We start from the raw sequence: 72,089 nt of genomic DNA, 5'->3' as shown, positions 1-72,089 counted from the left end.
AAGTGAGATGCACGTAGTGTGTGCTACTATCCCTCAAGTGAGGAGTTTTTCTAGCCTAATCCATGAAGTTTAAAGGTCTTATTAACAAAGAGTCTTGAAATATCCAAAGCCTTGTAGTTGGTCTTGGTTGACATAAGGTGAGAAACCTTTGCCAGTATATCCACAATCACTAAGATTGAGATGTATCCTCCTTGAACTAAGAGTAACCCAACTAGATATCCATATTGGTAAATTTCATTTCATTCGAGGGATATCAAGGTGTTGGAGCTTGCCTAACATATTGACACATTTGGCATTTACTTAGAGGCAATTTAAGCATTCAATAACATACTTAAGTACATTGCCTTTGAGCTTCTCCCAATAATAGCTCTTGGTGGTATTGAGAGTCTTAGCATAACTAGGATGTCTTGAGAAAGGGGATTCATGGGATTTCCAAAGTATCTATTTTCTTGAGGACTTGACTTGAGGGAGTGCACAACCTAAACTTGAAGTAGAAAATTCCTCTAATAGAGAAGTTTTGATATTGGAACTTGAACTTAGAGTTTGCCTCCTTGACTAGGATCTCCCTTAGCTCTTTTATTGATACTTTGGATCTCTCGCCATCTCTATGACTGGATAGTTGGGTATTAATACCATGGTAGCTAGAAGTTCTTTCCTAGAGGGCACTTTTAAGATAAGAGCATCAAGAGATGCTTTGCATCTTAGGGCGTCTGCTATTGCATTCTCTTTTCCTAGCCTATAACTTGATTCCAAAATCATGTTCTTGTAGAACCTTTATCCACCAATGTTGTCCCATGTTTAGATCTAGTTGGGTAAAGATCCACTTGAGACTTTTGTGGTTAGTGACTAGAGAGAACTTGTTCCCAAGCAAATAATGTTTCTATAGCTTGAGAGCATGAATCACAACCAATAGCTCTAGATCATGAACAACATAATTTTTCTCATGAGTACAGAACCTAACGTAAGAGATCTTGCATCTATTAAAACTTCAAACTCTTAGCTTAGATTGGGTAGCTTCAAGATATGTGTTGTCACTAAGCTCTGCTTGAATTTCTCAAAGCTAAACTACTCAATGGGAGTCCACACAATAGCAACTTGCTTTTTGAGTAGAGTAGTGAGAATGTGTAGCAATCAAGGTATAGTCCTTGATGAAAACCATATACTATCTAGTTAACCCTAAAAAACTTTACACTTCTTTAGTTGTTGTTAGAGGTTTCCATTATTGTACAACTTCAACTTTGGCAATATCTACCGTAATTCCTTTATATCAAATACTATGAATCCAAGATACTCAATCTTCCTTTTGAAGAATACATATTTCTTCTTTTTGGCATAGAGTTTATGTGTCCTCATTGTTTCAAGGATGATGTAGAGTTGTGGTTCATGGTCTTAATCTTTCTTGGAATGTGTCAGGATATCATCAAAGAAGATAAGGATAAGGTCATCAAGATAGGGCCAGAAGATATTTTGCATTAACCTATTGAAGGTTACAAGAGCATTGGTCACTTTGAAAGGCATCATGATGAACTCATAATGGCCATTGAAGAATGAAAGCATTATAGCATATATTACAAAAAATAATAATCAAAATATTTATATAATACGTGTTATTAAAAGTTATACAATAAAATTCATTATATACAATAAATTATGTACTATATATACCTTTAATAAATTATTATATTATTATGATATTATCATATACATATTATAAAGTGATGAGTACTGCGTTATTACATTGTTACATTTTACACTATCATATATGCATATATCAAAATTTTATTATTATATATTTATTATAAATAATGAATTATTATATCAATTATCTATATTATGATATATTAATATTTATTATGTATTGCATAGAATATATTATTACATACATATGATATTAAGGTGTGATACATATATTTTAATATTTCATATAATATACCCTATGTTTTTATTGCAATATGCATTATAAAATAAGTATCATTATATATGTTCTATATTGTATGTGTGTGCTGCATTAAGCATATCTTAGGATATGAAGTGCTCAAATTATTACTAAAACCAATGCACCGACCGTTCTCTCAATTCTTCAGAATAGAAGGGGGAGTGAGAAAATAAGAGCATACGATTGGAAGAAAGAATAGATAAGAGATCACTCAAGTGTTACTGCATGTGTATCACACATATATACACATTTCACAACAAGCATGATGTAATGAAATTATTGGAGAAGCATGACATTACATTACACATATGGTTCCTTATGAAAATTTTTGTGTGATCTAGAGTGCAAGCCATAAATTTGATTTAATGTGCAAGACACAATACCAAAATATGATGCATATGTGAGAACCATCTTGCCACACACAGTGTGTCTTGGGATGTGAAGCATCCCAAACCACACCATGTGAAGCAATGGAAGCACCTAGGTATGTAGCATATAGCAATATATATTAAATAAAAATTTTAGACAAAAGTACCCACCATGTGAGAGTCACACAAGGACACCAAACTATGATGTTGTAAATAGACAAGATAAGAGAGAGGTGAAGTAACTAAGATCTCTCACACACAATAAAGACTTGAGTACATAGAGAAGTAGGGCTGAAATATTCTTCTTCTTCCATGCAAAAAAGCTTAGTCTACAATATCGTAAAATAATAATATTAAAGTACTAGAATATGTGTACATCCATTCACTATGTGTGAGCCCGTTATGGATATATAAGGTAGTACAATGAGTGTGCTATAACCAAGGGTGGATTATGTGGGTGTAGTCTAGTTGTAGAATCACTCACATATCCTCTATATCAATCACCTAATGTGCCAATGAGAAAAGTCTTGCCACATTACCAAGGTTTATAGTAGATGCCAACTCATGTAGAGCTTGATATCTCAACACTCCCCCTTGAGCTCAACATGAGCTCATGTAATCCAAGTATAATCTTGAAGCAGGTGCTAGAACCCGCTCTTCAATGAAATGGTAAAGGAACTATATGTGTTTGGTCCGCACATGATACACTGCCAACCAAATGCTACTAAGGTTAGTATAGTAGATGATAATGTTCTTGTCCACCTCTATAATCCCAAATCACCAAGTAGCTTGCATAGCCAAGCTACCTGACATGCTGTAACTATAGTACCCTATACTCTACCTCAATACAAGATAATACAACCCTAGGTCAACTTCTTGTTGCTTCAAGTAACAATAATACTCCCAAAGAAAAATATAAATCCACTAGTAGACCTTCTGTCAAAAATATTACTAGCCTAATCTGCATTTGTGTAACTATGCAAGTTTAATGGTATACTTGCTACATAGAATAAGGCACAGTCAATTGTAGACATGACATAATGCAATGTGTATTGCACTTATATCCAAATGTGGCTTATGTAGAATTTGTATGGATTGACTCTTTAAACCAACTATGCGGCTTAGATCTAGCCTAGCGAATATCAAATAAATAAGGCTACCTATAATCTTTCCATATATAGTGACGTTCACAATCACATCACCCTCATGTGCACTAAGCTTAGCATTAATATCTTTAGGTATGGAGATTAGCTTACAATCAGCTATACCATATATTTTCAGCATATCCAAATCATATTGTCTCTATGACAACCAAAACTCATTGGAGAAGTACTCTCCCCCTCTATCCAATCTTATGTATTTAACAAGTAACCATGTCTCCTTCTATAAGTTCAAGTGGCTTCTTGTATACATGCTTTCTATGTGGAAATGCATGCCTTGCCTGCTTTCCAAATTGACATGTTGCACATACTTCCATCAACTCAAGCCATCTATAATTTGTTTTGACTACATATGTTTTAGATGCTACAAACTTACATAACCAATCCTCTTATGCTGAATTTCAATGTCAGCCACAACACTTGAACCTTGTGCAAACATAGCAAGCATCCATTTCAGATAGATCCACATCAAGAGTAAAGAATTTTCCAACATGCTTACCTTTTGGAATCAAGCTACAATCATTCCAGGGTCCTCTTCATAACAATCACCAAATGTGAACCAAACCTGTAATCCATGTTCCACCATCTGACCAATAAAAACGAGGTTCTTAGTTATTTTTGGTATATATACCACCAACGAAGACCATGCTCTTAGTTATATTACATACATATAGCACATCAACCAAGTACATTGTTTTACCATCTTGCATACTCAAAGGAACATTTACTATATGAGAAATGGGATGGGTTCTGTTATCCCCTATCTCCACACAGCCTAGAGACTTCGGTTTATACATCTATCTAAACCACTCTCCATGAGAAGTCCTATGATGATTAGAGGTATTCGAGTCTACATACCATATATCATTTTTAGATGAACCATCAATAGTCATAGTATTCATAAAATGATGCATAACAAAGAGCTACTCACTTGTGTCTCATCATTATTTTTGCTAGTGGAAGCATAATTACCTTGTTGCCTTTTTCCATTTCTAATTTCAATCTTATTATTGAAATATTTCTAGAAATATGTATTTTCTCACCATAATGCCAATCACTAGAATTCCATTGCTATTAGTTAAAACCTGCAACTTGTCCTCTTTGGCTCCCTCTTCCTCAAGACTATTCTCCCCCATTTTGTTGTGCACCATAACTTTGACCACAATCACCACCTTGGCATTGGCCACAATCTTTATCTCTATTAGTAAAGTAAAACACTTGTTCAGGCTTGCTTTTACTTTGAGAAGAAGAGGAATCCAAGCCAAGTTCTCCTCGAGTATTAGCATAGAAATCAAATCTGCAAAGTGAAGGATATCATCCTTGGTATTCATAGATGACCTAAAGCTCTTGTACCCATCTCCAAGTCTATCTAAACATGCTTGCATAACATCATCATCATCAATTGCTATATTGATAGATCCAAGAGCTTTCACAACACTCTTTTTCTTTAATGCATAGTCATTTATGGTCAAATTTTCTCTTTTAGCTCAGCTCTAACTTGAGTTGCAACTTTCTAGCCTTTTGTGCTTACCTCAAAAAACATTGATATAGTTATTAATAGACAATTTCCCTCTTTTAACTTGATTTTACTATGACTTAAGTTGTAGCTTTCTAGCCTTTATGTTTACCTCAAATAACATTTCTAGATTCTTCCATGCAATAGCAAGGGTTTCAAAATTTTGCAAATAGCCCATCATATTGTTATGCCACTCACAAATAGTCAATACATCACTTTACTCTATGTCTGCTCCCAAATATTTTTTAGTATTTATGTATTTTATGGTACCATTTCACTGAGAGACTTCAAATACTGCTCCATGTCTCCTTCAATGTAGTTTTAAATGCCTTTGCCCTTCAAGAAAATTGTCATCCAAACTTGCATACAAGATAATTATTCTTGTCAAGCTTCTCATTAAAATTTGGTTAAAATTATTAGATATTTTGACAAGATAAGCAACCTTGCAAAACCTACAATCTACAACCAAGCAGGTGTACTACAACCAAAACACTTCTTTTTTTTCACAAATTTCATAGCAATCCTTGCAATATGAAATTTTTATGTAGATAATGTCTATGTTTATAACTTGGCAAACACCTCAAATCTTATAGATCCAAAGTTTGTAACCTCTATAATTATAAATGGCCAATATAACCGAATCTGTAGTATACACAAAAACTACTTTTAACCAACTTGCAGGACTAGAAAAATGCCAAAATGGCCTCAAATGGCAAAAATCATTGCTCTTCGAGCTCATCAAGTTTCATTAAAAATCAGAGACTTTAACACTTGTAAGAAGCTGGGAATACTTAGAATGCTATTAATATGCCATGTCACATTGACACTGGTATATAAGGAGAGAAGTTGTAAATTTTCACATCTTTTGACAAATCAATACATTTTACAATCTTTCTCTCCCTTCTTGCTCTAAGCTTCCATGGCTTCCTCATTTTTCCTGTCTTTCTCTCTCCAATTCTAGTCTTTCTCTCTCCTCGTCACTCTATTTCTCTCTCTCCCTGCAGTCTTTCTCTCTCCTCTGCAGTCTTTCTCTCTCCTCTTTCTCTCTCCCTAGTTCTCTCTCTGACAAGTGGTATCAGAGCTTCAGTCTTTGATCCATTATTCTCTTCCATTTTCACTCTCATTTTCCTATTTCAAAACCAATTTCAGACAAAAATGGTACAAGACAGTGACTAGTGGAGTGCTGCAGGACAACTACAGTTAGCAATGACTACATCTGGAGATATCCAAGGTCAGAGATGGCGGGTAAAGGCTTAAATGGCTGGACGTCATCAAATTTCATGCAAAAATGGAGGTAACTAGGATAAAGAATGGTTAACCGGGCTTAGTTACAGGCTAAACTACAGTTACTTTTCAAAAGAGAGCTTCTCTTCTCTCTCCTTCAAGCTTTTGGCTGAAGCTTTCATGGTGGATGTCAAGAATCTTTACAAATATCTCTCTCTGTGCTGAATATCTCACTGCCAAACCATGGGGCAAAGGTTCTTTGTTGCCTAAGCTACAGGAGGAGCACCATACTTGATGCTTGCTGCTGATTTTTTTAACCAGGAAATTGCTCGAAAATTGCACCGAAAATTGCGCTAATCCTCCTGCCCCTTCTCACTGCTCAGCTGCTCCAAATCCTCAGCTCATTGATCAAAGATTGTTAAGGCTTCATCAAACACTTGAGTACATCAACTTTCAGCTCCAAGGGAACTCTCATCAGCCATTCCTCTGTTCAAAACCCTAATACACAGCAGGGCAGCCATAGCCACAGACATGGAAGCTCAAATTTCTCAAAATTTTGGACTTTCCCAACCTTCAAGGCTTCTCTAAAGCTGAATACAAGCTGGATAGACTTCAAGATTGAAGACATTGAAGAGATTTCAGCCTGTGCATGTCAAGAAGCTCAAATGGAAGGATTATTTTGGGGCTTTTCATTAGGGAGCTTGAATCTTTGAAGTTCCAGTGTTTAAGCAAGGCTGGAGTATTGATCTTTCAAGGATTTCATCATATTGAAGCATGTATGGATTGATTTCATGGAGATTTCAAGCTTTATGTTGGCTTTATGGTGGATTATGAAGAACTTTTGCATCAACCGGGTTAAAGCTGATATCGATCATCATTTTCAAGCTTAATGGAGGTATTTTCTTTTGCTAATCTCTGAAATCTCTCAATAATCCTATTGCTAATGGCTTTTCCACTTGTTGATGAGAGGTTATTGATCAATTAATTCACTGGATTGATCAATAGATCAGAGAATAGTATTAATTTTCTTCAATCTCAGCCTATTTCATTGAATTCTTTTTGATTCAAAACCATTACTCATCTTAGGTAATATTTGATCAGCTTGATGCATAACCTTGGTCTGTTTTGTTGAAAATTTTCTCACCCAAGCTGAAATATTGTAAAATGGTAAGTACTAGCAATCAGTGAGTCACTGAATTGCATAGGTAAAACCCTTCTCCCATCTCAAGTTTTCTTATCAATCAATTGCATCTCATGAAAGGCTGAATGGATATTTTTCAATTGCATATCATGCTGATTGCTTAGCACACTAGCCTCTGCCATGTTGATATTCCCACCGAGGAAAAAGGTGGATGTTGGGGGAGATAGTGGGACAAAAGAGAGGTGACCCTCCCTCACTATCGAAGATCCCGAAGGGGTGCAACCAACCGACCCGAGGGGAACTTTGCCCACCTCCCGGTGATTCGGAGCCCGTGTAGGGAGCCCGTCCTGCCGTTTTATCCCTCTCACAGGTACAACGAGTGGAGAATTGAAGATCGAAGACTTTCCAACGACTCAAGTACCTACTGGATTAAAACAGGGTAAAATAGGGCATTTTCAGATTACCCACAGGGTATTTACAGGTGGATACAGGTACACCCTTTGATACTGAAGCACAGGTGTAGGTACTACAGGGTACCCACAGGTCCTATATACCCCTTTGCAGGGTTTGGTAGCCATTTGAGGTTACTTTCTTGCATTACAGGGTCAAAACAGGGCACTTACAGGTCTAAACAGGGTGTAGGACTGGATAGTTCAGACTCTGAAATTCAGTTACAGAATTTTCTGTCCTAAACCTGTTATAGCGTGCTATAGCTCATCTCGAAGAGGGCATTGTAAGCTTCGATTCACACAAAAAAGTTTTGCAATCGGAGTTTTCTAGCCAAAGTTATAGCCATTTTACTGACAGGGGGTACTGTAGGACTGCACTAGTATGGCAGGACATAAAGGCAAAAATAAGGTCCAGGAGGACTATGCACAGCAAATTAGGGATTCCATGATGGAAAGCACACTTCAAGAGAACCCTGAAGAGCCTCAACAAGGACAGATTAGTATTCTCAATGACGCTTTGTGTGCCCATGAACTAAGACATAAGGAACGTCATGAGGCTATTTTGTCAGCAATGGAGCATATGATTTTATCATTTGGTCAAACAAAGTCTACAATGGAGCAAACGATTTTATCTCATGGACAAACGAAGTCTACGGTTGATAAGTTGATAGAATCAACTACCCAAACCAAGGCTTCCATTGATAAATTAGTAGAATCCAATGCTCAACTTATGGCAAAATTTTCTCAATTAATGCTGTCGCAAACGGGATCAAAAGAAGTCAATGAGAAGGCTTGTTCAAACAGTGACCCTTCAGTCCCACTTCAGCCATCCAACCAAAATGGTTATGGAGATGGAATCATTGGAAGAAGAGGTATTCCAAATAGTCAGTATGAAGTAGGGGAAGCTTCACAAAGGCATGATGACTATTTGGGCAGTTTGAACGGAGCCAATACTCAAGCTTTTGGACTGCATACTCAGCATTCTAGGGGTGCTTTACCAACAGGAAGATTACATGGTAATTCTCAGCCACCTGTTGGAAGATTTCAGTCTCATTTTGGGGGTTCTGTACTTAGAAATTCCGATCAGCCAGTTTTGGGACAGCAACCTTTCCATGATAGAGAATTCAAGGATAAAATTGTTTTATCCAAATTCAATGGCCAGTCATCTTCACCATCAGAATTAGAGGAATGGACCTCTAAGATGGAGTCTTATTTCGACATATTTCCTAAAACTGATGATATGAAGATACATTTTGCCTCCCTCCACTTAGAAGGATTTGCTCACACTTGGTGGAGGTATATCAAGAAAGAGAATGTACTTATTGAGAATTGGGAAGCTTTCAAGGCACTTATGGCTGAAGTCTTTGTTTCACCTCTTGAAAAAGAGAAGTTAGAACGAAGATGGTATGGCTTGGAACAAAGGAGCCTAAGTGTAAGAGAATATACAAACCAATTCCTCAACTTGACCATGTATGTGGAAAACATCAGTGATGAGGCCAAGTTACACAAGTTCATGTATGGTTTAGAACCATCCTTGTCAGCTGATGTTATGGCACATAATCCTACTTCACTTTTCAAGGCTATTGAGCTTGCAGAGCGCTTTGGAAGGAAGTATAGGAAAGAGTCGTCATTTCAGCTAAGTTATGGACAGCCAAGGACTGTTTTAAAGCAAGGGCAAGTTGGTAACAATTATGGCAGCAATCATATGCCTAGTGGGAGCTTACGGATACCAACTTATCCTCCATTTAATGCTTCTAGGCTTCAAAGCAATTTCAGGACAACAAACAGTCCAAAGGTTGAATTTAAGCAAGGTGACAATAAGCCTAAGTCTACTTCAGCCAATACAAATTCCAAAAATATTCCCATGGATCTTTACAAGGAAAGAAAGGACAAAGGCTTATGCTTCAAGTGTGGAGAAAAGTATACTCCTGACCATGCTTCAAAGTGTGTATACAAAAATGCCAAGCCAAAAATTCAGAGTATGCTAGTTCTTGAGGACCTTGAAAATGACATAGACGAAGTTAATGCAGTTACAATCAATGCTGAAAATGAAGATTTCGAGGATGATGGTGGACAGGAGTACTTCTATGATCCATCTGACTCTTTTCCTTTTGATCCAGGCGGTGATATCCCATTTGATCCTGGTGGATTTTGTAATGAGTTTCCTGCTGCCACTAATTGTTCTATCTCTATGGATGCTTGGACGGGATCTAAGAACCCTAATACACTTCGTATGAAGGGAAGCATATGTGGAAAGCCAGTGTTCATCCTGATAGATAGTGGCAGTACCCACAATTTTGTCAATAAATCCATTATGTACAAGTTGAATTGTGTTCCCACCGACTTACAGCAGCCCATTAGAGTACAAGTGGCTAATGGTGAAGAGGAAATCAGTACACAAATTTGCCCACAGGTTTCTTTGCAGATGGCTGAAAATTTTGAAGTCAAAGTAAACCTGATCACTTTGGAAATGGGGCCCATAGATATTGTACTTGGTTGTGATTGGTTGATGACCTTAGGCAGGATTACTATGGATTTCTCACAGTTATATATGGAGTTTCTCTCCAATGGACAGCTCATCCGTTTACAGGGGATCCCTAGTAGATCTGATTTTCAGCTTATCACCATTCAACAACTAAAGAAAGAGTACAAAAAGCGCTCACAGATATTTGTATTGCATTTGAACAAAGAAACACAAGATCAGCCCAATAATTCAGCAAACCATCCAGCCTTGACAGCTCTGCTTGAGGAGTATAGAGATTTATTTGAAGTACCTACTTCATTGCCTCCTAAGAGAGCGGTGGATCACCCCATTGATTTGGAACCCAATTCAAAGACAATCAATAAGCCACCTTACAGACTATCAAAATGTGAACGAGAGGAAGTAGCCAAGCAAATCAAAGAGCTTCTTGAAATGGGATTTATTGAGCCCAGTTCTTCATCGTATGCATCCCCAATCCTGTTAGTAAAAAAGAAAGATGGATCTTTCAGAATGTGCATTGACTACAGGGATCTTAATAAGATAACAGTGAAGAACAGGTATCCTATACCCAGGATAGATGATTTGCTTGATGAGCTTAAGGGGGCTCGATTCTTCACGAAGATTGATTTGAGATCAGGGTATCATCAGATTCGCATGAGAGAGGGTGATGAGGTCAAGACTGCTTTTAGGACTGATCGTGGGCTCTACCATTTCTTGGTGATGCCATTCGGCCTTACAAATGCTCCAGCTACCTTTCAAAGCCTGATGAATAAGTTTCTACAACCTTTCCTCTTTCAGTTTGTCTTGGTGTTCTTCGACGACATTTTGATCTACAGCAAGACTTTTCAGGATCATTTGTCGCATATGAGGAAGGTTTTTGATGTGTTGAGACATCATAGGCTTTTTGCTAAGGAGAAGAAGTGTTCTTTCATGCAGACTGAAGTGGAATACTTGGGACATATAGTCAGTGAAAAAGGAATACAGGCTGATCCCAAGAAGGTGCAATGCATAAAAGATTGGCCTACACCCACTACTACTACCTCTCTTAGAGGATTTCTTGGTCTATCTTCATTCTATCGCAGATTTATTAAGCATTATGCGGCAATTGCAGCCCCTTTAACTGACAGGTTGAAGAAAGAGGCTTTCTTTTGGGATGCTCTTGCAGATAGCAGCTTCAACAAGTTAAAGGAATTACTTACCATTGCTCCTATTCTTGTATGCCCGGATTTCTCTAAAGAGTTTACTATACAGTGTGATGCTAGTGGCCGTGGCATTGGGGCTGTTTTGCTTCAGGAGCATGGAGTAATTGCATTTGAAAGCCGTAAGCTTACTGATAAGGAGATGGCCATGAATGTTTATGATCAGGAAATGTTGGCTATTCTGCATGCAATCAAGAAATGGCACCATTACTTATATGGCAGCCGATTCAGAGTACATAGTGATCATCACGTACTCAAGTATTTCCTTACTCAGTCAAATCTTACTCCAAAGCAACGACGATGGGTAGCAACATTACAAAATTATGACTTTGACATCACTCATACAAGGGGCAAAGATAACATAGTGGCTGATTCTCTCTCTCGTATGTGGGCCTGCAAAGTATCAGCCATGACGGAATTACATAGTGATTGGATTGAAGAGCTACAAGAGGCATATCTCTTAGATGAGGAATTCAGCCAAATCTTTCAGAAATTACAGCAAGGTCTTATGGAAGAAAACTCACATTACCAGCTTAAAAATGGTCTTATTTGGTGGAAGGGCAAGATTGTTATTCCCTCTACTTCTTCTTTCAAGCGAAAAATTATGGAGGAGTTGCATTCTTCGCCTTTAGCTGGACACTTGGGAGTTTTCAAGACTTATGACATGATCAGCAAGAGCTTTTATTGGAAAGGACTGCGGAAAGATGTCAAGGACTTCGTTATGAAGTGTATGCCTTGTTAGCAAAATAAGGATAGCACCCATAAGCCAGGAGGTTTGTTGCAGCCATTGCCTATTCCTGCGGGTAAATGGACTCATATTACTATGGACTTTATCACTGGCTTACCTACTACCAAGAAGGGGTGGAATAGTATTTATGTGGTGGTTGACAGACTCACCAAAGCAGCTCATTTTATCCCAACAAAAATTCAGTTTACTGCTTCTTAGGTGGCCAACCAGTTTATGGAGCATATTTTCAGATTACATGGATTACCGCAGGTGATTGTCCATGATAGGGACTCAAAGTTTATGAGTAACTTTTGGCAAGCAGTATTTTCATCTATGGGTACCAAGTTGGCTCCATCTACGGCTTATCATCCCCAAACTGATGGACAGACAGAGAGAGTTAATAAATGGTTGGAGACTTATCTTCGCCATTTTTGCTATGATGTCAAAACCTCATGGGATTCTTGGTTACACCTGGCTGAGTTTGCTTATAATAATTCCACTCATGCGAGCATAGGAGTTTCACACTTTGAGGCTTTGTATGGTTACAAGGTGCCCCTACCCACAATCATTTTTAACGAAAAGATCAACCCTCATGGGAAGGAAGAGTTGGAAAGAATGCAGACCCTTCTTCAGCAATGCAAGGTGAATCTAAGGAAGGCTCAAGATCAGATGAAGATGTATGCTGATGAGAAGAGGAGGCCTTTAGAGTTCCAGGAAGGAGAGCTGGTTTTGTTGAAGGTGCCCAAATCCAAGTTCTCTACATTGAAAGATGGATCTAGTAGTAAGCTTGCCCACAGATTCTATGGCCCTTACAGGATCCTTAAGCGGATTGGAGATTTGGCATACAGACTAGAGCTTCCCTCTTCTACAAAGATTCATAACGTCTTCCATGTTAGTCAGCTCAAGCCCTATTATGGTGATCCAGTGGATTTAGTTGATGAGCTGCCACCTATTGATGAAGATGGTATTGTTCAGTACATCCCAGAGGCTGTTATAGGTCAGCATGAAAAGAAGCTTCGATCACGTTCTATTGTGGAATATTTGATTAAATGGAGAGGTTTACCCTCTGAAGAGGCTTCTTGGAGACCTGATTCAATATTGGATGAGTATCCATACTTGAAGGATACATTGGTGGCTGAAGCCTATTGCTTATGGAGCTAGTATTGGTGCAGACTGGTTCAGGACAGCTCGCTGTTTTAGAACAGTTTTTGTCGTACTTCATTTTCAGAATTGAGCTATCTACATCAGCTTAAAGTACTCTTCAAGAGCTTCGTTTTGATATGTGGTACATCTCATTTGGACACTTCTATCAAAAGTTATGACAGATTTGGTCCAGCAGGGACTGTTATTTCAGCAAGCTGTCTACTTTCTTCTGGAACTATTTGTTGAAGATTCTATGGCTCCAATGGCTTCTAAAGTTCTTCAAATCATGTATATAGTGGGGTCCTCTTTCCGTTCTTCAAATTCAGCCCTTGTAATGATAATTTTTCACTTATTCTCCATTTGTAAAGCTGTAAAACAGAGTAGTACTCTGTTCTATCCATCTCTTCTTTAGTTCTTTCTAGGTTTGTTTTTGAGGACAAAAAAACTTTTGGGAAGGGATGGATTGTAAGAAGCTGGGAATACTTAGAATGCTATTAATATGCCATGTCACATTGACACTGGTATATAAGGAGAGAAGTTGTAATTTTTCACATCTTTTGACAAATCAATACATTTTACAATCTTTCTCTCCCTTCTTGCTCTAAGCTTCCATGGCTTCCTCATTTTTCTTGTCTTTCTCTCTCCAATTCTAGTCTTTTTCTCTCCTCGTCACTCTATTTCTCTCTCTCCCTGCAGTCTTTCTCTCTCCTCTTTCTCTCTCCCTAGTTCTCTCTCTGACAACACTGGAGCCTCAAGAGTTTCATGCATCTGTATCCCATGGAAAATTGAACAAAATGAAAGAACTTCTTACCTATTGCTTGGTTTCTTACTTTCACACTCTGTCACCTTCACCTCAACCTTTGATTGAGCACCATGTAGCTATGGGACTACTCTTATACTATGTAAACCTATAAATGGAGTGAGAGGTGAAGTAACTAACAACACATACATACATAATGGAGACTTGAGCACACAAAGAAGAAGGGATGAAATCTTCTTCTTCACAAAAAAAAACTTAGTCTACAATATGATAAAAGACTAATATGAAAGTACTAGAACATGTGTGCATGAGGTCAATAAGTGTGAACCTACAAAGGATAAATGAGGTGACACAATGAATGTGCCATAACCAAGAGTGAACTATGTGGATGTAGTCCCACAACTGTAGAATCACTTGAATAACCTCCATGTTGATCAAATATGCTAATGAGTAAATTCTTGCCACATCGCCAAGGCATGTAGTGGATGCTAGCTCATGCAGAGCTCAATATCTCAATATGCATAATAGTCACACCTCTCTCTCTCTCTCTCTCTCTCATGTGGAGCTATTGAATTTGTGGTGAAGTAGAGGCACATCTTTGTAATAGATTCTACTAGAGTTATCCTAGACCATGCCAAAGATACATTGAAACTATGGACACACGAGAGATAAATCTTTATCAAGCACCAGCAACAACAGGAAAAAGATGATGATGTGTTGTAACATGTATGGTTACTAGATCATGCTTGTCGATTGCCTATCAATAAAGAAGGCTAATTTAGTTATTTGCTTCTTCTCATTGAATCTTTTCTTAGAGTCCATATACAATGCCTAACTTGGTAGAGGGTTAGGTAGAAAGAATCAATATCCCTAGAGAATTTCAATAATTGGAGATTCCACAAATGAAATTGGAACCAATAAGCATGGGCTTTATAGTTTGGTTACAACTGGTACTTATGGGTATGATTCTATCATGGTAGTAAGTCAATAGACTGACCAAGGTTGCACACTTTTTTCCAATCAAGATCACCTACAAACCATTTGATATTGCACAAGTCTATCATGGTGGTAATAATGGATAGGCTAATCAAGGTCATACACTTGATTTTGGTCAAGACCACCTACAAATCATTTGATATTGCTCAAGTTTTTATCAAATAAATATTTAGATTTCACAAATTACCAATATGTATAGTCGATTGTGACAAAGAATCTAAGTTCATCTCAAAGTTCTAAACTTTCTTATTTCAAGCCATTGGGACCCAACTGTGCTTTATTGCTACCTATCATCCACAAACAGACAGACAAATTCAGAGAGCAAATTATACAATCAAAGATGTCTAATGATCATACTGCAATCAATAATTGAGATGGTGGATCAAACATTTACCCCTTATGGAATTTGCATGTGATACCACCTAAACAAATTATGGAGGGTATGAGAGAGAGCCATTCATAATAAGAATGTATGTAAGAAAGATGATTGAATTACATCTGAGAAAGTACATGAATTTATAGCTTTTTAGCTAGCGCACTATCCCTTGTCTTTGCCTATGGGATATTCCATATGTTGTAGGTAGCCTCTTTTGGATCCCAACCCATCTGTCCTCATCTATCCACGTGTCCATCCATTCTCTTAGACCTAGTTCATGCACATACATATCAAATATGCTAATTACCCCCCTTGATATGTGGTCTGTCATTACCAATTTCCACTATCGTTGGGAATGTGATTACAAAATAAGATCCTCCCCCATCTCCCCTCCCCGCCCCCCCTTTGAGTTCCCTATCATTCTCATAAGTATGTGGTGTGACCAAGCATGATGTAAGCAAATAGTTTTGGATTGATTTGCGAAGTTGTTCCCTTGGCTATATCATTGGTGCCAATGTGGACATTACAATTGTAGGAATTAGAATAGGTGACCATTGGGTGGAGATACATCATTAAATTCATTGATTTAGGTATATCATGATTTTGAGATGACTTATTTGCATAGTTTGCTTGGTTGGAATAGTACTCTCTCTACAAATGACCAAAATGTTTGCAAATTGTGCATTGATATTTTTCTTTGTTTTTGCAATTATTTTCTCCATGATTAGTTAATCCACAATGATTGCTTTTAAGCCTTGAGTTTCTTGTAGTAATGAAGACAATATCACGAGCAATGATTGCAGTGCTTCTAATGGATTTAATTTTGCTCTCTCTCTCTCTCTCTCTCTCTCTCTCTCTCTCTCTCTCTCTCTCTCTATCTCTCTCTCTCTCTCTCTCTCTCTCTCTCTCTCTCTCTCTCTCTCTCTCTCTCTCTCTCTCTCTCTCTCTCTCTCTCTCTCTCTCTCTCTCGTAATATAGATGCCTCGATGTCGTGTAACTTTAGATAATTCATATTAGATAATGTTTCGACAAAATTTTGATAGCCATCAACATCATAACTTGCTAATAAAATAGTTTTGGTCTCATCTTCATCAAGTGTTCTTTTTAGAACATCTAATTGTTGTTTAATACCCTTATACTTGCTTAAGTGACTTGTGAGATTTTCTTTTGGATTGAACTTCAAATTATAAAGTTGCATTAGAAGTTTCATCTCGGAGTGCTTGGATTCAGTGTCAAAAACTTTGTTGAACTTCTCCCACACTAACTTTGCACTCGGAATACCATCAATGTGATGTATGCATTCATCACCTAAGTGTGCCGCTATGTATCCCAATGCTTTCTTATCATCTTCTTTATATTCATCTCTCGAACTTGTTATGTCTCTTCCAATGATAATGCCCTTGTTAACCCTTAGAAGAACAAAGTGGAAAATTTGAAAAAATCTAAAGTAGAAGACAAGGCCAAGGCAAAAGTAAAAAGAAAGACGAAGGCGTGCCAAGAAAAATTTGGAAACACAAGAAGTGCAAAAATGTCCTAAATCAAGGAGAGAGGCGCACAAGTAAAAGCGCAAGTCAATACTTTTGTTAAAAAGAGCAAGGTGCACCATGATTTATTTTGTAAAAGAGCATTGGGCTCTCACCCGCGCAAATTGTAAATGGTTAGAGGCACGGGTTGAGTCCATGCTAATAGGGAAGAGGAGGAGAAGAGTTGGAGGAATGGACCAAGCTCGGACCTAAAAGGGGATGACTGCCCAAAGGGGATTAGGGTTAGGACTTTGTATAAAAGGCAAAAAGTGAATAGAGAAGCTCATTCTTGTGTGTGGCCAAAAGTAGCTCTCCTTTTCTTCTTCTTCTTGCTTGCTTGCTTGAGCTTCTGCTTGAGAGAGGGAGTGTGAGAGTGTGAGGGAGTGAGTGTGTGAGGGTGAGGGATCTTGGTGGAGAAGCTCTCCATCTTCTCCTCTCTTCTTCTCTTCTCTTCTCTTCTCTTCTCTTGCTCACGAAAATGGAGCTTGGAGCATGGAGCTCGAAGATTGAGCTTGCTTGAAGCTTGCAATTGGATCGTGGAGCTACCAAAGTGCTTGGGAGAGGAGACAACTCAATCGAGCATGGAGGTAAGCTCAGTACGCCCGTATGTTGAGAGCACATATGGCTAGGTGAGAGATAGCAATTGCATTCAGCTTGAAAGGCTTGAAACTATAAGTAGTTCGTGGGTCTTGGTAGTCGAGCATGAGCTCCCACTAAATTTTGGTTCCGTTGCCGAGACCAACGAATTCAAGCCTTGAGTGCTTACGAACTCTGAATCAAGTATTAAAGTAGGGTTTTCCTTGAACCGGTGCTTGAGGTAGATAGATAAGAAGTGAGGGAGTTTGAAGAGGCATTCGATCCCCTTAGTAAGTAAGTTTTTGGTTTTTTGGATTTGGAAAAGTAGGTTGGAGTAGTGTAGGTGTTTGCTTTGTAATTTGGATGCATTAGGGTAGGAAAAAACAAAGAAAAAAAAGGAAAACAAGCATTAGGGATTTTGCTATCATAACAGGGAAAGAGAGTTTGATTTGTTTGTCGATTTGTATTTTGGAGTTTATTTTCTATTCCAAGTATATACAATCCTTCATTAGGGTCTATCCTTACATTTTAGAAGTTTGCGTAGCCCCTCATAACCAAAATCATTAGAATCAAGTTGCTTTTCGTCATTCCTGGAAACTCGTTTGCACGAATCAAACATTGATACCAAAGTCCAATTTCCAGAATCGAACTCGGATGGTTTGATTTCCAGAATCGGATGGTTCGATTTTTGGACTCAGATACCCTAAAAACTTGTCTGATCGGACTCATGGGACTCGTTTGATTCGGACACTCGGACAATTGCACAATCAGATGAATGAAAATTAGACACACAAAAAGGACCAACCCATAATTGGACTACCAAAATCGGATGCAGACCACTCGGACTTGGATTGTTTGATCAGCCAATCGGACCAACAATCCAAAATTGGACGTATGATTCTGATAATCAGTCAGAAAACTGTCAAAATCAGATAGGTGAACATAATACAAATTTGACACATCTAACCCCTGAAACCGACGTAAAGACCGTATAGAGCCAAAAGTAGATCATAAATCTATCTCTAGGCTAAAATCTAGAGCAAGTGGTTCAAAACTTGGCTACGAACGGTTCTTCAAATCACGCATGGTAATAGCGTAACGGCCCTGCAGGCCGGGGGACTGCCCCCCTCGGATCCCCACAAAGGGGGATCTACCCCCTCCGCACCTCCCCTAAGTAGGCTGGAGAGAAAATGCATGCTGTGATAGGTCCTCCAAATTAGATCCTAGTGTAGTAATGGCTCTACACAAGCATAGATTCTCAATTGCAAAATAACAACCAAAAGCCCATATCCGCAGAGTCCCTAGAACCTCAATGGGCCAATCTAGCCAACAAGGACAAAAAGGCCACATCACAAAAACATGTATATGTTGCATTCGGACTGCATCTAGTAAGCGGAATGTAACAACATCAAGCTAGAATTGCGAGGATGACTAGACATGACAGTCTTGATGATAGATACACCTTGAATGGCACTGCATAGATGACCCAAGACATTAGTAGAGAATCCACATCTAATTATGTAGTTGGGGACTCAAAGGCATGTATCAGAAGGCTTGAGCTCATAAGCCAAGACCCGAAAGATGAAGACATAGTACTGCATGCTTATCTTAGGGTCAAACTCACGACAAAAAGAAAGCACATTGTCGATGCTCTCATCGATGAAGGAGCAGATTTTAATATCTTGACCTATGAAGCATGGACTCGACTAGGTCAACCAGAGCTCACACCAACTAATGCAACTCTTAATCCTTACGGGGGACACGCACAAGCAGTTATAGGGAAGTGCAAAATCCTTGTAGCTATTGAAATGGAAAGCTTGCTTATCCTATTCCATGTTCCTCTAAATAGTGAAAATTGTGGAAAGGAAACTCTCCTAGGAAGGCCCTTCAAAAGGACGATGAAGTGTGAGGGTGATTATGTAGCACAAAGGATATAGGACACTACCGAGTGTGAGGATAATCACAACCTTTAGCAAGGGTGACCTCATCAAACCTTAAGGGAAAGACAAGAAATATTTTGACATACCAAGCAAGCCCAGTAACGAGAGCAGGGACTTGTTGAAAGAGTTGATACAAGCGCATGTTGAATAGAGAGATCTAGTGAGCAAGGTCATGCTCAAAATAAGAAGGTTAGGAGATAATGCCAAGGATAGGCTTTGGACTTATAAATATCGTAGAATACCATAAAAGAAGCCCAAGCCTTATAAACAAAGGTATCGATGGAGAGCCAATACAACACCGCAATGGATATCCAAAATGTTGTTATGTGCTCAAGGGTATTATGCAAGTAACCAATGGATTTGGGTACCAAAACCCCTAGCTAAACCACCTTTGTCTCAGCAGTAGAGTTGAAGGCCAGATTATATCAAAAGCAAAGAAGTGCAGGAGGAAATCTAAACGAAAATCCAAGTCTCGAGTCAACAACATTGGAGTGACTGAGCCCCTCATGATTGAAATCAAGAAACCAAACATGACTATTCGAAAGGTAGATCCTTAGCCTAGCATGCTTAACAAGTGGATATAAGATATAACCGTCGAGTGTGCACAAAGACCACTAGTGCCCAAGGAGCCTTTGATTTTCTAATAGGATAATGAGCACCATAGGTGCAACGTTGCTCATGATAAGGTTGGTTGCTCAACAAAGCAAATGGCAAAATCATTTAACAGCCACAAGCAAATCTTCCACTTAGTGCCAAGTCCACCTAGGAGTCCCAAATCTCCTACACCCTCTTTCCCTAAATGGATATAGGAAGCACAACATTAGTCATCAAGTTTAGCTACTCAATCCCAATCTCTATCTCCATCCGAGCTTCCAAATGTCCAAGATGCGGGACATGACACCACCCCTAATTCTCAACCTAAGGATATGCCTATGCAATCCACTGTGACTAGCTCAATTGATGCTTGATTTGCACAAGTGAATGCGCAAAGGGCAACAAAAGACACAACCATTTTTAATATTCTTAAGGACTTGACAATGTAGTCTACCAATAGTAGCCAGTCCACTTAACTAGCTGCTACTACTTTCAATTAGGAATCACAGCAGTCACAGTCTTTGGTCGTGATGGCGCCCCTTGTGGAACGTGTCCTTAGCAATTCACCTGTAGAAGAGATGTCGCAACCAACATCTTTTACACCTTCAGCACTTTCAAAGAACCTAAAGCCTAGGCTTGAGGAGAAATCTCTCGAAGATTTGGCCAAAGAGATAGCACATCTGACTAATGAACCAGAGATGAAGTGCTTGATGAAGCTTGATCACAAGTTGACAACCATCACACATGCGTATGTGCATGTGGACATCAGAAGGCCAACACCAGAGCACACAAAGCTCATAGCTGAACCCCTAATTTGGGATGGAGCAACAACATGTTTGCTCCCATTATGTAGCTGTCGTCCTCCCTGAAGAAGTCATAAAGGACATCCCAAAAGCCAAAGCTAGAGAATTGCACTTGATACCCTTACTCTATATATTGCTCAATGTGAGACAAACAAGGAAAAACTCGAAGCAAGCAAACAAAAAGGGAAAGCACAATGTAATTTTGTGTAGAAATGGTACTCCAACCAAAGTTTTGATAGCCAAAATTGGTCACCGACTAATGACTCTTACTAAGTAAAGGAAAGCCCTTTGGACACCAATACATGATCCCACGTATGTTGCCCCGACCTCATTAAGTGTTGGAAATGGTCCATGAGATCTAGCTTTCTGCCACTATCCAAAAACATCCCTTGTATAATAAACTGCTTCTAGAAGAAGATCTACATGTGGCTAGTAGGTTAGGAATAGGGAGCATGGTGTGTCTTCTGCCTCACTCAAGACCATGCAATCCTAGATCTCTATGCTCCCATCAATACAACCATGACTTCTTGAGCTAGTTTCATCCAAGCCTACATGCCAAGAACCCTAAATGGTCTCTACACTAGAGTCACCTGAGGGAGGAGGAGGGGAGGAAGGGAAGACACAGGATAGGGAGGGAGAAGGTGGTTAGGGTGGGGAGGGGTCGGGGTAGGGGTAGGGGGGGATAGGGAAGGGTGGGAAGATGGGCAGGGGCCCATGGGGGAGGGTGGAAAAGGGTAGGAGGGAATGGGCAGGGGCCCATGGGGGTGGCCAAGGGATAGGGAGCCCCTGGGAAGGGTAGGGGTAAGGGTTAGGGTAGGGTTAGTGGGCGGGAGGGGTAGGGGTAATGGCCCAAGAAGGAGGTGTACCCCCGTCCCGCGCACGTGTGCGGGGCGGGGTAAAAAAATTTGTCGTGACGGGATTGAAAGGGCGCCGAAACGTCGGGACGGAGCTCGCGGACGCGACTGGGGCGTGTTAAGACGCGTAAAATAAAAAATGGGCGCGTTCACGCGCAGGACGGGGCGCGTAAAAACTCATAAAAATAAAGAAAAATTAATAACTCCCAATCTGATCGTCAAAACGAAATGGCGTAAAAACAAAAAGTGGATAGGATGGCAGGGGGAAGACAGGGAAAATACGCAACGGAGGTTCCGGGGGGGGGGGGGGGGGGGGGGGGGAAGGGCGGTCATGTGCAAAAAACACAAAAAACGAATAAAAAAACGCAATTAAAAATTAATATCGGAAGATTCGTGCATCAGAACGAGGTGCAAGAAAAAGGAAAAATGTGTAGAAAGACATGCCCGACAATCCTATCATGTCAAAACATAGTTCCGATTGAGATAAGATGCGTTCACGTGGGAAAAACCCAAAAAAAAACCCAAAAATGGGATCAAAAATTAATATTGGACGAACCGTTCGCCGGAATGACACATAGTAAGAAGGAAAAATGTCCGCAGGAAGGGATGGCACAGGATTGTCATGTTAAACCGCGGTTTCGGTGGAAGTAGGAGGGGTTCACATGCAAAAACACCAAAAATACGTCCGAAAACTCATTGAAAAATTAATAATTAAAAATCCAAAAGTCAAAAGAGGGTGAAGGAAAAAGGAAAAAGGTGGGGGAAGGCGCGAAGGACACGGCTGTCAAATCAAATTGGAATTCCGATGCAAATAGGGCAGGTTCACATGGAAAAATGTCAAAAAGACGCACGAAAAAGTCTTTAAAAAAACCGAAAAATTAATATTGGACAAACCGTGCATCGGAATGACACAGAGTAAAAAGGAAAAATGTCAGGGAGAAAGTGGTTGTCAGGGCTATGACATCAGATCACGGTTTTGAAGCAAGCAAAGTGCGTTCACATGGAAAATCGGCTAATTTGCGTAAAATGCTTCAAAAATTAATAACTCGAAAACCGTGCACCGAAACAGGGGTAGGTAAAAAGAAAAAATGGTCAGTTTAAAAGGAGGAACATGGATATAAGGTTGGATTTGGACTGCGGTGAACGTAGGATGCATTCACATGGCAGGACCGCAAAATCAGGGAATGAAGGAAAACTGCAAGAGAATAGCCCCAAGGGTGGGTGGAAAATGAACAGTTGGGTGGGAAGGGACCCCATTAGGGTAATAACAAGGCATGGCATAGAGGCACTAGCAGGTTGAGGCATATGCAGAAGGGTACACAATGTAGACGCGCAGGGACTTGTCCCCACACTTAAAACCTTAACGGACAGGGGTAACCGAGCAATAGAGACTTAGGACCACGCCACAGACCATCCACTAACGTCCCCACACTTAAAACATGATCGCCACTGAGAAACAGAAATTGTAGGGTTAGAAGAACTTGGTCCATTTTGTTGAGGATCAAGGTTGATTGTCGATGGTATGTCCTGTGTCGTTGTCGGCTGTAGAAGGTACCAAGGCATCTTCTCGGCACACGTCCTTCATGGCAGGGACCACGCAGCAGTTCCTAGGGAGGTAGCTGCTTGAAGGAATCGCAGGAAATTTGTCGATGATGAGGGATGTTGCACTCAACTCACAGTCACTCAAATGGAATGAAAGAACAGTCACTCGCCCTAGGACTAATATCATTTGAGGAAGAATGATTAAAACCCATACCTCGTACCCGGTTTAGGAATCAACAAGGGGAATGGTGCAGAGGGAGTATGCTAGGGTGCACAGTTGATGGTGCATTAGTGCGTCCCACCCATCTGGCATAAGTGCAAGGAGGAAGGCAAGGGAGCCTTACAGTGCAGTGTACAGAACAGGGTGACGTGTCCTGTGATGACAGTAAAGACCCATCCCGTGGGTGCATAGGGAAACAGAAACATACCTGACTCCAAGTGTCGTAACGTCCCTCAATCTCACCTCTCGGTAATTGATTGAAGAAACTCCAGTCACACTCAGCCCACCCTTTGTCTCACGCTCTGTTGATAGATACAGGAGGGCAGCCATGTCTTGAAACCCATTGATGTAATCCTCACAGTCACATGTGCAAAGGTTGTATGCCTTGTGCACATTTGATGAGCCGGCATACGGTGCGAGAAGGAAGGCCAGGGAGCCTTATAGTGCAGTGCACAGAAACAAATTGTGCTTTGTGCATTGAGAGGCCCATCCCGTGCGTGCAACACTCCATTCACACTTCTCACCTCTCATTTGATTTAAAGGGAAAAGACTGGTCACTCGCCCCACCCTCTGTCTCACACTCTGTGGATAATTACAGAGGGCAACCCATACTCACGTCCCCATCCAGTTAGGATGAAAGCTCACGTCACTCGATTATTTGTCGATGAAGATCGCGTCATCAGTTGTTGAAGAGGCGTACCCAGGGAGGTAGCCATCAAATCGAATGTTGTGTTGGATAGGACATGTCGTCTGCTAGAGGACAGTTAGACACTCTGCAGAGAGACCCAGGACACAGCGTCCCAAGGGAGGCAGCTTCGGAACTGGATCCTAGAAATATCCATTAATGAATCCACTTTTTGGACTGCTGGGTGTTGCCACCTTTTCCACAGCCAGCTTCTCGCCCAAGGGTGTTTACCACCTTTTCTTGGAACGAGGCCTGCTATGACAGGGAATTGCTTCCTTTTCTCCCATAACAATTTTGTTTTTTTCTTATCTTTTTTTTTTCTCCTACTCCTGAGGGTGTTTCCACCTTTTCTCGAAGAATAGGTCTGCATGACAGGGACCTAAGTCCTTTTCTCCCATGACCGATATGTATATTTTTTTTCTCTTTTTTTTTCTTTTTTTTTCTTTCTCTTGGAATTAAGCAAGGGAATGGTAGAAATACCATGTATCAGAACCCACCTCGCCACTGTCGCTGGTGGAAAATAGAGGATAAGAGATCAAGGTTGGAAGGTGGGGCTGAGGGGACAGAGGGTTGCATCCACCTTATCAGGAGTGGCTGAAGAACGGCTATTAGAAGTAGCATCATAAGAGTGACAGTGCCATGCCAACGAGGGAAAGGATCAGGTGACCATAATTGTTAAGATCCCCAAGGAGGGAAGTATTTCTTCAGGCGATATCCATTGATCAGAAAGGATCATCAGAGGCATCAATGGTCTGCACTTGGACAGAGCCATTAGGGTTGACAGCAAGTACCTTATATGGGCCCATCCATCGCTGTTGAAGCTTGCCAGGAAACTTGCCAAATCGTGAATCATAGGGTAGGACTAAATCACCTTCTTTGAACTCCTTGTGCTTGATGAAGCGGTCATGGTAAGCCTTGCGTCGAGCTTGCGTGGCTTCCATCCACTGTAGAGCCATCCTGCGAGTTTCGTCCAAACATTCCAGGTGCAGGAGACGACGTTGTAGTGAATCATCGTCCCCCAAATGTGCTTTGATAGCCACTCTCAAAGAGGATAATTCCAGTTCAACAGGGAAAACAACTTCTGTACCATACACCAGTTGGAAGGGTGTCTGTCCTGTTGCTGCTTTATGGGAAATTCTGTACGCCCAGAGGGCCTCTGTAAGTCGATCATCCCAATCACGACGATGTGCGGCAATCGTTCTTGTCAGAATCGAGCAAAGGATGCGATTGGTGACTTCAACTTGGCCGTTGGCTCTGGGGTAGTAAGGAGTGGACTTGCGATGGCGGATCTTATACAACTCTGTCAACTCTTCCATGACTTTATTAATGAAATGAGTGCCTCTGTCACTTACCAGCTCTAAGGGACTGCCAAAACAGGTGATGATATTCTCGTACATGAACAGGGCCATGCTGTTACCATCGTCCCGCTTTAGGGCTTTAGCTTCACACCACTTTGTGACATAATCCGTACATACGAGGATGTATCGGTTCTGCTTCCTTCTGGTAGGAGGATCGATCGGGCCTACAAAGTCGATGCCCCACTTCTCAAACGGCTTCAAAGGAAGAATAGGCTGTAGTGGCATGGCACTTGTCTTGGTGGGTTTGCCCATTCGCTGACAAGCATCACATCTTTTACAGTAATCATAAGCATCCTTGTGGATGGTAGGCCACCAGTATCCTGCTAGCAGAGCCTTCCTGGCTATAGCTTCTCCTGCAAAGTGGCCTCCACATGGCTCGTCATGGCAAGCCTTCAAAACAATCCCAATCTCATCTCCTACAACACATTCTTTGAGCACTTCATCTTTGCCTTTCTTGTATAGTGCACCGCCTAGCAGGGTGTAGGGAACTGATTCTAACATGAGCTTCTTCCTCTCCCGACTAGAGATACTAGGAGGGTATTGTTGGGTTGCCAGCAGATTGGCAATGTCTGCATACCAGGGGGTTACGGTTTCTACCAGGAATAGGGAAGCATCAGGGAGGTCTGGATCATCTTGCTCCTCGTCTGCAGTCTGTGGGATACGCGACAGATGATCATCCAGAACATGGGAACGACCAGGTTTGGTAATTACCTCAAAGTTGAACTCCTGGAATAGAAGGAGCCATCTCATCATTCATCCTTTCACATCTGCTTTGTTCATCAGGAAGGATAGGGCCTCATGATCCACATAAAATTTAAAGTGGGTAGACAAGAGATAGTGGTGGAACTTCTCTAGGGCAAACACCATTGCCAAGCACTCAAGCTCTGTCACTGTATAGTTCCGTTCCCTATCAGTGACTTTTCGGCTTGCATAATAGATGGGTTGATCCAGCTTCGAGGAGCTCTTCTGGCATAGGACTGTGCCTAAGCCTTCAATAGATGCATCCGTCTGTACATGGAACTCTTTCGTCCAATCAGGAGGTTGTAGAATGGGTGCCTTAATCAGACACTACTTCAGAGTGGTGAAGGCTTTGTCACATTCTTCTGTCCAAGTAAACTCTGCATCTTTCCTCAGAAGCTTGTGCAAGGAGGTTGCATTTGTTGCAAAATGGGCTATGAACCTTCTATAGTAACCCACATGGCCTAGGAATCCCCTCAACTGTTTGAGGTTGGTGGGTGCTGTCAGAGCTGCGATCTTTTCGATCTTTGTAGGGTCTGTTGATATTCCTTGTGCAGAGACAATGTGGCCCAATAGAACTCCAGAAGAGACCCCAAAGATGCATTTGTCGGGGTTGAGGGAAATCCCATACTCCCGGCATCGGTCAAAGCATTGTTCCAAATGTCCCCAGTGTTCATGGATCAAACTATAGACACAGAAGTCATCCAAATATACCTCAATAAAGTCGTGCAGATGATTTTGGAATGCGGCCATCATGACTCGCTGGAAAGTAACAGGGGCATTGCAGAGTCCAAATAGCATTACTCGGTAAGCGTAGGTCCCCCATTCTGTGGTGAAGGTTATTTTCGACTGGTCTTCTTCTGCAATCTGCACTTGGTTGTATCCACTGAATCCATCCAGAAGGGAATAAAGCTCATGTCCTGCCACTGTGTCCAATAGTTGGTCTGTGAAAGGAATCGGAAAGTGATCCTTCTTCGTCTTGGAATTAAGCTTTCGGAAGTCAACACATATTCGAAGCTTGCCATTCTTCTTGGGTACAACCACGATGGGTGAAACCCATTCACTATTTGCCACTAGATAGATGAACTCGGCTTCCAGAAGCTTCAGCAGCTCTGCTTTTACCAATGTGGAATAATTCGGGTTCATTCGCCTCTGTCGTTGCCGTACTGGCTTGGCATCAAGCTCCAGGTCAATATGATGTTGACATATTGTGGGATCAATCCCCTTTAGGTCTTTGTAGGACCATGCAAACACGTCCAAATTTTCTTTCAACAAGTTATACAAGGTTGACAACTCCTCTTCTGGGAGGCTGCTACCCACCTTCAAGTGGCATTCAGTGCCATCTGCATCCACAAAGGTTAACTGCCTTTCATCTTCTACTTCACGGATGAAGGTCCCGTGGACTGCTTCTGGGTATAGATTCGACTCCTTCAAGGGAGTGGTATCCTCTTCTGATGTCCCACTAGACCCAACTTCTTCTTTTGGTGGAGACTTAAGTTGCTCTTGGAGATGTTGAAATGGGATTAGAGCCGTTTCGGGTTTGGTTTCAAGATTAATTACCTCTTGGCTTGAAGCCTCATCTTCTGATGACACGTCCAGGAACGTCACATAACAGGGACCCTCTGATGCCTGTTGGGTTTGTGGGACTGGTGCTTGTTGGCATGGTGCATCATCATCATCTTTTCTTGGCAAGGATAGTTGAGGACGGCAAGAGCCACTGCTGAAAGACGGCTTATTCTTCTTAATCCATTTCTTATAAAGATTTTGCATATGAGAAGATCCGTTTACCAGACCAAATGGTACCATCGCCATTCTGTCCCATAGCATGAGCTCGTCTGCTTCTGATGCTTCTGAAACTTCATCTCCAAATGTATCCTCTTCGGGTGGAATAGACTCTTCCATCTTGCTTCCATAACCTTCTTCGTCCATATCATATTCATCCTCTTCTGTCTCTATCTCTGTCTCTGCTTCTGCTTCTGTCTCTGTCTCTGCTTCTGCTTCTGTCTCTGTAGGAGCTCTGTAGGAGAAGATCAGGTTCTCTGTTTCCTCTTCTGCCTCTGTCTCTGTCTCTGCTATGGCCATGTAATAGGGAGAGCAGTACATCCATGCTTCTATCTCACTGTCAGAAGTGATTTCGGAAATCGTTCCTGGTTCAGGCAGGAAGTATTCTCCCATTGATAATGGCTTTGCATCTTTTGGGAGTCGGCTTACAGTATCCACTGTTAAGGAACATGCCACTATTTTCTTGGGAAGGATTTGTTTGACAGCATCTTCATCTGCTGATGTTCCATCTCTAGCCTCATTAGGAGAGTCAGAAGATAATTCCAAGGAGGTGGATCCATGTCCTTTTTGAGAACCATATAACTTCAACACCACTTTATTGGGTCCTCTACCCAAGGTCAAGGTTCCTTTGAACCAATCCGTCCTTGCTCGGGCTTCAAAAAGCCATGGTCTACCCAATAACAGAGGGTAGGATGTACCATAAGAGTTTGGCTTCACCACCAGATAGGTTAGCCAATAATCTTTTCCAGCTACTATAGTCTTCACATATGGGAGAATGCCCAAAGGCTTGATTCTGCTCTGATCCACCAGTCTGATGAGCCATTGGGTGGGTTGCACACCTTGTAGGCCTAGATCCTTCATTGTCACATCCGTCATAATGTTTACTGATGAACCACCATCAATCAGTGCATTTGCAATGAAGTAGCCTTCTATCCACACGCCAGTCTCTGGGGTACCCGGATCTAGGAAGGCGTTAGCTACGTCCACTTCTTTGACAGGCTCTGGAGCTTTATTGGACTTTGCTGCTGTTGAGGGAGCAATCCTTAATCCACGTCTTCTTGTCAATATACTTTTGAACCTTTTTCGGCAACTGGGAGATAACACCAACAATTGTCAGAATGTGAGGTTTGGTTTAAAGGTATCTAGATCTCTGACCAGATCGTATTCCTTAATAGGATCCACTGGCTTCTCTAACCGGTTAGGGAATGGGGCAACACCCATTTTCATTTTCCCTCTTTCTTCCAACAGAGGAATCATGGGAACTTCTTCTGCCCCTTGTGGCACCTCCGCCTCTTCTGTCTCCTGGACCTCTGGTCGTGTCTCTGGAATTGTCTCTGTAACTCTCTGTGGCACTGTAGTGCTATGTACGGCACTGTCATGCTCTGTTCTGTTCTGTTCTTCTGGTGGAAGATTGAACTTCACTGTTCTGGCAGGAGGATTATTTTCTTTCTGGATAGGTGGTTCCTTCTTCTTTTCACGCGTGATGGCAGCAACTTCCAATTCTACTAAATTGGAGGTAGGCTCTTGGGCCTTGGCCGGACTATCAGTAGCACTGTTTTTCACTGGGGCTGGGCTTGGACAGTCTTTTGCAGTGTGGCCTTCTCCTTTGCATCGACTGCATAAGGGCTTATAATCCACTGACCTTCTGGGATTTGGACAATTTGGTGAAATGTGTTCTTTTTCTCCACATCTGTAATACTCCACTTCTGATCTCTGACCACCACCAGACTGTCTTCCTCTGTAACTTTGGGAGGGAAACCTTCGGGGTCCGAAATTAGGAACAAACTCTCTAGGCTTGGGTCCAATATCCTATGTTGTCATTTTGGATTCCAGCAAGTTGAATCGTGTGTCTTCTTCCTTCCTTCTCCTATCATGCATCTCCTTTAGAGAGAAAATGTCCTCTGTATGGTTCTTCCGCAAACAGTAGGAACAGAAGGCTCCAGGAATGGTTGGTTTTCGTGTACATTCAGTGGCTAAATGGCCTGCTTGATGGCACTTACCACACCAAGTATTTGACCGCATCACATCTCTTCCTGCTCCTGCAACGTTGGATATGCTAGCAGTATTCACTTTCAGCGTCTGTAGCTGCTCTGTAATCACATCCATCAACTCCTTTTTAATATTTGCAACTGAGTTGGATAAGTAATCCTTCAAGCTTTCTCCTCCTAAGGTACTGGCAGTAGGGTTTTGAGGAGTCTCTGTAATCACTGCATAAACAGGTTGGGCTAGTGCAAAAGGGTCTCTATTCTGATTCTAATTCAGAGCTCCTGTTTGAACTGTTGGCTGTTGGCTCCAGTTGGTCGGGTTCCACTGTTGCTGCTGATTTGGCATTGGGGAAATTGGTTGGGACCATTGTTGTTGTGGTTGAACCATCATTTGAGGCATTGATTGTGGCCACTGTGGATTTGGTGCACTGTACTGTGATACTGGGGGCATCTGTTGGTAGGGGTAGGGGACTGTCCCTGGGACTGCATTTGGTGGGTACATCATTCCTAGCATCAGAGGAGGTAGGACTCCTCTTCCTGGATTCATCGCCAATCTAGCCTTCCACTTCATCGTACAGTCTTGCACCTTTTGTTGCAGCTTGCAGTGTGGCTGGTCTTTGCAGCTCCACAAACTTACGGACTTCTGGTTGTAATCCTCTGAGAAACACCCCCTTCTGAATGCCATCATCTAGATTATGGTTAGTCCATCTCTTCAGGATGGATTCCATTCGTGAGACATAAGCTTCTACTCTTTCTCGAGAGGACTGACTTAAATTCATAAATTCCTCTCGCATCCGCTCTTCAAAACCTTCACGCCTGAATTTAGTGAGGAAGGCCAACTTCAGGTCATTCCATGTGCCAAAAATTCCTACTGCTTGTCTCTCATACCACTGAAACGCCGTGCCCTTGAAAGTGGCGGGGAATATTGCTAACCAATGCTCAGGGGTTCTGGCATTGTTAGCCACACATGCTACCATAAACTCTGCTACATGAAGATCAGGGTCTTCATTGTAATCTCCTTTAAAAACTGGCAATGGAACTACATTCGCTGTCCTGTCATCAATATTTCAGGACGGATCTGGCTTGGAAGTGGACCTCCAGCAGGAGGAGGAAGGGCTTGATGTGCCATTGGGACTTCTGTAAAGAGTTCCGCAAGGGCGTCAAAGGCGGCTTCTGCTACGAGCTCATTCTCGGCTCTGATTTTTGCTTTCTCTCTTTTCACGTACCTCTGGACTTGTTCTAACGCTTGCCTCTTTATTGCGTCATTCATCAGGGGGTTGGCTCCACTATGTTGTTAGTGCTCCACAAAGGGTTAACAGAAGGCTTCAGTCTCTGGAGGACTCTCTTGCCAACATTTCTTCTACTTCTTCCTTTTCAACGTCTCTGAATTCTGCTTTCATGCCACTGCACAAAGGAAGGTATTCGGTTCTGAAGGTGTCAAAATGCATACGTCTGAGCATTGTAGTGGTGCCATCATCATAGTAATGCCAGCTTCGGATGGTTTCAACAGTGTATGTTGTAAAGAACACTCTATCTACCAACTTCCAGTGGGTTGCTAATTGAACAAACAAAAGGTTATTAGTGCACCAAGCATCCCATGTATCTTGCTGTTGAGCATCTACGAACAAATTCCAACTCTTTTCCTTCTTGTCTTTGTGAACTTCCACAGCCCAAGACTCCTGAAGCTTCTTCACAATCTCCCACTTGATGATGTTTGGAAACTTTTCAATGAATGCCAAATCTTTCATGGATGGTCATTCTCTCTGTTTCTGCTCTTCAGTTAGTCCCCAAACAGGTTGCCACCAAGATGCAAGTTTCTGTTGCTTCAACAGGAAGAGGAAATTGTCCACCACATAGAGTATGCATCATGATGGTGATGTATTTCCGCCATTGTGGGATGAACTTATTGTGGAAAGTGGCTTTGATTATGAGAAATTCCAACTCTTCAGTGGAAGAAGGAACTTTACAAACATCCATTGAATTCTTCTCTTCGTGGCAATGCCATTTCCTTCATTTTCAGCCTCTTTTGGTGCTTGTTGATGGCAAGTTTCCCTGGCTGCGCACAAAAAACATGGAGCCCCAAGAGGAACACCAAGGAAAAGGGAATTCTCTTGCAAGAAAATCTATCTTGTAACATTAACAAGCTTGTTCATTATGTTTTATATGATCACAATGAAGAAAAGAACACCAGGCACAACAAATCTTCATGCAGCATCATGTAGATCTCCCACGGATTTGATAGAATCAACCATATTCTTCAATATCTTCATAAAATCCATCAATAGAACAAAGAAAGAAAATGAATACACCATCTTTGAATGGAAATACATCACATAGTATTCATCTTCAATATCTTCATAGTCTTCTCTCTCAATCTCTCATATACAATCACTCTGTTTTAGTAGAATTGACTATCTCTGACTCTCTCTCTCTCTCTCTCTCTCTCCATCAATAATACATCATATCCTCACTACAATATCTCAAAATCACTCTCAATAATTCTTCTTAGGTCGTGGATACCCCTCCCAAGAGGTATGTCTGATATGAAGAGTCACCAGAGCCACTACAGTGTCTTTTCATAGCTCACTACTGTCACTTCACTCCAGTCTTCACTTGAGTCTCCAGCTGCTACTTCTTTCACTTCTTTTAGCTCTTTTGCACTTGTATTCACCTCTTTCCAAGGCTAGAAATCTTTCCCAAGCTACACTCTCATCCAACAGAACACATACAGAAGCATACAGAACAGTCTACAGAACAGTACCAGAACAGCTACAGTACAGAACAGAACAGAAACAAAAGCTCTACAGAAGGTTACAGAAGGTCATCAAAACCACATAACTCATACTCAAACAATTCCAAACTCTCATAAACCATTCAATAAGCTTTCACAAGATCTCAATCTTCATCAATCATCAATTCATCCCTCCTTACAAAAGACAATCAGAACAAAACAGAACAAAAGAGAAGCTATACAGAACCAATCAGAACCTCTCAGAACCTCATATCTCTACTAATAAACGTCATGAACTCAATAAAACCATTCCAACCTATCCAAAACACTCTCGAACTTCCAAACCAATCAATCATCTCATAAAATCAACCATTCAGCTCTAAAAAACAACAAAAATTAGCCAAAAAACAAGTCATTTCAACACTCAACAACCTCCAAAGCAAGAGAAAAATAGCTCTAAACAAAACACCTGCTTTGATAAGAAACAATGGAGGCATGTTCCAATGGGTAGTAAGGACAATAGTCTAGAGAAAATGCCCGCCGACTACGAGCAACTGTCAATGCAATCGGATGAGGGGCTAAATGGAGGGGAATTAGTTGAAGAGCTAGACTCTCCAAAAAGAGAGGCAGTTGTACCCTCACAAACTAGTGAGGATGTTCAGCAGGGCTGTGGCTATGTCCCATGAGGACACACAAGAAAAAGAGAATGCTGAGGCCCAACCAAGCACATCAATGATTGACCTAGTTTAGGGTCCCGAGTCTTTACAGGATACACCTCGATTGCCCAAGGAAAAAGAGGAGAAAACAAGGTTGATTGCAAGTGGCTGTAGACACCAAGAAGATTGAGACAAAGAGTGCTAAAGAGCTGAGTAATAAAGCATCGAGTCCACCCATGATAGAACCCATTTCCATCTCTCCTAACAACAGTAAAATCTTAGACACATCCATATATTCTGATAAATCAAAGCAACCATTACCATCAACGGCTGCTTGCAATGCTCAATCCATTGACAATAGAACTTACATTGACCAATCAAGATCGGATACAACATTGTCATGATAGGTTGACGAAACTTTACCAGTCACATCCAAGGAGAACCATGACACAAAGGCAGCAAAGCCTCAGGAGAAACTTGAAAACCCCGAGGACATAAGCAGTCCTAGCATTGACCAATCTTTCTCATCTAGGCCTAAGCCCCTAGCTATGCTAAAGCCTAGGAAAACTCCCATAACCTTGCATGAGATAGCAACCAAACAATCCCTCATCGAATATAGAAATGTTATAGAGTGCTTGACCGAGTTGGATGCTAGACTCAAAGTAGCACGTGTCTATGTCTTTACAGACATGGGCACATTCCCTAGGGAGGAACTTGAGGAATATTTGCCATATCTACTATCCTAGGAAGAGCAAGAATATCTTATGGGCACTATGACAAGCTCCTACATGAATGCATGTAACTCATCTCTAACAAGAAAGCTAATGAACTACACTTAACTGTGACTTAACTGTGACATTCAACGAAGCACTTTTCCAACCAAATCTCTTAGAGATAGAGCAACTAAAGCGTCAATCAAAGGGTTGAAGTCAATTTGAAAAACGTTGGTTTGAAAACCATGCTACAATGGTTGAACTTGGAGCTCAGATTATAATAGTCTTAGAGGAACGACTAGCAAAATGGTGGTCTCAAAGAGACCCGATCAACCTATGTGGCGCCAACTTCCTTTTGAGTACTAACTACTGTTCAAGATATGGACTTAGTTAGAACTAGCCAAGATAATTCTTTGATTGATAAAATTCTCACTGAGAAGGAGCTACATATTGCCAATAGACTTGGAAAAGGCATCATGCTACTCAATGTTGCAAAATATTTGTTGTTACTGAGTAGGTTGCCACAATTACTGGATATGTATGCCACACTCCATCCTGAGTTCTACAATTGTTTTTTATCCTCATGAAGTGACATGGATTCATAAACATGTACATAAATAAACAATGTGTTTTGTGACTATATATAAATAATACCGAAAGAAGTAAAGCCAATACATACACAAGCAATGATAATCAAGTGCAAGTGATATGCATCGAAGTCAACACTATGGGATTCAGATAAGTGATGTCTCTTTGAGCTGCACCTGTTCATTATGGTTGAAGCATATGACTTGCATGTACTCTCACAAATTGCCAAGTGAATGCAGGACAACACAGGTCTCTGTACGAAAGCATTCAATGTCCAAGTCACCACAAGACCACCAACCCCACAAAGAACCATTATGAAGAAAGCGATAGAAATACCAAGAAACAAAGAGCCATGACGAAAGCCCCATTGGAAGAGAAAATTACCCCTATAGAAAGCACACATTGCATTTGAGCATGGCCCAAAGCATAGTCATTGGCTACTCACCAAACTCTACATCTGGGTAGAAGCCAAGCTCTCAACAATGACAAACATTTCTTCATCAACCAGGATTCAATTCGCCAGATGCTCACAACTCACTCCAGTTGCTATCTCAATTATTCCGATGTCTCGCATCTTACTAAGAGGTTTGCAAAATTTCAAGTATATCTCTTCATCTCAACAGCTATTCCTCTAGTATCAAGGGTAATAACACAATCATCTTTGCAATATCCATTTTTTACAGCCTTTGGATCTCGACATTTCTCAATCCAAATGAAAGGCTGATAGCCTCAACATATTGCATTGATTATATTCATTTTATCCAAAAAAAAGAAGAGAAAAAAAGAGAAAATAAAAAAGAGAAAAGAAAAGATAAGATAAGGCACCCATGATCACATCACAACACCTAGAGGTCCTCAAATTAAGTATGTCTAGTGACCTTGGTTGGCTCGCTCCATCCCTAATCCCCTAGCCCTTTATACATCCCCCACAATTGTTCAAGGCACATCAAGGGAAGGACATACATGGTGCATCTTGCGCTCTTTTACAAAAGTATTGATTTTTATTTTTTCTTGTACGCCTCTCTCCTTGATTTAGGATATTTTTGTACTTCTTGTGTTTCTAGATTTTCTTGGCGCACCTTCGTCCTCCGTTTCACTTTTGCCTTGGCCTTGTCTTCTACTTTAGATTTTCAAGATTTTTCACCTTATTATTCGGAGGGTTTACATTACCCCCCTCCTAGATGAGTGCCAGTCCCATGCCACTCTCTATCATAGGTAGTAGGCTTTGGCATACATCGAAGACATGGGTGGAAGGGACTGTTGTGGTTTAACTTGGAAGAGTTTTGGTGGTGGTGCGGATGAAGGTCATAGGTAGCAGGCTTTGGCATGCATCGAAGACATGGGTGGAAGGGACTGTTGTGGTTTACCTTGGAAGAGTTTTGGTGGTGGTGCGGATGAAGGTCATTGGTGGCACTTTTTTTGCCTGATTGGTTGGTGATAGGGTTTTCAGAATTAGTGATAGGGCTATTCTTTGTTGGGAGTTACACTCATGGCTAGCACAGGTGTTGGTGCTCTAGGGATTCTTTCCGTGATGATTCTTTGGTGGGCTCGCATGATGACAAATGAAGCAAGGGTTCAATGGGGTGGGAAAATTGTTGATGTTGAGGAGAAGTACACTTGAAGGTTTCTTGAGACATCATTTGTGATTTTGACAACATGATGTAGCATAATTGAGCTCATGGACGCCTTAGCTTTTGGTAGCTAGTGGCTACTTGTAGTGTTTGCATTACATCTCAGTGCCATTGCAATCAATAGTGGTAAACAAGGCACGAAAGACCATGGAAAGTACATTGTACTCTTTGTAAAAGAGCACCTGGCTCTCACCCGTGCAAATTGTAAATGGTTAGAGGCACAGGTTGAGGCCATGCCAATAGGGAAGAGGAGGAGAAGGGTTGGAGGAATGGACCAAGCCCATACCAAAAAGGGGGCGATTGCCCAAAGGGGATTAGGGTTAGTGTTTTGTATAAAAGGCAAAAAGTGAATAGAGAAGCTCATTCTCATGTGTGGCCAAAAGTAGCTCTCCTCCTCCTCCTCTTCTTCTTCTTCTTCTTGCTTGCTTGCTTGAGCTTGTGACTGAGAGAGGGAGTGTGAGAGTGAGGGACCGTGGTGGAGAAGCCCTCCATCTTCTTCTCTTCTCTTCTCTTCTCTTCTCTTCTCTTCTCTTCTCTTCTCTTCTCATGGCAATGGAGCTTGGAGCGTGGAGGTAAGATCACTACATCCCTAGGTTGAGAGCGCGTACAACTAGGTGAGAGATAGCCAATGCATTCGGCTTGAAATGCTTGAAGCAATAAGCAGTCTGTGGGTCTTGCTGGTCAAGCATGAGCTCCCACTACAGCCCCATAGGCTCTTCTACATAAGAATATACATCATTTTGGATTGCCAAGTGTGAAATCGAACCCTATGAATTTATCAATTATATCTTGAGTTGACATTTTGCTTAACGGAGGAGAAAAGAGAAAAAATCAAACCAAAAGATTATATAATCAAGGCCAAAGACTCATCCAAGGAAACAAATCCTAAGGGAAAACTTGGCAAAATGAAAGGATTACCCTAAGGAAGATGCCATGGTTGGTGAGAAAACTTCTTATAATGGAATACCCCTAGTTTCTGTCAAGATGAGGACATCTTGATTTCTTTAAGGAGGAAGGATGCATTGTATCCATTATGTATTTCAAAACAAGTTAACTAATGTGTAAAGAATGTTGACCAATTAATTTTATTAATGAAATGTAAACTCTTAACAGATTTGCACATGTATACATCGTTAAACACAAGAGTAATTAATACATTTTAACCTATAATGTTAAAATAAAATATAAAATGGTCAATTTATAATTGAAACTAGGAAAAATTAATGGCATCGATACATTTGTCTCAAAAAATCAATAACTCTACAATTTTATGGCTTATTAATCCGACATCGAAAGGACACTAGGCCCTACGTGCAAGGAATAAGAGGAAGGGCACTTTTGGTATAATAAAATAATGGGAAAGGGAAAAATGAATTAAGAGTGAAAAAATATCAAATTCAACTTTTGAGAAAAAATAGAAAAGCTAAAAGAAAGGCATGCTTTTTGGGTTAAGGAGAGGCTCAACTAGGCCAATTAAAAAATAGATTGCCGAAAAAAGCAAGAGGAAGAGAAAAGCATATCATGCACTTCTTCTCCAAACATCTATTTAAACCTTTCCTATTTGGAAAAAAACTAGGAATCTCCATCTTTATGAAAGAGGCTAAGCCCTAGAGGATCCTAATTTGTGAATTGTGAAGATTCTAGCCATGCTATCCATTCAAAGCTTCATGAACTATGCTCTCTATAATCTCCTCTAGCATCTTCTTCTATTGACACCTATTTTGTTGGCATTCTTTATTCTTCTTGGGTAACATTAATGCTACATCACTGATTGTTGGGGATAAATGCACCTCCTCCTAGTCGCCTGTGTATTACTACACTGACAGTACCCACCACTGCACACTGTAGGTGGCGGGTGCCCGTCACAGTCACTTATTCTTTATTCTTTTAGTGACAGTTTGAATAAAGGAAGGCATGGCCACACATTGTGATTGTTGGAGTTCCCATTTGTGTCTCTCTCTCTTCTTTCTCTTGCTCTCCGCCATAGCTCACTTCCAAGCAAGCTTCGATCCTTCTCACCTTTCAACTAGTATCAGAGCGAGGCTTCCCAACTTCCCAGTTCGTGGCATCCTTAGCTTCCATTCAAATACCTACAGCATTGGGTCTCCTTCTCGACAGCCATAGACAACCTTCCCAAGCTGCCGTCACTCCCCGGCTTCCCGAGCACCTCCCCGGCCTATTGAGGCACCCTCAGGGCATTGCTACAGAGGTATTGAAGTGTTCTTTTAGTGTTTTTCTTCAGTTCTCAGGTTGCAGTCAAACAAGGCAGCCATAGCTCAAACCCTTGGAGCTTGGATCTTGCTCCCTCTTGCATTTGGGCACTTGAGGCTTGTTGTGGGCCTCCTTGGACACCCCCCCGGAGCCTCCAACCACTACCATTGAGGCCACGTGGATTCACAGGAGTAGAAGAAGGGATCAACAAATTATTTTTTTGGCTATTCTGGATAGCACACTACAGCAGCTCACCTACTCCTCATTGATGGCTATGTCATGCTTCTTCGGGCTTGGCAATGCACTTGGCAATGGTCGCTAACTTCGGTTGAAGCCTCCTTGATCATTGTCATAAGTTTTGGGTCTAATCTATACATTCCCAGGACTATTTACAGTAGTCCCATAGCCATGTTATGTAGAAGTAGCATTGGCATCTAATGCTATGCTTGTTTGGGCACTTCTACTTAACCAGTTTGGTACCTATTGATGCTCGATTGTTTGGGGGATGCAAGGCACATGTTATGCCATCATTTTGGAATGATTTTCTTGCTAAAAATACTCAATTTTGAACAGTAAATCACTACTGTACCACAGTGGGCTGAAGCCTATTATCTCATGTTTGGTTATGCCTATTGGTTTCAGGTTATGTCTTTGGGATATGCAATGAAGTATTGACCTTCGGGGTACGACATCGAGCTTGTCTTTCGTTCCAAAATGATTTTGAGCTTGTATTAAGCTCTGACTTGGTTATTCTTCACTAGCATTTGTCTTTAGTTGGCATGCTTTGGACCGGTCTATGCCTATTGTCACTACTTGACATTTAGGCCTCTTGCATTTATGCTTTGGTCAGTATGGATGCCATTTGGTTTGCCCATGCTTGACAGTTACTTGGAGCTTCATCTTCAGATGTATTTGAGCATTTTGGATCTACTGGGCATTACATTTGGTTGTTAGTTACATGCTCTTTGAATGCTTTCAGGCTTATGCTCTATGAGTCTGAGATAGCTTGGGATTTATGCTTCGGATGTACCCTACTGGGATTTGGCATGTCTGATGCTATGTATTTGATGTATTAGAGCATTGCTTGCTCTCTTTGCATCCGACTTCACTTCCAGTGGGAGCCTCTTGGTATATTCGAATGTACACAGAGTCTTATTTACAGATGAGCTTGAGCTTGTGGGATAGTTACATGCATTTGCTCTCTTGAGAGCTTTATGTCTACAGTTTGTCTGTAGTGGGCTGATTTGATACGACTATTGAGGCATGCACCTATCTCTGTCACAGGTTTTTCAATTTTGTATGCATCTTGGATGGTTATGTATTGAACTTCTTGCTCTATCAGTTGTGCTTGTGCTTGCTCTCTTCTCTTACCCTGAGACCCATTACATGCATGACTTCTGGACCTATGAGATGTCTCTTGCCTGACAGGTTATTGGTTTGATAGTTCTTAGTACCTTCTTGCCCCTAGAAACTCACTGTTGGATGTATCTTGTTACCTAGTAGTTGCAGTGACATATGTATCAGTGATTGCTTCATTTTGGGACAATTTTACATACTGCTGTCATTTATTACAACAAGCTGAAATCTGCAGATTTTGAGCACTTCTATGAGGGTAATGCTTACTATTTGATGTTATTTTGGTCATATTTGGTGGATAGGTGCTTCTCTTGGTGAAATCCACCCTTTCAGCTAGTTTTAGCAGTGGTATTAGTGCATTTTTCACTAATTACAGCAACCTTTTGATTTGGGACAATATGGCTGGTCATTTGAACGACACAGCTCTCTTTAACATTGCCAAGTTGGATGGTACGAACTATGGGTATTGGAAGTCCCAATTATGGCAGATTTTGGTGCAGAAGTTGCAGATTAAACCCTTGCATTTCAAGGGTGTCAAAGTTAAGGTTATGGATGATGATGTTTGGATGGAAGTTGATGAGCTATGCAAGTCTAGCATTATTTTATCACTCTTAGAAGAGGTCCATCATAATGTTGTTGAAGATAAGTTTCCGGAGCTCTATGTGCGGCAAAGTCTTGCATCACAGACGTATTGGCTGAAGCAGTTAATGGACCTTTGCATGAAGGAGGGGACCTCCCTTTCATCTCATTTCAATCGGCTTCATGCTATCATGAAAAGTCTATTGTCATAGGGTATTGAGTTCAAAGACAACTTGCACCCATTGTTTCTGCTTGGCATCTTGCTTGAATCATGGGATGTCTTCCGTACTGCCATATGCACGAACAAGCTTGATGGGCTGAAAATCAAAGATGTTGAGAGAGATTTATTGAATGAGGAAATCAACAGGAGAAACAATGATGCTTCTCGCTCTTCACATGCATTGACCATTAGAGGTGGCAGAAATGGCAGGCATGATAATGATCATAAGAGCAACGACTCTCAGAAGTCCAGGTCCAAGTCACGTGGTCGCAGAAAGTCCCATGTGGACGGAAGTCTGATCTTACCTGTCATTATTGTGGGAAAGCATGACATATTAGGCCGCAATGCCATAAAATGTGTGATGATAAGCGCAAGGAAAAGGGAAAAGAAAAAGTGTAGGAAAAGTCTTCTGAGCGCAGTATTGTACCTGCAAAGTCCAGTGTGAAGATAGAAGAGGTTAATGTCATGCAGGCCACTAACTCAGATGATGATTACATACTTGCAGCATCTTCACGCGATACCTTACATGCTTCTGAGATGCATTCTATGTATGCACAGTGCTGGCTCTTGGATTCGGGTGTGTCCTTTCATGTGACACTCTGTCGAGATTGGTTTCATACCTATCATATGATGTCTGGTTCTGTGCGTCTTGGTGATGACAGGTCTCTTGACATTGTGGGCATTGGAGATGTTAGGCTGCAGTTTCCTTCTAGCTGTTCTTGTGTTTTGCATGATGTATGCCATGTACCTGCATTGACTCGCAACCTTATGTCAGTTGGACAGCTTGATGATGCAGGTTATTTTGTGTCTTTTGGAGACTCTGCATGGAAAATTACTCGTGGCAGTACTTGCAAGAGGTGCCAAGTCTGGCAACCTCTATTCCTTACTTGTATCAAGAGCTACATTGGATCATTTTTTGTCTGTGGGTTCTATTCCCCATGTATCCCTTTGGCATGCTCGTTTGGGGAATATGTCTCTTAAAGGAATGAAAATGCTCCATGCTTTGCAGTATCTTTCGCCTTTTGACTCTTCGCATTTTGATTCTTGTGATCATTGTTTATATGGAAAACAGACTAGAAATATGCATAAAAAGTTTGGTAAGAAACACATGGGTGAGCCCTTGGCTCTTGTGCACTCAGATGTATGTGGGCCCATGCCCTATTAGTCACTTGGTGGGGCAAAGTACTTTGTTACTTTCATAGATGATTACTAATGTAAGGTTTGGGCTTATCCCATAAAGAGAAAATCCAATGTCTTAGACACATTTCAGCGTCAGCTTGCATTGGTGGCAGAGCACCAGTCTGGGAAAAGGCTCAAATGCCTAAGGTCAAATAATGGGGGTGAGTATGTATCACATGCTTTTGAGCAGTTTTGTGATGAGCGAGGTATTAAGCATCAGTTGACCACCCCTTACACCCCACCCCAGAATGGTATGGTTGAACGCATGAATAGGATCATTTAGGAAAGGGTCCGTATCATACTTAGCCAGGCTGGCTTACTGCATCACTTTTGGGCTGAGGTAGTTACTACTATAGTGCATCTCATTAATAGGTCGCCTAGCAGTGGCATAGACTTTCAAGTTGCAGAGGAGGTATGGGCAGGCAAGCCCCCCTCTTATAATCATTTGCGTGTCTTTGGATGTGAGGCATTCTACCATGTGGCCAAGGACAAACGCAATAAGCTGATCCTAAAAGTATCAAATGCATTTTCATTGGCTATGGAGATGCAGGAGAGATGGGTTACCGTCTATGGGATCCGTAGGCGTGGAAAGTGATCCGCAACCATGATGTCATCTTTCATGAGGACAAAATGCATATGCAGCCTGAGAAAGAGGTTGAGGTACGTAGAGTTATCTTTCAGGAGGAGCCACCTGCTCCCGTTCAGCCCGTTCCATGGCTAGCTAGACACCGCGCAACATCACCTGATGCTCATGGCCCAGATGCTAGACATGCTGATGTTAGACAGGATGTTGGTTAGGCAGCAGAGTGTGGATTGAGGTGTTCTACTAGAGATAGACGACCTCCTGACCATTTTGCACCCTCTATGGATTATGTACTGGTTACAGATGTAGGAGAGCCTCTCACTTATGATGAGGCTATGCGCAGGGGTGATTGTCACTCTTGGGAGAGGGCTATGCAGTTTGAGCTTGACTCATTGCATAAGAATACGACTTGGGATTTGGTTTGCTTGCCTCACAGTAAGAAGACTTTGCCATGCAAGTGGGTGTACAAGTTGAAAAGTGTCCATGGACACCCCAAATGCATACAAGGCTCGATTGGTTGCTAAGGGTTTTAAGCAGGAGCATGGTGTTGACTTTGATGAAGTCTTTTCTCCTGTGGTCAAGATGGCTACCCTACGCTTAGTCTTGGCCTTGGTTGCACAGCTTGACATGGACTTGTACTAGATGGATGTCAAGATGATTTTTCTACATGGGGATTTGCATGATGAGATTTACATGGAGCAACCTAAGGGCTTTGCAGATCCTGGTAGGGAACACCTAGTATGCAAGCTAAAGAAGAGTCTATATGGCCTGAAGTAGGTACCTAGGGAATGGTACCATAAGTTTGATGCATTCGTGCACTCACAGGGCTACAGCCGGAGTGCTATGGATCCGTGCTTGTACACGAAGAATGCCCGTGATGGTTCTTTACTGATTTTGGTACTCTATGTGGATGACATGCTTTCAGCAGGGACTACTCATGAGGAGCTAGATGATCTTAAGGCTCAGCTCAAGAAGAGCTTTGAGATGAAAGATCTGGGATAGGCCTCTCATATACTTGGTATGCACATTACATGCGATAGATCTCAGGGACTACTCTTTCTTTCACAGAGGGAGTACATTCATAAAGTCCTTAGCACTTTCGCATGCAAGATGTTAAGCCTATTAGCTGTCCATTACCTTCTCATGTGAAGGTTTTATAGGTCGATTGTCCGCAGATAGATGAGCAGAGGGCCAAGATGGCCAAGATTCCCTATGCATAAGTTGTGGGAAGTCTTATGTATGCCATGATAGCCACCTGTCCAAATATAGCTTTTGCAGGGGTTGTGGCACGTTATATGGCTACACCTGGCAATAAACATTGGGATGCCGTAAAGGGTATCATGAGGTACTTGAAGAGCACAATAGACATGTGCCTTTGCTATGGCAACCAAGATACAGGAGTCGTGGGGTACATTGACTTTGATTATGTAGGACATGCAGATAGTAGGAAGTCCACTTTTGGCTATGTGTTCACTTATGCTGGAGGGGCTATCTCTTGGATGTCCAGGGCGCAAAAGTGTACAACTCTTTCTACTACAGAGGCTGAGTATATTGCAGCCATAGAGGCTTGAAAGGAGGCTATCTGGTTAAGCCGTTTGATTGCAGACCTTGGTATAACAGGTGCTATGCGTACACTGCATTCGGATTCTATGAGTACCATTCAGTTGGCCAAGAATCCGGTCTTCCATGTGAAGATGAAACATATTGAGGTGAGGTATCACTTCATTCGCGAGGTTGTTGAGGACAGGTGTGTTGACCTTGTCAAGATTCCGACTAAGCAGAATCCTGTAGACTTGCTCACGAAAAGCCTCACTACTGAGCGCTTTGCCTTCGTCCTGTAGACTTGCTCACGAAAAGCCTCACTATCGTGTGCTTTGCCTTCTTCAGGAGATTGATGGACATTGGATGAGATGACATCTTTTTCCTCATCCTGTTGTACATGTTACATTTTGTACTGTATTTTATTTTTCTCTCTCACTGGGGCAGATTCGCCTTTAAGTGGGAGGTTTTTGGGGGTAAAGGCACCTCCACCTAGCCGCCCGTGTATTACTACACTAACAGTACCCACCACTGCACACTGCAAGTGGCGGGCGCCCGTCACAGTCACTTATTCTTTATTCTTTTAGTGACAGTTTGAATAAAGGAAGGCCCGGCCACACACTGTGGTTGTTGGAGTTCCCATTTGTGTCTCTCTCTCTTCTTTCTCTTGCTCTCCGCCATAGCTCACTTCCAAGCAAGCTTCGATCCTTCTCACCTTTCACTGATAAGTCTCTTCACATTGATTGATAACAAGATTTGGATTAAAACCATGGATTATAATTTCTTCACAATAGGGACTAGCACTACAAATCAATCAATGATTGCCCATCTATGTTTGATAGGTGAAACCCATCTTTGGTGGATTATTCTGAATTTGTAACCTCATCAAGTACACACCTCAAATCTTCATTGATTACCAAATTGGTAGGTTTATGAAGGGTTTAATTAGCCTTTCATTACTTATCTTGCATATCTAAGGTTGACTAATTTGAAAGATTTCTCTTATATCTCTAATGGGGTTTGTTGACCGAGTGTATCATGCAAAGTGGATGTTAATTAGTGTTCTTTGGCTTCTTCATCAAAGATGTGCCTCATGAGATTGTTTAGAGCCTCATTCTAGTGCCTTAATGATATGTTCCTTCTGCTCCCACATCAGTGGGCATGCTAGGTATTCATCAAGTTCATTTCGTAACATGCCCATGTTGGCATAGATATAGACATATGCAAATAATATCATCATAGAATTTAATTCCATGCTAGGTATTCATCATGTTTATTTGGTAACATGCCCATGTTGGCATAGATATAGACATGTGTAAATAATCTCACCATAGAATTTAATTCCGTAAGACACTCCATGACAGCCCTATCTTCATAAAAACTTGCTCTGCTCTACAATTTCTTTAAGAGTTCTAAGTGTTGATTTGGTTTCAAGTTTAGTTGAAGGTTTGGATTGAGATGGGCATGACTTGTTGTTTGCAAGCTTGCTTGTACCTTTGGGATTGTTCCTTGTCAAATATGACATGTATAGTCACAACTAGAAGTGGTGAGATTGCTATGATTCAACTCTTGATTGGACATTAGTACCTTTGCTTCCAATGGTCTTAGTGTTGTTAACACCCAACAATTGAAGGCTATTGTTGGTTTGAGTTTCTGGATTTCTTGGTAGTATTCTCAAGTTTATCATTCTTGGGAGAAGTGGGTGTGGAGCTATTTATAGCATGGTCTTGTGACAAGCTCACTAACTTCTCATCTACACCCATGGGCTTTGGTTTGGTCGTTTTTAATGTGTTTGCGACTATTTTTGTTTTCCTTTTTTCTTCCTCTTTCTTTTGGAAAATGAAGGCTTAGACTTAGCTACTTGGTTCATTCAACTTGTCTAGCAATTGAGTCACTTAGCTACTCATCATTGTTCTCCTTTTCTTTTGCCTCCTCATGGGGCTTCTCTAGGTTTTGCTAAGCAACACTATTAGTCTATAACAATTCAACTACTTCTTCTTTTGAGGAATCAAGCTTTTCAACCATTTCCACTCCACTAAGTGCTTCATCATTGCTTCTTAAGCTTCTCCTTGATTCCCTCAATAGGTGTCTCTATCAAGTTAGTGAATTTCTCCTTGGGTTTTCCCTTGGGTATCAACAAGATTACCCTTGCTAAAAGTTGTGATTATCCTCACATTGGGAGTGTCAAATGTATCCCTTGTGCTATGTAGTCAACCTTGTATTTTGTCATCTGCTAGAAAGTTCCAACACTGAGGATTTCCTTTCCCAAATCTTCATAGTTCAAAAGTACATGGTGTGGAATGGTTGAACTTTTGGTGCTTATGGTCATAAGGATCCTACATTTATTGAGGAGAGAACACGGTTTTCCTCCATCAATGTTGAGGGTTTCATTTGTCAATGTAAACTCACATTGACAATCTTTGTCCAAGCTTCATAGGTTAGTACATTGAAGTCCACTCCTTTGTTGATGAGAGCATCAATGGCATGCCCTCTTTTTTAGAAAGTTTGATCCTAAGATAGGCACCTAGTACTAGTTCTTTATATTTTTGATCTAATTATTCAAACTTGAACTCTTTGTTTCAGCCCTAAATCTATGCAGAGTGCATAATAGGGTTGAACTGTATCATACAAGAATAGAGTAAACTACATTAGGTAGTGCAGAAAATACCTAATACCATATTAGGAAACTCATAGAAAACTAAAAAAACACATAGAGACATAGAACTACACTCTACAACACTCATAATGCCAAATCAAAGATAAAAATCAAAGTGTATACAGAAAATAGATCAGAAATATAGAGAAATCATGGCATCAACTATCAGATCTGACGTAATGTCAGGAAAATCCATCATACATCAGGTTGTAATCATTAGTAATGATCAAAACATGAATGCCACCACAAATACCTCTTTAGGTCATGCTAAAAACTACCTACATAACTACACTTCATGAGGCATTTTAAGTCTACTTCATATAGGAAATAGTAAAGACTAAGATAATAGATCATGCTAAGGGCTAATATACCATGTCAAGCCAATGTGTAATACCTAGCACAACTTCGTGGGTGGCAGGCACAACCATGACTCAAACCCTTGCATCTCATGGTATCAAATGCCTTACCCAGAACTAACATACCTAGTGAGAAAAATTATGCCTTACTCATAGCCTTGCACCATGAAGTAAGCCACAAAGAGTAACAATAATAAGTAGACCCTCTTTAGTAGGATACTTATAGCCCTCTAGTGTGGTTGCATAATCCCCTCAAAAGACTATCCCAAAACATAGGCATACATATCATAAGTATGATGGAGAAAAGAAAGAAAGTATGACAGTAGTATAAAAGAGTCTCATGAGTTGTGAGGCTCATGAGTATCATGAGAGTTAGTAATGGAATGTTCTTGTGCATGTTGCTCATGTGATACAAAAGGAAAAACATCAACTTCATGAATCTTATCAAATGTAAGCTCCCTAATCTTAACATGTTTACTGATATCATGTCATACATCATTGATATCAACCGTGAAGTGTGTGTAATGCGTGACTAGTGTTGCATGCATGCAATTAAGCTATATGTGAATCATAAGGCTTGGCGTGATGTGACAATGGAAACCTAATGTGACCCAGTGTAGATCCTAACACTTAGTATGAATAGTGATGTAGACTACCTAGTGATTTTGTTATATGTAACTTAGCATGCATGAGCATTAAATGACTAAGGGTATATAAGCTACAATGTGTGCACTTGGGATATATCTATAATGTATGTTGCCACTCCTACTGTAATGCTCCATGTGCTATATGAGTGGTTTGGTGTTCTGTATGAAAATTATCTACCTTATCATGAAATCAAGTGTCTAAACATGGATGTGCAATAGGTAAGCAACTATACTATTCTTAAGAGTGCATACCTATGGGCATGAATGCTGTGCAAAGTGCCATTATTTATGTGTTTGAGTATTGAACATGCACATATCCAATTGCTTTTGGGTTTCACTAGTGTACACAAGCATTATGATAATTAATTGAGTGCACCAATCCCAATGCCCATGTGTACTCTGGCGTAGTGAGTGAGTTGGACTTAGAAGATTGAAGTTTAGTTTTTTGGGGGGCAATTCTTCATCTATTTAACAACACTGCACACTAAGGGCTTGAACAATTGCTATCATGCCTTAAGTTTGGACTTTGTGTTACCTTCACAAGATGATGCTCGTGGAATCTACATGATGAGCATGGAGAACACATGCTTGATTGAGAAAAACATTCTTATGTTGGGCTAAATACACAATAGTCAAGACATTGAATAAACTTTTATTCTTTCAGAAGTTGCAGCTTACTTTAGTGACGATCTCTCTACTTACCTTCTCAACACTTCGTTCTAACTAAGCTTGCATCCTTCTTTCTATCCCAAGAAAGTAAGAACACAAGACTAGATTTGAGGCATGGTGAACTCACCTATGTTACCTTCTTAAATTGTAGTCTGAAAGCTTGAAGGTTTGAAGATGATTCTGCGACCTAGAGAAGAGGAATAAAAGTAAGAAGAAAATGTAGATCTTCACCTTTCCTTAATCCCTCGCTCAACGCACCTCTCACTCATTCAAGTTGTCTAGCTTATCTTCAAAATAATCTAAAAATGGTAAAATAGATGGAAGATCTTAAAGCTGTCGAGATCTATCTATTTTATGAGGCCAGTGTAAACTCAACCTTATATACTAGAGGTAAGAAGATCAAACTAAACCAGTATATCTATGAGGAAGTTACGAAGATCCTTCCAGATGACAGAATAAAAGTCATAGGTTGCTCTAGTCGTTGCAACTACAAAAAGGACGGATTTCCTAAACTCTCTAAAAAATATAGATTTCTAGATATCTACTCTCAGAATCCAAGTTAGTTCATAAGGATGTATCAGAGTGTCATGCTTAGATTTTAGTAGGGAATCATTTTATGAAAAAAATAAGATGAACTTGTGAGCTATCTGAATAATGCATTTTTTTCCCCATTTGATTACCTTGTACATCCATTGTAATAAAGATTGATTGATACTATATCAATTAGAGAAATAATGGAACCTTATTTTCCCTTGGAACCTTTGAAATTGCAGTTTAACTTTAGCAATGAGAAAAGAGTTTTACTTGAAATTGTTTCAATAAATTAAGTGACAAATAATTTGAGCATCAAACTCTAATATTAACGCTATATAAATTTCGTAAAGTTTAACTTGAAAATTATTGAAAATTTCCTAGAATTTCACACCCACAATAATTCCCAACAAAGCCCAAGAGAAAATGAATCTTTTGAAGCAAGTCAAACCTCTGAAATTTGACAAGAAAGATGAGAATGTGGAAGCCGATGCAAAAATTTGGATCAGATCCATGGAATATTATTTTACTACTGCTGGAACTGTCCTAGTCAACCAAGCCATGATGTCTAAGCTAAAATTAATTGGTGAAGCTTGACTTTGGTGAAAGGAGTGATGCCAAGATCAAGGTGTCCTTGAAAATACCATTACTTGGGATTTGCTGAAAGAAGATGTAAGAGGAAGATATTTACCTCCAGCTTATCGCACCCAGAAGATGAATGAGTTTTTTAATTTGAAGCAAATGGGACTAACCCTGGAAGCATATTATTCCAAGTTTGTTTCACTTCTTAAATATGCACCTTCCATGGATAGTACTCGACAAGTGTCCAAGTTATGCAATGGGCTAAATGCTCCTCTTAACACTCGTTTGGAATCAATGTGCCCAATAGGCCTCCAAGATGCTTTGATTCGAGCTGCTCCTATTGTGCGGGAAGTACAATCAAAGCCTAAAAATAATAAGTTCTGGAGCTACAATAACTAGAATAAAGGAGGATTCAAAGGTCAAGCAAAAAGAACCCAATGCCAATTTTACCAAGGACAAAAGAAAAAGGCAAAATCTAATGCAGTTGGAAATTTTGTTCCTACCCAGGGAATCAAGGATGGTCTTAAGTGCTTTCACTGTAATGAGCTAGGACATTTCAAGAGAGATTGTTTGAAGCTTGGTGGAAACCATCACCAAGGCCAATTTAGAGGTCAAGGCAGAGCTACCCAAGGCCGTGGTCAAATAGCTATGGCAAGAGGAAGAACGTCAAATATTACCCTTAAAGAGATTAATAAGGAGGAAGACCCTACTATGGAAGAAGATATTGAAAAAGCAATTGTTTATGTTGCATTCCACAAGAAGGGTCCAAATCATCAATATTCGATAATACAGACACCAACTAGTCACAAAGGTAAATCATTTAAAGTTTTGATTGACTGTGGAAGTACACACTCATTTTTTTCTACCAAGTGTACTAAGAAGTTAGGAATAGATACAGTAAATGCATCAAAACTGCTTGTGGAATTAGCAAGTGGAAAGGACTTACTTTCTACACAGCAAACTACCAAGGTAGAGTTTAACCTAGGAGGAAACCTTTCAAGTATGAGATTCAGAGTAATGAACTTAGGAGCTTATGAATGTTTACTAGGAATAGATTGGCTGATTCCCAATGATGCTCATATCCATTGTGGAAAAGGTAAGTCACATTTCAAGATTTAAACGGTGAAATAGCAACTACATAAGGTGAAACAGGGAAACCTAAAGTTCAATTAGCAAAAGCTTCTCAAATTGTGAAAGGCCTGAAGAAAGGATTACCAGTTTACTTGGTCAAGCTTAACAAAGTAAATCAAGATGGCCAAACAGAAAAAGAACCTTCTTGGTTAAAAGAATACGCCAACGTATTTCTTGAAGAGCTTACTGAGTTATCTCCAGAAAGAGAAGTCGATCATGAGATCAAACTTGTTCCAGGAGCTGCTCCTGTGGCAAAATACCTTACAAAATGTTTATTCCTGAAGCCATTGAACTAAAAGAGCAACTCAAACAACTACTAGAACAAGGGTATATTCGACCAAGTAATTCACCATGGGAAGCCCCAATATTATTCCAAAAGAAGAAAGATGGAACTCTTCGTCTTTGTATCAAAACCCGAGGGATAAACCAGGTAATAGTGAAGAATAAGTACTCGATCTTGAGGATAGACGAGCTTCTTGATCGTCTATAAGGAGCAAGGATCTTTTCTAAGATCGATCTTCGGTTAGGATATTATCAGATTAGAATCAAGGATAAAGATATTCATAAAACTGCCTTTAATACAAGATACAATCATTTCGAATTCATCGTGATGTCATTTGGGTTGACAAATGCCCAACTACCTTCAACAGGTTAATGCAGGACATTTTCAGGCCTCATCTTGATGATTTTGTTCTTGTATTATTTGATGAGGTCCTAACTTATTTTAAGGAGGAAGAAGAACATGAACCACATCTTCGCATTGTCCTAGAGACCATGAGAACACACGAATTGTATGCCAAGAAGAATAAGTGTGCCTTCATCAAAAGGAAGATTGAGTACTTGGGATTCATAGTGTCTGTTGAAGGTATATCAGTAGATCCTGCCAAGGTCAAAGATGTTTAAGATTGGCCACCCCCAACCACTATCAAGGAAGTGAGAAGTTTTCTAGGTTTAACATGATGGAATAGGATATTCATAAGAAACTATGCCCAAATTGCAGCACCTCCTATAAACCTACTTAAAAAGCAAGTTGCCATTATCTGGACACTAATGGAACAATCTACCTTTGAGCAACTAAAGCATAGTTTGATAACTACTCCTATCTTAAGGCTACCCGACTTAAGCAAGGAATTTGAAGTTGTCACAGATGCCAGCTCTCTTGCATTGGGATGCGTACTTATGCATAAATGTCATCATGTAGCTTACTCTTCAGGAAAATTGAAAGCCCATAAAAAGAGATATGCTACTCATGACTTGGAGTTGTTAGCTGTGATTCACGCTCTCAAATTATGGACACACTACTTGCTTGGAAATAAGTTTTTCTTAGTCATAGACCATAAAAGTCTTAAGTGGATTTTTACTCAACCTGATATTAATATGAGGCAACGACGGTGGATCAAAATTCTGTAGGAGTATGACTTTGATGAGAGCCTTGTGGAGAACACTTTGTAGGAGAAACAATAGCCTGAAAGTCTATGCTCATCACACGATACTGGTGGCCTATATTACACAAAGATGCTATGACTATTGAAAATGTTGAAATGCTTGTCAGCAGATGAAAAAGCCTACCAAACCAGTGTTATGCTACTACAGCCCATCCTTCCTCTAAAATCGTTCAAGAAGTGGGGTATCAACTTCGTTGGCCCCATCGATCCACCAACCAAAAGGAAGGAGAACATATACATTTTGGTTAGTGTAAACTATTAACAAAGTGGTGTGAAGCCAAAGCTCTCAAACAAGATGACAGCAATAGCGTGGGCCTGTTTTTGTATGAGAATATTATTACTAGCTTTGGTAGTCCCTTAGAGCTGTAAGTGATAGAGGTACTCACTTTCTCAACAAGATTATAGAAGAGATAATAGAGCTTTACAAGAGACACTATCTTAAGTCCACACCCTACTACCCCCTAGCCAATGGCCAAGTCGAAGTTACCAATGGTATCCTCTATTCAATCCTGAGAAGGAAAATTGTTGCACATTGCCGTGATTGGGATGATTGACTTACAAAGGTCCTCTGGGCATACATAACCTCTTATAAGGTTGCTACATGATAGACACCTTTTCAGCTTAGCGTAAGGCATAGAAGCAGTCTTCCCTGGCGAGTTAGAGCTACCCCTTTACGAGTGGCTACTATCACCAAGCATTTGGGAGATGCTGATTCATTATAGCATCGTCTTGTACACTTTGAATGTTTGGACAAAATACACTGAATGGTCTTATAGTATATGGAAGCCACATAGGCTTGACAAGAGGCTTACCATGACAGCTCCATCAAGTATAAGGAATTCAAGGAAGGTGACCTCATCCTCGCCTATGATTCGAGATTTGGTAGCTTTCTAGGAAAGGTCCAACAACACTAGATTGGCCCTTATAAGGTACTTGCTATCAACCCTAACGGCTTTGTTCAGATACATGATGTGTGGATGCCTTTGAAGATCCCTTCCTAATCAATGGCTATCACCTAAAGACTTCCCTCCCTAGGGATCCTAACAATCATAGCTACTGCTGTGGCAGTTTCTCTCCCTCTGTGGTATTGCTCCTTCCTGCTTCTTATGCTGATTCTCAGCTTGATGGGGTGGCACCATTATGTTAGCCCCTCACCTCCACCTTTGTCTTCTGCTCTCGATTACCTTCCTAGTCAATCCAACTGATATGGAGTGGATGGTTTTGATAAGTAGCCCTATGAAAAAAAAAACAAAACAAAAATTGGTCATGGGAAAAAAGGACTTCAGTCCCTACTATGCTGACCTACTCTTCAAGAAAGGGTGGAAACACCCTTGGGAGTAGGAAAAAAGAAAAAAAGAGAAGAGAAGAAAATAAAAAAAGCTATGGAAAAAAAGGGATAAATTCTTTGTCATAATAAGCCTCGCTCTAAGAAAAGGTGGCAAACACCCTTGGGCGGGAGGCTAGCAGTGAAAAAGGTGGTAACACCCCATAGTCCAAATCAATTGATTCCTCAATGGACCTTCCACGATCTAGTTTTAAAGCCGCCTCCTTTGGTGCACAATGTCTTATACCTTTATAGAGTATCTGTCTCCTTTAGTAGATGACGTGTTTCTATATTCCAACATAAGTTCCTAATCTATAGGCTACCTTCTTGGATACACCTCTTCATTAACAGCCACAATTTGACAACCCCTTGAGTGATGTGAGTTTCGACAACCTCTTGAGTGATGTGAGATTTTATCCTAACAGGATAGGGATATGAGTATGGGATGCCCTCTGTACTTATCAACAAAGTGTGAGATAGAGGATGGGGTGAGTGACCAATCCTTACCCTTTAAATCCAAATGAGAGGTGAGATGTATGAATGGAGCATTGCACGTATGGGTTGAGCCTCCTAATGCACAAAGCACGATTTGTTCCTATGCATGGCACTATAAGGCTCTCTGGCCTTCCTTCTTGCAGGTATGCCAGCACAAGGTGGGATGCACTGTTACACTATTAATTATGCACAAGGCATACAATCTTCGCACAAGTGGTAGTGAGGATTAAATCAATGGGTGTCAAGAATTAGGTTTCCCTCTTGTACTTATCAATAGAGCATGAGACAAAGGGGGGATTGAGTGTGATTGATTTTCCCTTTAATCAATTGAGAGGTGAGATTCGAGGGACATTATGATATTGGCGATCAGGTACGTTTTTGTTTCCCTATGCACACACGGGACGAGCGTCTACCATCATCATATGACACATCACTCTGTTCTATACACTACACTATAAGGCTCCCCAACCTTTCTTTTTCTTGCCACCTATGCTAGATGGGTTGGGATGTACACATGCAATATCAACTATGCACGTTGGTATACTACCTCTATATCATTTTCCTTGTCGATTTCTAAAACGGGCATGAGATATGGGTCCCGTTCCACTCCTCTCCAAGTGATATGAGTTATGGGGTGAGCGACTGATCTATCACCCCAACATGAGTGACTATCAAGATTGAGTATTGTATTCTTCGTTATCGACGGCTTACCGGTTCTTTATCAATGGCACTACCTCTCTGGGTGTTGTTGCTTGGTCCTTGCCATGATAGAAGCGTGCTATGGCGAGCCTTGGTACTTCCTGTGGATGACTTCGACTCCCTAGCGCGTCGTCGACAGTCTCCACCATCGACCAACTGAATGGGCCAACTATTTCTAACCCTATCTCTTGCATTCATTTATGTGTATATCACGTCTTAAGTGTGGGGATGTATAGACACGGGTCATGGTCAAGTGTTAGGTCCTTGTTGATTAGTTAAACCAATTTGCTCACGTTTTAAGTGTGGAGACATGTCCATGCATGTCTTGTTTGCATACATTAATGAACACCCTACTAATTGATCCTTACACACTATTCTATTTTCTTTATGTCTTGTTGAGGTCCCTTCCTCACCCACCCACCCTATTCTAACTCGTTTTTGTGGTCTTCTCTTGTCCTTTTGGTTGTTTTATCATTTGGTTGATCCTCCATGTGAATGCGTCCTACATTCTTATCGAAATTGTGACATTTCAACCCTATTTGTCCCTTTGAATTGGCCACTTTCCTTTTTACTAACCTCTATTTTGAGCAAGGGTTCATCAATTATTAATTTTTGAAGAATATTATGTGAATTCGACGTGTTTCCATGAGAATATGCATTTTTTATATCAAAACTGTAGTTTGATGTGATAGCCCTAATCTTCCTCCTCTCCTAGACCCTTTTCCTTTTATGACCCATATTTTCGATGCACGTAGTGGTCATTATTTATTTTTGTGTGTTTGCAGGTTTATTTTTATGCAATTTTTGTATTTTTTCCATGTGAACGCTCTTTTCTTGTCGGAAGGGCTTCTTGCTTGGAGAGCATCAAGCTGTTAGTCCCCTCGAACAAATTTTCTTTTACCTCCCCCTCATTTTGATCCATCAATTTTTTGTTATTAATTTTTAATTGTGTTTTTCTACGCATTTTTGCTCCTTTTTCCATGTGAATGCACCTTTCTTCCATTGAAATCGCGTTCTAACATCACAACCTTGTCAACCACCATTCCTCGGACATTATTTCTTTTTGCTTTCCCTTGTTTCACTTGATGCTTTATCTCAAATTAATTTTTGTTTAGAATTTTTGTGTGTTTTTAAATCATTTTTTCCATGTGAACCACCCTAGTTGTCATCGAAACCATGTTTCAACTAGCTAGCACTATCCGTTTCATTAACTTGAATATTTCTCCTTCTTGCTAGATTCCATTTTGAATTTTCAAAATTTTGTTATTAATTTTAATTATATTTTTAGGTTTTATTTTTTCACTTTTTCTATGTGAACATTCCCTATTCTTATTGGAATTGTGTTCCGACTTGAAAGCACGTGCGGTACCTTCGATCGAACATTTTTTCTTATTTCTGCACCCCCAAACATTCCCACCCTTGGCCCCACAACAATTTCCACCCTCCCCTACATTTAGGCCACCCCTCCTTAACTTTGGTCCCCCCTTTAAATTTGGCCACCCTTCCTCCTCACTTTGGATCCCCTTCCCCTCTTTTTTACCCCTCGTAGCTCTCTCTTTTGCACACCCTTGCATCTTGATAGTGCTCCTGTCGGGCTCATGTCGTGAGCTACAGTTTTTCTTCATGTTGTGCTCGTATTCGTGCGTGTCGTGGGCATTCATGTGGATCATTCCAGGCCTGTCAATTTTTGTTCTTTTGTGGTCGTTTTTGCACGACTCACTAGATCAAAAATAATTATCCACCTACACGAACCACCAATGGTGTTACCACCGATTGCCATATGTGTTGTCATAATTACTAAGCTTGACCATGAAGACGAAGAGACAATACCCATTACCTATCTCAAAATAAAACTTACAGAAAAAAGAGAATGTACCATTGATGCACTCATACTCATTTTGACTACTGCCAAGTTGAATCCATATGGAGGCACACCCTATGAACTATTAAGAAAGTGCCAAGTTTTGGTAACTATCGAGACTAAAAGTTTCCTAGCAATCTTCTACATGTTGCCTAACATAGAAGTAGTTGGAAATGGGGCATTATTGGGCCACCCATTCACACACGAGGATGTGCATGTGGTCTTCCGCAAGCGGTGGATTTGCTGTCGTTCACACATTGTGTCACTAGTACTTGCCTTTTAGCAACATTACTATTTAACTAAGTAAAAATTTTAAAAAAATCCAAAAATACAAAAAAAATCATGTTAAATTCAAATTAAATGAGAACATTTATAAAGATTGCAATAAACCATTTCAATTGAAATTTAATATTTAAAAATTCAAGAAAAAAAGTGAAAAAAATTAATTAAATTGTTAAATATTTAAAAATCAATAAAAAATCACAAAAATAGCTATAAAAAGTTCAAAAAATACTAAAAATTCTAACACACTTTCTTACATAAATTCCATTCATTTTTAATTTCCTTTTATGAACATGACATCATCATTGGAAAATAAAACAAATATCAACACACATACAACATCCAAATGGAATTTTAAAAAACATACTCCAACTCACATACAATTTACATGAATAAAATCCACTAAAATAAACAAATCAATAGTACAACTGCACCCTTTAAAAAATAAAATCACAAATAAAAAATAAATACACTTACCAAGAAAACAAATACACCATTTAAAAAACAACATAACTCACAAACTAAATCAAACACTCTTATTGTTTTGAATGATGGGTATTAGCCATAGGGCTTTTTCTATTTTATCATTGTCCAAGCAGTCGACTCTTTGTTGATCGACCTATTAGACTCTTGTTGTGGATTTTTTTTGGACATGGGCGTTGTACTAGTTCTTTTTCCACTGTGCCATCAAACTTTACAAGTGCTATATATACATTACTAGATTTCATTTTCTTTTTCCTTTTTCATGTGTAATTTGTAAATAACATTAATTCAACTGTTGCATCCACAAAATTAATAGAATGCACCCTATACAGTTTCAAATTAAAATCAACTGACTATTGACTTGTAAAAGGAATCCTCGCCATTGCACGAGCATATGGCATGATAACCCACATAATTTTGTAAATTAAAATTTACCTCTGATATTCACAGTGTACACATATACATGTTGTAAACACATTTAAATTGTAAATAAAATGAACCCCCCCTGCTGTCACGCATACATGTGCTTTATGCCAAACATAATCCAATTTGTAATAAGAAAGTGCATTAGTAGAGACCAAAGTTTAGTCTAAGTCTAGTAGGGTTGGGTTACGTGATCCAATTCACTATGCATTAATGGGTAATTTAATAATAAACTACAAAGTAAAATTTTCACCCATAAAAGGAATCCGTGTAGTTCTCACCCATCCATATCACTGCACCTTAAGTTGATGACATGCACTTACGGGGTTGGGTTTTATCAATCCAATGGTAGTCTTATCAGTCTTATCTATTGTCAGTGGTTCTGTCATGAGTCTATTTTGGTTTCTTTGCTTAAGTCCGAGTCAGGGATACGGTGTAACTTGGTTACATTTTATTTTGATTGCTTGACAGGGGATTAGTCCAATTTGTTGTCAATGGTTTTGCCATGAGTCTGTTATGGTTTTTTTGCTTAAGTTTGAGTCAAGGATACGATGTGACTTGATTGTATTTTATTTTGATTGCTTGATTACGGGGGATTAGGATGCATGTTTGTCTACATAGCATGAAGCTTTCAGTTGCATGTGTGTGTAGGTCATGTCGAAATTTTTCCGTAGGCTGTGGATTGCCTAGGGTTATTTGGTTTAGTCTTGTCAGTCTTGTTATTTTCCTTAAGTTTTTCTATCACAATTGTGGTCTGTGTATTGGTGTTTTGTAGGAATTTGTCAGAGAGAGAACCAGGGAGAGAGAATGAGGAGAGAGAAAGACTGCAGAGGAGAGAGAAAGACTGCAAAGAAAGAGAGAATAAGAGTGACGAGGAGAGAGAAAGACTAGAATTGGAGAGAAAAAGACAGGAAAGATGAAGAAGCCATGGAAGCTTAGAGCAAGAAGGGAGAGAAAGATTGTAAAATGTATTGATTTGTCAAAAGATGTGAAAAATTACAATTTCTCTCCTTATATACCAGTGTCAATATGACCTGGCATATTATTAGCATTCTAAGTATTCCCAGCTTCTTACAATCCATCCCTTCCCAAAAGTTTTTGTCCTCAAAAACAAACCTAGAAAGAACTAAAGAAAAGATGGATAGAACAGAGTACTACTCTGTTTTACAGCTTTACAAATGGGGAATGAGTGAAAAATTATCATTACAAGGGCTGAATTTGAAGAACGGAGAGAGGACCCCGCTATATACATGATTTGAAGAACTTTAGAAGCCATTGGAGCCATAGAATCTTCAATAAATAGTTCCAAAAGAAAGTAGACAGCTTGCTGAAATAACAGTCCCTGCTGGACCAAATTTGCCATAACTTTTGATAGAAGTGTCCAAATGAGATGTACCACATATCAAAACGAAGCTCTTGAAGAGTACTTTAAGCTCATATAGATAGCTCAATTCTGAAAATGAAGTACGACAAAAACTGTTCTAAAACAGTGTGCTGTCCTGAACCAGTCTGCACCAATACTAGCTCCATAAGCAATAGGCTTCAGCCACCAATGTATCCTTTAAGTATGGATACTCATCCAATATTGAATCAGGTCTCCAAGAAGCCTCTTCAGAGGGTAAACCTCTCCATTTAATCAAATATTCCACAATAGAACGTGATCGAAGCTTCTTTTCACGCTGACCTATAACAGCCTATGGGATGTACTGAACGATACCATCTTCATCAATAGGTGGTAGCTCATCAACTAAATCCACTGGATCACCATAATAGGGCTTGAGCTGACTAACATGGAAGACGTTATGAATCTTTGTAGAAGAGGGAAGCTCTAGTCTGTATGCCAAATCTCCAATCCGCTTAAGGATCCTGTAAGGGCCATAGTTGAGATCCTTGTAGTCAATGCACATTCTAAAAGATCCATCTTTCTTTTTGACTAACAGGACTGGGGATGCATATGGTGAAGAACTTGGTTCAATGAATCCCATTTCAAGAAGCTCTTTGATTTGCTTGGCTACTTCCTCTCGTTCACATTTTGATAGTCTGTAAGGTGGCTTATTGATTGTCTTTGAGTTGGGTTCCAAATCAATGGGGTGATCCACCGCTCTCTTAGGAGGCAATGAAGTAGGTACTTCAAATAAATCTCTATACTCCTCAAGAAGAGCTGTCAAGACTGGATGGTTTGCTGAATTATTGGGCTGATCCCGTGTTTCTTTGTTCAAATGCAATACAAATATCTGTGAGCGCTTCTTGTACTCTTTCTTGAGTTGTTGAATGGTGATAAGCTGAAAATCAGATCTACTAGGGATTCCCTGTAAACGGATGAGCTGTCCTTTGGAGAAAAACTCCATATATAACTGTGAGAAATCCATAGTAATCCTGCCTAAGGTCATCAACCAATCACAACCAAGTACAATATCTATGGGCCCCATTTCCAAAGTGATCAGGTTTACTTTGACTTCAAAATTTTCAGCCATCTGCAAAGAAACCTATGGGCAAATCTGTGTGTTGATTTCCTCTTCACCATTAGCCACTTGTACTCTAATGGGCTGCTGTAAGTCGGTGGGAACACAATTCAACTTGTACAAAATGGATTTATTGACAAAACTGTGGGTACTGCCACTATCTATCAGGATGAACACTGGCTTTCCACATATGCTTCCCTTCATACGAAGTGTATTAGGGCTCTTAGATCCCGTCCAAGCATCCATAGAGATAGAACAATTAGTGGCAGCAGGCAACTCATTACAAAATCCACCAGGATCAAATGGAACATCTCCGCCTGGATCAAAAGGAAAAGAGTCAGATGGATCATAGAAGTACTCCTGTCCACCATCATCCTCGAAATCTTCATTTTCAGCATTGATTGTGACTGCATTAACTTCATCTATGTCATTTTCAAAGTCCTCAAGAACTAGCATACTCTGAAACTTTGGCTTGGCATTTTTGTATACACACTTTGAAGCATGGTCAGGAGTATACTTTTCTCCACACTTGAAGCATAAGCCTTTGTCCTTTCTTTCCTTGTAAAGATCCATGGGAATATTTCGGGAATTTGTATTGGCTGAAGTAGACTTAGGCTTATTGTCACCTTGCTTAAATTCAACCTTTGGATTGTTTGCTGTCCTGAAATTGCTTTGAAGCCTAGAAGCATTAAATGGAGGATAAGTTGGTATCCGTAAGCTCCCACTAGGCATATGATTGCTGCCATAATTTTTACCAACTTGCCCTTGCTTTAGAACAGTCCTTGGCTGTCCATAACTTGGCTGAAATGAAGACTCTTTCCTATACTTCCTTCCAAAGCGCTCTGCAAGCTTAATAGCCTTGAAAAGTGAAGTAGGATTTTGCGCCATAACATCAGCTGACAAGGATGGTTCTAAACCGTACATGAACTTGTGTAACTTGGCCTCATCACTGATGTTTTCCACATACATGGTCAAGTTGAGGAATTGGTTTGTATATTCTCTTACACTTAGGCCCCTTTGTTCCAAACCATACCATCTTCGTTCTAACTTCTCTTTTTCAAGAGGTGAAACAAAGACTTCAGCCATAAGTGCCTTGAAAGCTTCCCAATTCTCAATAAGTACATTCTCTTTCTTGATATACCTCCACCAAGTGTGGGCAAATCCTTCTAAGTGCAAGGAGGCAAAGTGTATCTTCATAACATCAGTTTTAGGAAATATGTCAAAATAAGACTCCATTTTAGAGGTCCATTCCTCTAATTCTGATGGTGAAGATGATTGGCCATTGAATTTGGATAAAACAATTTTGTCCTTGAATTCTCTATCATGGAAGGGTTGCTGTCCCAAAACTGGCTGATCAGGATTTCCAAGTATAGAACCTCCAAATTGGGACTGATATCTTCCAACAGGTGGCTGAGAATTACCATGTAATCTTCCTGTTGGTAAAGCACCCCTAGAATGCTGAGTATGTAGTCCAAAAGCTTGAGTATTGGCTCCGTTCAAGCTGCCCAAATAGTCATCATGCCTTTGTGAAGCTTCTCCTACTTCATACTGACTATTTGGAATACCTCTTCTTCCAATGATTCCATCTCCATGACCATTTTGGTTGGATGGTTGAAGTGGGACTGAAGGGTCACTATTTGAACAAGCCTTCTCATTAGCTTCTTTTGATGCCACTTGTAATTGTAAAAGTTTAGAGATTTGTGCCATGAGTAGGTCGTTGGACATTACCAATCTATCAATAGAAGCCTTGGTCTGATCAGTAGATTGAACCATCTGATCCATTCTTGACAGCATGGCTTCATGTCGCTCTCTATGCCTTAGTTCATGGGCACACAAAGTATCATTGAGTATACTAATTTCTCCTTGTTGTTGAAACTCTTCAGGGTTCTCTTGAAGTGTACTTTCCATCATGGAATCCCTGATTTGCTGTGCATAGTCCTCCTGGACCTTATTTTTGCCTTTATGTCCTGCCATACTAGTGCAGTCCTGCAGTACCCCCTGTCAGTAAAATGGCTATAACTTTGGCTAGAAAACTCCGATTGCAAAACTTTTTTGTGCGAATCGAAGCTAACAATGCCCTCTTCAAGATGAGCTATAGCATGCTATAACAGGTTTAGGACAGAAAATTCTATAACTGAATTTCAGAGTCTAAACTGTCCAATCCTGTACCCTGTTTAGACCTGTAAGTGCCCTGTTTTGACCCTGTAATGCAAGAAAGTAACCTCAAATGGCTACCAAACCCTGCAAAGGGGTATATAGGACCTGTGGGTACTCTGTAGTACCTGCACCTGTGCTTCAGTATCAAAGGATGTACCTGTATCCACCTGTAAATACCCTGTGGGTAACCTGAAAATGCCCTGTTTTACCCTGTTTTAATCCAGTAGGTACTTGAGTCGTTGGAAAGTCTTCAATCTTCAATTCTCCACTCGCTGTACCTGTGTGAGGGATAAAACGATAGGACAGGCTCCCTACACGGGCTCCGAATCACCGGGAGGTGGGCAAAGTTTCCCCCGGGTCGGTTGGTTGCACCCCTTCGGGATCTTCGATAGTGAGGGAGGGTCACCTCTCTTTTGTCCCACTATCTCCCCCGGCATCCACCTTTTTCCTCGGTGGGAATATCAACATGGCAGAGGCTAGTGTGCTAAGCAATCAGCATGATATGCAATTGAAAAATATTCATTCAGCCTTTCATGAGATGCAATTGATTGAGATAAAAGAACTTGAGATGGGAGAAGGGTTTACGTATGCAATTCAGTGACTCACTGATTGCTAGTACTTACCATTTTACAATATTTCAGCTTGGATGAGAAAAAATTCAACAAAACAGATCAAGGTTATGCATCAAGCTGATCAAATGATACCTATGATGAGTAATGGTTTGAATCAAAAGGAATTGGATGAAATAGGCTGAGATTGAAGAAAATTAATACTATTCTCTGATCTATTGATCAATCCAGTGAATTAATTGATCAATAACCTCTCATCAACAAGTGGAAGGCCATTAGCAATAGGATTATTGAGAGATTTCATCATATTGAAGCATGTAAGGACTAATTTCATGGAGATTTCAAGCTTTATGTTGGATTTATGGTGGATTATGAAGAACTCTTGCATCAACCGAGTTAAAGCTGATATCCATCATCATTTTCAAGCTTAATGAAGCCTTGGAGGTCGGGGAAGTCCAAAATTTTGAGAAATTTGAGCTTCCATGTCTGTGGCTATGGCTGCCCTGCTGTGTATTAGGGTTTGAGCAGAGGAATGGCTGATCAGAATGCTTCACAGGCTGAAGATTGTTGCCAATCAGTGCTTGATGAAGCCTTTAAGAGCTGTGGTCAATGGCTGAGAATGTGGAGCAGGCTGAGCAGGAAGCAGAGAGCAGGAAATATCAGCGCAATTTTCGGGCAGTTTCTGGGCTGATCTTCAGCAGTAGGCATCAAGTATGGTGCTCCCCCTATAGCTTAGGCAACAAAGAACCTTTGCCCCATGCTTTGGCAGTAAGATGTTCAGCATAGAAAGAGATATTTGAAGAGGTTCTTGACATCCACCATGAAAGCTTCAGCCAAAAGCTTGAAGGAGAGAGAAGAGAAGCTCTCTTTTGAAAAGTAAATGTAGTTTAGTCTGTAACTAAGCCCGGTTAACCATTCTTTACCCTATTACCTCCATTTTTGCATGAAATTTGATGACGTCCAGCCATTTAAGCCTTTACCCGCCATCTCTGACCTTGGATATCTCCAGATGTAGTCATTGCTAACTGTAGTTGTCCTGCAGCACTCCACTAGTCACTGTCTTGTACCATTTTTGTCTGAAATTGGTTTTGAAATAGGAAAATAGGGGTGAAAATGGAAGAAAATAATGGATCAAAGACTGAAGCTCTGATACCACTTGTCAGAGAGAGAACCAGGGAGAGAGAATGAGGAGAGAGAAAGACTGCAGAGGAGAGAGAAAGACTGCAGAGAAAGAGAGAATAAGAGTGACGAGGAGAGAGAAAGACTAGAATTGGAGAGAAAAAGACAGGAAAGATAAAGAAGCCATGGAAGCTTAGAGCAAGAAGGGAGAGAAAGATTGCAAAATGTATTGATTTGTCAAAAGATGTGAAAAATTACAACTTCTCTCCTTATATACCAGTGTCAATATGACCTGGCATATTATTAGCATTCTAAGTATTCCCAGCTTCTTACAGAATTCCCTCCTTTGATTTTTTAGTTTTGGATGTTTTTGCTTAAACAGTCCAAATGGCACCTTTTGAACCTCCTACGCTTGTGATTCAGCATCTTCCCCTTCCGATCCATGATTATTCTCTCCTATTAGATATTGATTGCATTCGTAAGGCTAGTCTTCATGTTTTTGTGGCCCTAAAATTCCCTCTAGTGGATGCGAAGCTTTGTTATTGTTTTCTAGAGAATTATAACAAGCTTTCGAGCTTGGTTTATGGCTGTCGGTTTTGTTTATGTCTTGCTACTGTCAATGAGGCCATGTTCCTACCTTTTGCAGCTTTCCCTATGCCTAGTGGTAACCATTTATTATCCAATGTAGAGATTCTTGCCTTGTTGCAAAAGGAGACCTCAACTCCTTTGGTAGCGAATAAGGTTATCACTAGTTCGGGAGTACCAGTGGCACATATTTTCTCTCCCTTATGGAAGCAATTATGCAAACTCCTCCAAGATCGATTTATGTTAGGCAAGCCTACATCCAAGTGTTTGTCCAAGGAACTATTCATTGCATCAGACAGAATCCTTGAGGGTTAAGTTCAATTGGACAATCTTTATGTTGGCTAAAATGGGTTGTCATTTTGAGCATGTAAAGAAGGGTCAACTTAGTATTGTTTCCTATGGGGCCTTTCTACAAAAGATCATTGGCACCTCCCCCAAGTGGCAACACCTGTGCCTCATCCTGTCCCACTTCCTTAGCAATCTCCTCCTTCTATTCCTTCTTCTCCTTCTATATAACCCAATTCAGATTCAATAGATGTGCCATCTATTAAGATCATTTGTAAGAAGCGCCGCACACAAGGTCCTTTTGATCATGTGCTTGTTCCATCACCTGTGGTACAGGTTTTGATACTGAGGTGTTTGGTAGCTCCCTTTCCCTGTTCCTTGCATGTCCTATTTTTTTTGTTGTGTACAACGGAAAGGTACACTAGAATCACAAATTCCTTCATCCCTCTAGACATTGATTACTAGCTCATGTCGAATGTCCAAACTACAATGGAAATGAGTTGGACTTCCTATCTCTAGTCTGCCACACAAGAGTTTCTGCCTTTTTCTAGGACAAGGTGGATTCTTGACATGTCAAGAGCCTGTCAATTGAGTAAGGCACTAGAAATTTTAGCTTTAGAAAGGTTTGCCCTCAGTGACATCCATAAGCAAATGCAAGGAGCTATTGTTGTAATGGATTCTTATAAAGCTATTATTAGAGAGTTGGAAGTTAAAGTTGCAAGCTTAGAGGCAAATAAGGTATCCATCACTAAAGAGAAGGACGGTTCTTTTGCAGAGATGCTTACTTAGCCACGAAGCTTAGTGTTTATTAGGGTGAAATAAACATGCCCAAGTGACTATGAAATCTCAATAGAAGCATATCGATGAGTTGCAATTTAAAATAGTTACCCTCTCTGTTCCCCCTCTTGCTCATGTTATTCCTTTGTTGTGCCTTCTAAGGAGGAGCTAGAAAATTTACAAGAACAAGCTAGGTTGTGTGATGCCTTTGTTGCTAAGGTAGAAATGTTACAATATCATATGGATTTGTACAATAAGCTTTTACTCATTACTGTGAACTTGTCTCCCCTCTGCCCTCTTTTTAACTTAAATATCATCAACAGAGATTAGCCTTATATATCTTTTTGAGAAACGTGAATTTATAACTTGTAGAGGGTGGTTGGTAGGATCTTTGGTCGACTGATTTACTTAAATCAGTGTGTTTAACAGAGCCTTGGATGACCTACTTGATCCTCAAGTTAGATTGCTCTCTTTTATGTATATTAAAGGGGACTTGCAAATTCAAAATGAGGAGTATTTGAATATTTATGTGGGGGATGTGGTTTTGCAAGCTATATTGTATATACATTCTGTGGAGTTCGATCTTGTGGATGGTCTACAAAATTTTCATTAGTACATGTCATGGTGTAGAGGAGTTGATTGGCATCCTCCTTTGGATGATGTTGCCATGGGTCCACATCATCAACATAGTACTTTTTATGAGTTTGATATCCACAAGTTACGTGCTAAAGTATTGCAACACATTGTTGATAATCCCTTGTTTACTTAGGAGTTCTTCCAAAATTGTATATTTCCTTGTTCTATTTATGATCCTCATGATCTTATTTCCTATTCCCTCATTATTGCTTGCCTTCCTTCTTATATTCATCTTCTTATTGCTAATCCTAATTCCATTCCTCTTTTATCTTTTACCCCTGCGTTATTCCCTCATATTCCAATTTTTACTCCCTACCCTTTTATTGCTAATCCTACTACCTCTTCTCCTCCTACGAATCCTTCTCTAGATGCTCCTCCTATTCCTTCCACCTTTTGTAGTGAATCACTTAAAGCCTTTTTGGTATCATTTCCTCCATTTTCAACATCATTATCCTTACACTTTCCATCATTCTATGATTGTCATATCCATCTCTTCAATATTCTACCCTCATTCTTATTCCACCTCGTATGGAATATATCAATCTTTTACCTCAATATGTATTGGATACTCCTAGATTTGATAATGACATCCTCTGCTGTCATCGACGACAGTGGACTTTAAAGGATTCTGTGAGACATGACTTGTATTTAATTGGTCTCTCATTTCTAGGTCCTAGGAGACTTCTTCAGCATGTTCGAACTCCTATCTTTAATTTACTCGTGTGCATGCTCAATTTGAAGATACTTATGTATGTCTTGCTACACATTTTTGTTGGTATCTTGCCTTCATGCATCAATAGTCCAATCTGAACACTTGGAAGACCATTCCAAATTTGACAATAAATCCTAATCAGGATGTGACTATTGCTCAGATGGATGTGCTCTACTACTTTGCACAGGTGTTTCCTACTAGATTCATTATCTTGCTAGAAATGATGTGTTGCTTGCAATTCCTTCATAATGTACCTCTCCATTTTGTTGATGAAAGCAAAACCCTAGAACATCTCAAGCTTAGCATGAAGTTTAAGAAGAAATATCTTCATCCTACATAGTAGTGGTATAGTCTTTGGATGTATTATCTTTTTAATGAAAATTGTCTTTCTTTTTAACTCCCCATTGTTGTTGGAGATTGGTGCCATTCAGACTACATTTTGTTGTCTATTTGTGGGTGTTGTGTTCTATGTTCTGTGATGTGTGTGGTGTGTATATTATCCTTGTCATAAGGAGATGATCAAGTTGATGTTGACGAGGATTGAAGCTAAAAATAGTTTAAGTTGATTGGAGGTTGAAGTTAAAGATTGTTTGGATGATTGTGTGTTACAATGCAGAAAACTCTTATATCCTTTACTGATTTGTTTGGTTCTAGTTTGGCATACTAACAATTGATCTATACTTCAAGATATTTTCATTTCGTCAATTTGTTTGCTAGATCTAGGTTATTTAAAAAATGAATGGAGTTGTGATTGGTTGCTGCCTCTCAGATGAATGTTGATTGATTGTTGATGAAGATAAAGAAATGAGATAGTATTTTGAGCTTTTATCCTCCTTTTCTAAGGTCGTAAGGACGCTCCTTGATTAAGTATTGGAATATGTTGAGTGTTGAAATAACTCTATTTTTAGCTATTTTTTGTTGATTTTTGGATGGTTTTTGATTGATATGAGGGTGTGTTGATTGAATTTTGATGACTTTAGAAGTGTTTTGGGATAGTTTAAGTATGTTTGGGAGAGCCATGATAGGTTTTAGTTGAGATATGATGTTTTGATAGATTCTGTGATGAGTTTGTTTAGTTCTTTTATGATCTACTTTGCCTCTGTTTTGATCCATTTTCTTTCTATTGGTGAGTTTGAGATTGTGAATAAGTCTTTTGAGGATTGATTGAGAGCATATTGAATGGTTTTGGATGGTTTGAAGTGGTTTTGGTTGAAGCTGCATGGTTTTTATGCCTTCTATTGACCTTCTTAGAGCATCTGTCATTGTTTTGCTTGCCTCTATGAGTGTTCTGTGGGATGGATGTTTACCTTGGAAATGTTTTGTAATCTTATAAGAGGAAGAATGCAAGCTCAAAATAGCTTGAAGAAGTGAAATAAGTAGCTAAATAAGACTTGAAGTGAAGACTACAGTGACAGTGATAGTAGGGAGCTCTCACTCAAGGGATATTGTAGTGGCTCTGGTGACTCTTCATATTAGGCATACCTCTTGGGAGGGGTATCCATGACCAAGAGAGGATTATTGGGGATTATTGATTGTAATTCCAATGTACTATTGAGAGAGAATATGTGTAAGAGAGATTAAGTATGAAAGATAGTCATTTTCTATGCTTTAAAAAACATTGTATCTACATGAGAGATTGAGAGGAGACTACGAAGACATTGAAGATGAATACTATGTGATGAAATTCCATTCACAGTGGAGTAGTCTTTTTTGTTTTTGTGGTTCTTTGATGGATTCTAAGAAGAATATGAAGAATGAGATCAATTTTGTTAAAGAAAAAGTCATGGGAGATTCTTTCTATGATGCAGCATGAAGATTTGTTGTGCTCGGTGTTCTTTTTTCTATTGTGGTTATATACAGGATGAAAACAAGCTTATTAATGAATACAATACAGATTTTCTTGCAGTAAGATCCTTGTTTCCTTGGTGTTCTTTTGAGAGCTCCATGTATGCCATGATAACCACTCGTTTTGATATAGCATTTGTAGTGGGAGTTGTGGCATGCCATATGGCTACACTTTAGCAGAAGGCATTGTGATACCGTAAAGGATATCATGAGGTACCTTAATAGCACTACAGATATGTGCATATATTATGGTGGATAGGATACAAGAGTCATGGGGTACACTGACTCTAATTATGTAGGACATGCAGACAATAGGAAGTCCACCTCTGGCTATGTCTTCACCTTTGCTTGAGATGTCGTTTCTTGGATGTCTAGGATGCAAAAATGCATGGCCCTTTCCACTATAGAGGCTGAGTATGTTGTAGCTACTGAGGCTCGCAAGAAGTCTCTCTAGTTAGGCCATTTGGTGGTAGACCTTGGTATTACTAATGTGGTCCCTACATTGCATTTGGATTCTATGAGTGCTATTTAGTTGGCCAAGAATCCTATCCTCCGTACAAAGACAATGCACGTTGAGGTGTGTTACCACTTTATTAGAGAGATTGTTTAGGACAAGTCCATCAAGCTTCTCAATATCTCAACAATTGACCAAAATCTTACAGATTTACTCATTAAAAGTTTCCCAGTAGAGTGTTTTGTCTTTCTTAGAAAGTTGATGGGCATTGGATGAGATAACATATTTTCTCATCTTATTATACTTTTTGTACATTTGTAATTGTTACTTTTTTGTTGCTATCTTCTCACTACGGGCATATTTGCCTTTAAGTGGGGGATTTTTAAAGATAAAGGCACATGTGCCTAACCACTCATGCATTCATTATACTGATAGTACCTCCACACTTGTATACTACAGGTGTTGGACACCCATCACTATCACTTTATTATTTATTCTTTTAGTGACATTTGAATAAGGGAAGGCTGGTCACACATTGTGACTATTAGAGTTCCCACATCTTGTGTCTCTTACTGTTGCTCTCTTACTTCTTCCACCATAACTCTTGCTTCCATCACAAGCTTCCACTTGGGGCTTTCTCCCTTCAGAGTAAAGTAGTAACCCCTCAAGGAGCACATGTTGATTAAAAATACCATTGAAGGCCAATATAAAAGACCCATCAACATTGATGGCCCATGCACATTCAGCCTCTACTTCTTCTTCAACCACACCATTCGTGATTAGCAAGCACATCACCCATAGCTATAGCCATCATCCCATCTAGCATTGAAGTAGCCTCCTCTAATAGGATCTCTACAATTGCAACCATTCCTAGCAAACAATATCATGATGCAAGCTCCACCATGCTACCTTTGATTGTTGAGTGTAAAGGACCGAGACTTACTTAGGAGAGGGTAATATTAACCCTTAAAAGTGAAGAAAAAAGGATGTGAAGTCAAAGACAATGTTGAGTAAGGAAGCAATAAGTCAAGTGCCAAAAGTTAATTTAAAAATGGATCAATTTTTCAGGTGAATCAATGTATTATTTTAGACAGTGTTGCAAATGTGAGAATGTTATCATCTTTCATAACATTATATGAGAGCCAAACTCACTTCAATACAAGTTGTAACATCTCTTAGAGATATATTAGTAGATCCACAATAGATGTGAAGGATTTACATGAAATTTCTATTTGATTTGGATTATATACAATTAGCCTAAGATGTATGCAGAAACACAGAAGGACCAGTCAAAAGGCTAAGCAGTGGGTCTTGACTTTGCCATTTTCTGAGATCAAGGTTTCTTCATTACTTTCTTTTCCATTGCTACTATTTTGAGAGAGAGACAGAGAGAGAGAGAGAGAGAGAACTTGAGAGATGGCATGGCATCTCTGCAGGTCGATCAATTGCAGGAGACTTAGTTATGCTTCCCTCAATCTCCAATCCGATTATGCAAGATACCTCTCCACCGGCGATGGCAACCTTCTTCCAGGCTATGCCACTAATGCCCCTGCATCGTCTGCAGAAGCCATACCTTCTGACGATTGTACAAGTGATCCTTTGCTGTCGCTGGATTATGACAGCAAAACACTCTACTCAGACATGACATCTAAGGAGCTTCTGCTCAGCCTGCTGAATCTGCATCTACTCGCTAATGATTCCCTCGTTGATGCTGGGATCAAGGTACTGAAATCCCCCGTCATGAAGCAATATCCTGCTTTGAGGCACCCCATCTTGGGGATCGCAAGCAAGACAGTGTATGCCCATTTCTGCGCAGGCGCAAATGCAGCCGAGGCCTCCAGCACCCTGCAGAGGATGTGGGACCTTGGCCTCAAGAGCATTCTGAACTACGGCCAGGAGGACGCCATGGATAATGCTGCGTGCGATCGTAACTTGGAATGCTTTCTCCAGACCATACAGCAAATACAGGAGCTTCCTCGTGAATTGGTAGGTTTGCGTCGTGCGTCTAAGAGAATGGAGTTGAATACCTGATGCATGCACGTTTCCAGCTGTTCCAGTTGAGGCTATTTGTTCTTGGGCCTACACTGATGTAGCCATGCTGCATAGTAAAGGTATCGTGCATATTGCAGGTAAGCTTCTTCTGTGTGAAAATTACAGCTGTTTGCCCTGTTCCTCTTCTAGAGCATGTCAGCATGCTTCTAAGATGGCAGCACAAGCATCACAAGTTTGCGCTTCCCTGGAAAGAAGATAGCCTCCCCTTACTGGCAGACGAAAGCTCAGATTGCTTGGTTCAAATGACCCCTGAGCCTTTGAGCACCATGGAAGAGGAGGAACTTTCGGTTGCTAAGAACAGGTTATGGATACTGATAAGAGCTTGTGAGGAGGCAGGCCTTCCATTGCTCGTGGATGCAGAGTACATGACTGTGCAACCAGCTATAGACTATCTCACAAATCTTGCTGTTTTGGAGTTCAACAGAAGGGGGCAGTCAGTGGTGTATGGCACGATTCAAGCATACATGAAGGATGCCTTCCCACGTCTCACACTTGCAAGTGATGAAGCTTTGAGGAGAGGGGTGCAGTTTGGGGTGAAGCTTGTTCGGGGAGCTTATTTAACACGAGAGAGAGCCCTTGCTGCATTCTTGTGTGTTGATTCACCAATACATTCTACTATACAGCAGACACACAATTGCTATGACACATGTGCAGCTTTCATGATGGAAAGGGCAGCTAGGGGGCAAGGTTATGTTCTTCTTGCCACACACAATTTTGATTCTGGTGAGATTGTATCACCTCTTTAGAAAGATTTGGGACTTGGGAGTGCTTTTCTTGTTTAATAATGTG

At 40.4% G+C, this 72,089-nt stretch overlaps 1 protein-coding gene across 2 annotated transcripts in view; it reads left to right on the top strand.

Moving 5' to 3' along the window:
• Positions 1-70,522: 70,522 nt before the first annotated feature.
• Positions 70,523-72,089, top strand: part of LOC148018220 (proline dehydrogenase 2, mitochondrial-like) — a 3,257-nt gene continuing 1,690 nt past the window's right edge. The window contains exons 1-2 of one of the 2 annotated variants that reach the window (XM_087661939.1): positions 70,523-71,234; positions 71,378-72,023. In XM_087661939.1, the coding sequence (XP_087518065.1) occupies positions 70,665-71,234; positions 71,378-72,023 (1,216 nt within the window). In that variant the 5' untranslated portion in view covers positions 70,523-70,664. The remainder of the gene's footprint in view (positions 71,235-71,377; positions 72,024-72,089) is intronic. The other variant, XM_087661938.1, reaches the window with a different exon arrangement.

This window comes from Lygodium microphyllum, chromosome 21 (genome assembly GCF_053477565.2).
Source record: "Lygodium microphyllum isolate KBCC chromosome 21, Lygodium_microphyllum_v1.1.10, whole genome shotgun sequence".
NCBI classification, from domain to species: domain Eukaryota; kingdom Viridiplantae; phylum Streptophyta; class Polypodiopsida; order Schizaeales; family Lygodiaceae; genus Lygodium; species Lygodium microphyllum.
This window is presented reverse-complemented; position numbering and strand designations above follow the sequence as displayed.